Genomic DNA, 72,089 nt, shown 5'->3' with positions numbered 1-72,089 from the left:
AATTTTTGTTATATGATCTATTTCAAGGCGATTATTTATATTTTAGTTCAAAGTACATTACCAGTAATACCTGAACAGTTGAATAGTTGCGTATGTATAAAGGTTTTTGACACAATTTCTTGTAAAATGCTGAAGAGAAGCTGTAACATAATAATCGACCGTTTGTCATGGACTCGTCAGTTTATTCTTTTTCCGTTATGGTGATCTTTGATGATCTCGAATGATCATTATATTGCATTTGGTCATGGGTTTTGTGAATGCATACAACTTATAAAGGACATATATATACTTTGTACTGTGTGTTAATTATTTATTTCAGAGGATTAAAGGGATCTTTTCACAGTTTGGTAAATTGACAAAATTGAAAAAGTTGTTTCAGATTCGCAAATTTTCGTTTTAGTTATGATATTTGTGGGGAAACAGTATTACTGAACATTTGCCATAGTCCAATATAGCCATTATATGTATCTTTTGACGATTTGAAAACCTAAAAATTGTAAAGCGTTGCAACGCGAAACGATTGAATAATTTGGAGTTCTGTTGTTGTCGTTAAAATTTGCGAAACTACGAAGATTGCGTATATAAGGTATAAAATACTTAAACTGTGTTAACCTGGTGGAATAGCCGAGAGGGCTAATGCGTTTTTACTTCAGACTAACTCCACGACTCCGGGGGTCACTGGTTCGAGCCCTGGTACCGGCTACTTATTTTTCCTTTTTTTAATTTTATTCTTGATTTTTTAATGAAGCTTTTAAGATCCTATGTTTACATTTATCAATATAAAGCATTTAATGACAAACTTCAACATATGCCAAAATCTGTGAAAAGGCCCCTTTAACAAGAGGCGTATATATTAAGGAATGAACGGCTTGGTGCGTGAGTACACCATGTATTCTACAAAATGCAAACTGTCAATAACCTTCACCGTTTATTTACTATTTCTATAGAGCACAGTATAACTGCTAGCCAATAATAATACTTGGCCCTGTAGAATATAGCATGAACCCAGAAAACGTGCAGTAAACTTCGTCTCCTGCGCCAATGAGGTAGCTGGCTGATATTGCCATCACTGAAACGGTTTGTCCTCCCACCAATTCCAGAATCGCTGCATTGCCTGCAGATGAGGCGTGTGCTGTGTTATGCCCGTAAAGTCCATTTATAGTGCTGAAAAAGTTAGTTTTTTTTTATCAAAATAGCTAGTCAATTGTTGCTAACAACAAAGGTACGTATGTTATATCTTCATTGCCTGCAGAGAAGGCTGTATTGTGGCCTTAGGGACCATTGACAGTGCTGGAAACGAAAGTTTAGTTATTAAATTAAGGATGATTATTTAACACTAGCATTGGGATTGCTTGAACAGGGACATTTTAAAATATAAAAACATGTGTTTATTCCTAAACATGACGCTTGCAGCAAAAGTATGTATGTAAGAAAAACTTCTGATAGTATGCGCATTTTTCATTGTTGAATTGAGCTGAAAAGATTTGACAGGTCAAAAGAGTTAGTTTAAATGTGGTAACTGACCACTTATCTACAACTTATATTGGTACCAGTTGTTTATAACAAATATATATTATTATGTATATTTTACATGAATGTCCAGTCCACTAGGCCGAAATGATCCGTAAAACAAAAAAAGTGTATTTGTGTCGAATGACCGAATCTGCACTAGAACTAAATTTAGATTAACATCGTACATCGCATCGCATCATTTCTGTCGTCCGCTGTCAACAAGAAAGTAGGGTTGATATTCAAATGCATTTTTTTTTCTCTTTCCGGGATTTTGTTTTAGTATGTTGATGCTGCATTAACAAATATAAGTGTATATAAAGTGAAAACACCAACATAAACAACTGTTGCGATATACACCTACAAATATAGCATACATGTATACTGTAAGATGCGCATTATATCACTTTAAGGGACACCATATACTTAATAATTAACGGCATTTACTGTTAGTTATGTAGAAAGTACTTCATGGACAACATATACTAAACTAATAAACTGCAATTATTGTTGGTTATGTAAAAATAAATAAATAAATGGACACCATATAATTTAACAATGAGCGGCATTTACTCTAATTTATGTAGACAGAACAAAATGGACAACATTTCATTTACAATGGACGACATTTACAGTTAGTTATCAGTAATTTATAACTGTATTACCTTGATTGTTTCATCAATGTAAGTTGCACGTAAGTGTTTGCAGCGCCAAGACAATGGTAGTGAAATTCATACAAGCCTGTGACCGGAACAACAAACACTCCAGAAGTTGGATTATATGCTCTTTTCGAATCGACGAAAACTTTGTCAAATACGACAACTTTTCCGGCCGCCACAGACGCGTTCTTACTTAGTCCTACTGAGAAAATCACCACGGGTTCTGTGTCTGAAATTCAGAAAAAATACAATGATGTCAGTGACTAAATGCCTGTCGTATATATACCGTAAAGTCAATGCAGTCTGTTTTAACCTTTATACAACTAGATACACTTCATTTTAACTTGGATGTTCATATAGTGGAAAGCTGTAATATGCTAAAATCGTTCTGTTCGTTATACTTTATTGATCCTAATTGGTCACTGTCGACACGGGAACTACTAAAAAGTATCCCGGTTACTTTAGGTACACTACAAAATACCCGTGGTACGAAACATATATTTAAACGTATCCCGACTGCGTATTTTCTATAACCGGGGTACAGTGTAGTATACATACTTTAGTACCAAAAACGACAAGTTAAACCTCCCCTGGTTGTCTTAATTATACTGCAAAGTACCCGGGGTACGGAATATAGATTTAATAGTACCCCGGCGTATGGCCTTGTATTGAAATATACTTAAGATTACCAGAGATGCGTTTAGGTACTACTGTAGCCGACAACGACTAAGTTAGCCTTACGTTAACATTAAATAATTAACTGCGTATTACATTGGCAAAGGAAAACATTAAACAGGTTAACTTTTACCTGGGTTTGTTTAATCGAAATCCGATACTAGTTGTGCTCCAGAAAACGTTGTAAACACATGGTCAGCAGAACCGAACAGATGACTTTCATGACCGGGTCTAGAGTAGACACCAACGTTGTCACCACTGGACAAATGGAGGATAACCGAGTTACCGGCGCTTGCCCAGTCAAACTCGGTGAATCCGTAAATTGAGCAAACATATGCGCCGTTCTGTCTCAGATCTAACCAAAGTTCTTTGTGTTGTCTCGAAGTGCTGATAATATTTATAAAAAAGTTATTTAATTTATTATAGAGTTGCGTTTAGTGAAACGTTTTAAGTAAAACCATCTAAGTAGCCTAACCATGCTGTCTCAAAGTGCTGCGAATAGATATAAATATAAATAAGTGAAACTCCAGCTGCTGGTGCAATTTTGCATTTTTGTTATATGCACTATGTTGGCTCTTTATTTAAGGCATGTGATCAATTGCCAAAACAGTACAAAACAACACATTACGAAACATCATACGCATATAGAAGAATAAAGCTGGGGTCACTGCCTTAGAACGGTCAATGCAAAGCATTGGGGATTTAAACCTGTTTTAGAACTTTCAAACCCACACTTGGAACAGCAATATGCATGATACATATAAGTGTAAATAAAATTCAACCTCATAGAATTGCAACTCAAATTGAATAATAATACAATGGAATTAAAACGCATTCATTTTAATAACTATTGAAAATTTACTAGTAGGAAGGAGACCAGAGCAACTTAGTTACAACTTCTACACGAATGATGAAATTAAATTACGAACACGTGTCAACTACATCCTTGTTTTTACAAAAATATTTTGGAACATAGTATGAAATAGTTAATATATCAGATCATAGTGCAAATACAGGAAGAAGCAGCAATATCGGGTTTAAAAGATCCAAATTACATAGTTTGGTTGTTTATGTGACTGCTAAAAAATAAACCAAGCAAGAAATGTCCGTCAAAGAGAAAATGTTAATAAAGTTAAAGGATATAAACCCGATGACATATGTGTGTAGCCAAAACAGTGAAAGAGGATCGTATGACATTATTTAGAAGCGATGACACGATGACGTCACCAGAAACACATTTATGGTCCCAATTTAAAATGCCGAACTAACAAAAACACAAGTTTTTAGGAGACGTATTTTTGTTATACTTTACTTGCACAAAATCAAATAAATATAATTTTTAACATATTTAAAAATGTGTCATGATGGAGCATGTTCGTATAAAATTTGACGTGAAGTTAATAAATCTGCTGTAAAATGTATCTTCGTCTTTTAGAATTGCATTTATGTGATGTTACGGTAAATTGGACAGCTTATTGTACTATATTTAGTTTCAATAGAATACATTATTCCACTGTTTTCATTAGATATATCAAAGCAATACGTGATTTTCTGTTTAACACGGTGGCACAAATATTTTATTTATATTGTGGCCTTAACTTAGTAACTTGTGGGAACAACTTATAAAGTTGAGGGAACAACTTCATAAGTTGTGGCTTGAACTTAATAACTTATGGAAACAACTTTTAAAATAACTTGTGGAAACAAGTACGTTGTCTCCACAATTTATAAAGTTGAGACCTCACCTTAGTAACTTACGGTCACAACTGCATAACTTGTTCCCAAAACTTAAGTTGTGGCCTCAACATAGTAATTTGTTCATGTAACTTATTAAGATACTCCTTGAACTTAATAACTTTTGAGAACAACGTATTAAGTTAAGGCTAGAGCTTAGAAACTTGTGGCGATAACTTCATAACTTGTTCCGACAACTTATTAGTTGTTGCCTCAACTAAATAACTTGTAGGGCCAACTAACTTAGTTGAGGCCACTACTTTAAGTTTAACCAATCAGATTCATCTTTACCGTTTTATCACAATTAGAACCCCTTATACTACTAGGTGCTCGGGTTCGAGCGCCGGTCTGAGCACTATCCCAGTAAGAAATAGATCCCCGGTTCGAGCCATGTATGAGCACTTGCCATGTAAGCCATGGATTCCAGATTTGAGCCCCTATTTGAGCAATCGACAAGTTAGCGACTGGGTTCAGGGTTCGAACCCTGGTGTGAAAACTAGCCACATAAGCGACTGATTCCGGTTTCAAATCCAGGCCTGATCGCTCCATTTTTAAACGATGGGTCTTTGGATTTTAGCTCCAATCTAAGAACTTTTTCTGTAAGCGACTGGGACCACAGTCTGAGCATTTGCACCCTACGTAACGGGTCGCGGTTTGGAGGCCCTGCCTGAGCACTAACCCTGCATGCTACGGGCCCCGGACTAAAATCCGGTTTTAGTACTTACCATTTAAGCGAACGGTCCCTGATCCTAGTCCTCGTCTTAACGCCGGACCCGAAAAATGCGGGATTTATAGCTTACATGGCTAGTGCTCAGACCGGCGCTTGTACCCGAACACCCATCGCTTGCTAGGCGAGGTAATTCCGGGACTCGAAACCAGGAAATGTTGCTTACGGAGATTGTGCTCATTTCGGCAAACGTCGCTTAGAAAGTGTCTGCTCAGTGTGGTATGTTAGCGACGGCTGTTTGGTTCGAGTCCCTGTGTTAACCCATAGCTTTCGGTGCGAACGCTCAGACTAAGGTTCGCAACCGGGATCCTTCCCTTACCGGACAAGTGGTAAGACACAGGTTTGAACCCGGGATCCATAGCTGTCAGGGCTAGTACTCAGACTGTGTCTCGAACCCGGGTCCTGTCACTGTTGATACAAATTTTTACATAAAAACCCTGTCTTTCATCAATGAGATTGGACGAGAAAAGGGCTCACTGGTCAGGTACCTGTTTATTCCTGCCCGTATGGATACCAAAGCAGACTTCGAATTTTATTTAGCTCACTGTCAGTCAAAGTCTCAAATTCAACTGTTTTTCTTTGGTTCTCTAGCATCCATTCTAAAAAAAGAATAATGTATTGAAATTCATTCATTGTTCTCTGTTTGTTAGGTTATATGTAAAAAGCATCTGAACCATTTTATGCCAGGATGGATTTTAAACCATGAAACAAAATACTAATATTTGATTTGATCACCTGTTTGAATAAAGACTTATTTTAGTTAGATCTAATTGTAATCCATAAACATTAAGTTGTTCATTCAAAGTGAGTATGCACGAATATTGTCAAATATTAATGAATTAATATATATAAAATATGTAAAAATACATATATTTCAAAATAAATTAAAATAAAAGGTCAGAAGAACATGTGTCGAAAAATGCAAAATAAGCCAGTTATTTAATTCTGAAATCGAAAATGTCTAAACAGTCGAATTCGCCAGCATGTATATTATGCGTGTACGATGTGAATCTAAATTTAGTTTTACGGATCATTTTAATTTCCAGGAACGATACCTATTCATACGACACACTTACACTAACTCTGATCCTAATAAAAAGACGAATGCTTTGGTTATTGTAGGAAAACATGTACACAATAGCTTCATCACAATCGGCTCGGGGCGATAATTTGTCTTTGCTGCATTTTATGAAATTCGTCTTTAATGTATAATTTTTCTTGCCTATTTTGTCTTATTGTAACATATTTTTATGAATATATTACAATTTAACACATATAAAAATCATGCATACTCACTTTAAACCTCAATCCGCTTAGAATGGGATAAGATGAAAATTGTTCGATGAATAAATGATGAAAATAATGTTTGTTTAAGCCAAATAAATAATCATTTTTTAACAAGAAAAACACATTTTGAATGGTTATTACAGGTATAAAATAGTTCACACAGCCATTTCACAGTTCATATATCAATCATCTAGTACATTTTTTCAATTGTTTTATAACCAATTTTAGATTTTATTGGGACAAAATATGCATGCAATTGCCTGAATGGCCTTGTTTTCACATTATTGTTGCAAATTTGTTAAATAAATTTAGCTTCAATCCACTATCATAAAACATCTAACAAGTGCAGAAAAATTATGCCATTTTGTTTACTGTATGAATGCAACATAAAATACATGTACTTTTATTTTTATTTTTACAAATTGGATTATTATGGTGTGATTGATTGTTTGATGAAAAGAATACTGGTTCTAGCATTTATGTTAAGAGAAAAATAATTTTTCTCCTAATGAACATCATTATTGCTTGACAAGGCTCATTAATTGTTGCTATGTTAGCCTTGGAAGTTTAACTGTTTTATGTAATGTTTACAAAGTATTGTAATGTTATTATTAGCTCGGCTGTTTTCGAAGAAAACTCGAGGTATTGTCATAGCCACTGCCTAGCTCGTCATGCGCCGTCCGAAAACTTTAACATTTGCCATTACTTTTGCAATATTGAAGAGAGCAACTTGATATTTGGCATGCATGTGAATCCCATGGAGCTGCACGTTTTGAGTGATGAAAGGTCAAGGTCATCCTTCAAGGTCAAAGGTCAAAAAAACAAAACTGCACCCACAGCCGAGCGTTGGCACCCGCTATGCTATGCTCTTGTTTAATAATGTTGTTAAGATGTTATAATTTACTTAACAATGTTTTTTTGACCATAATCATAAAAATAAGAACACAGACTACATGTTGTGTATTTATTTCATTACCTTTCAGCATGTTCACTGCCCATTTGGTCTGTTTATTAGTTGTTTTCTCCGTGTTTTGTTTCTTAATTTTTGTTATGTCAATGCTTGAAACTTCCTTGAAACGTTTTGGCTGTGGCACTTCGCCAATATCATCAAATTCCTCGTCCAAAAAACTTGTGTCATCGTCAAGTCCAAATCCTGTTGTTTCACGAAAAAAATCGTCCAGTTCCTTGTATGTATCCTCTATTCCTATAACTTCGTGCAGCCCTATAAGATCGTGTACTTTTTTATGACATTAACTTCTAAGCAACATTCGAACGCACGTACCCGAAAACTGTTCACTTTTGTAACGCGAGAATTTCCACAGCCGATAAGACAACACTCATGAGAAAAAAAAATGATATAAATTGTCTGTTTTTCTGACCTCGTTCCAAAGAAATAGCCTAAACAATGTTCAAATTTGCACATTTCCTTCACCAGACGGCTATGTTTGTCAATGTTTTGATCGTAAAATGTTGTTAGAGTAGTTTCCCTTGGAGGCCCGTCTAGAATTTGTATTTTGGACTCTGTACTTGTACATACGATTAAAGTATGCTGTATATGCGGAAAAATTTTCCCCCAAATGTTGACACGAGACCATACGTTAAGATCGTGTCCGGCCTATTGCGATAAAGGTTCTCACTGCGTCAATTTGGGATTTTGTCACAAAACAACTGTCATTAGAAGGGGTGACAGCCTTTTATGCCCCCATTGTGAATAGAATTTTATTTAGCTTTTTTCCATTAGTAAATACAGTTTATCTAGACATCTGAAAACAGTTATCACCGTTCATCTTTCGTTTTTATGAAGACCAGTTTTGTTTAAACCATTATTTTCATTACAGTTTATTCACGAAATTCATCTAAAACAACAAATATTTAATACAAATAAACACATATTCACAAAAACATATATCGGCTATTATAAACACATCCCAGGGCCTCGCTGTGACGTCATCAAAATCGATGCACGATCTTATAGGGTAATTCTGTGTGACGCAGACTACCATAAACACGAATGTTTAAAGGTACGTAATTCCATTATTATTATCTGTCAACCAACATACTTCACTCGTTATTTGTTAAACAAAAGATACATCATAAAGTATATATCACGTTTATTTATTGTCTAATGATCTTTCATGAAAGATATGCCATTGAAGTTTAAGGTGCACGAACTTATAGGTTTAGAGGCTACTTGTGTATTTCTCAAAGATTTCAAAACTAAAAACGCATTTAACTTATCCACTTGTCACGGATCGAATCAAGAACTTTTTGACAAGTCCATCATGTCTTGTATCGATAACTCTCCAGTTATCATTCGATCCGCGATAAGAGCACACTGCCCCGATTCGAACTTCAGCCATTTTAGTATCGAAGCAGCAGACGAACACCGTGGGAAGTGGGTCAATTTTACGCATTTCTGTTTATAGCGTAGTATTTTGTCACGTGACTTTCATTCATAAAATACCGGATTATTAATTTATTACGCTGGTGGAAAATGTATCGGCATGTTTTGTTTAGCTACAGCGCGTGCTTTCAGTGTATAAGCTCCGCCCATAATTTGTTGCAGAATAACCCATGGACGATTTTCTTCTTTGTTTATATAAAATTTGGCACGTGCCGTGTTAGAATTATATTTATTGGTGTTTTTCTAAATGCCATTCAGAATATATAAATATGTACATATTTTATAGAAGTAGCATATTCTATGCCGTAAATCAAATTGTTAGTTTTAGAGGTTATGTACTTGTCATAAACAACGTATTCCACTATAAAGTGACAATACTGCATGACAAAAACGGTTGAAAATGTGCATTAACGATATAATATATAATTTTAAAATTAAATCATATCCACCAAAATCTTGTCCTGCCATGTATTAGCAAGAAACAATGAGTATACACGCATTGAGGTACGTGTATGTAATTCTTAACCACACGCTTAACACCCCCAAACTAATTAATCGTTCTTAAAAACGAACACTTCCTACTTTTCGAATAATAAAACACAATTGAACAGAAACACAATAATACTTTTCTTTGAACAGACAGTTCACGCTATATTGAAGACCTAGGACAACATCATCACATCACTCATGTGGAACCTTTGTGCAAATAGATCTCCAAAACATCAATATAAATATAAGTTACACTGCATGTGCAAATGAATACTATTGGAGTCACAGCATCGGAAAGGCGTGACGTTTGTTCTCTAAAATACATATCTGTTTGACAAATAAACTATCCCATCCACTTGACTTATGTAATAAATGATATCCTCTTAATATAATGTACTTCAACGAAGACATTCAAATTATCTTATACAATTCGTTCTGAAATATCAAAGTTATAATTATAGGATATATACAAACCATTCAATATTGAAAATTATATCAAAATACGCTCAATATTTGTTATGTTAGAGATGTAACACATTATTAAAAAAAAGCTTTGCTGTACACGTATAGCTAGAAATACATGTATGCTTTTAAATGTTTTCAAGCATCTTCTATTGCTTCAACACAATACAAAATGTATAACACTTTTTTGCAAATGCGACGTTACTACCAATCTAAAATATTTCAATTAAAATAAATGTGGATTTACATTCATAAATTATTTAATAAATATTGTTATGCAAAATAACGTTAAAATTGTAGGTGAATGAAATGAAATTAGGCTGATATTTCAATGATTTTGAAATTATATTTTGCTTAATGTTTGTTCTGTTATGTTGTTTTCATCGAATAATTGAAATCATACTTATTGTAAAATGATATTGAAACTTCCAACTTAGATTCAATTTGTTTACGTTTAACGGCATTCCTACAAAATGAACGATTTTCTAAAATTGGTTATTATATCAATAAATACCTTAAAAAGACTAGATTAAGGTACAATATCGATAAATTAACTTCAATTAAGTGACATATCTAGCACAAGTTGCATTATATAGTTCAATCAGTAAATTATCGTCACATAATCATAAAGTCTTTTCGTTCGAAAATTTTTGTTATATGATCTATTTCAAGGCGATTATTTATATTTTAGTTCAAAGTACATTACCAGTAATACCTGAACAGTTGAATAGTTGCGTATGTATAAAGGTTTTTGACACAATTTCTTGTAAAATGCTGAAGAGAAGCTGTAACATAATAATCGACCGTTTGTCATGGACTCGTCAGTTTATTCTTTTTCCGTTATGGTGATCTTTGATGATCTCGAATGATCATTATATTGCTTTTGGTCATGGGTTTTGTGAATGCATACAACTTATAAAGGACATATATATACTTTGTACTGTGTGTTAATTATTTATTTCAGAGGATTAAAGGGATCTTTTCACAGTTTGGTAAATTGACAAAATTGAAAAAGTTGTTTCAGATTCGCAAATTTTCGTTTTAGTTATGATATTTGTGGGGAAACAGTATTACTGAACATTTGCCATAGTCCAATATAGCCATTATATGTATCTTTTGACGATTTGAAAACCTAAAAACTGTAAAGCGTTGCAACGCGAAACGATTGAATAATTTGGAGAGTTCTGTTGTTGTCGTTAAAATTTGCGAAACTACGAAGATTGCGTATATAAGGTATAAAATACTTAAACTGTGTTAACCTGGTGGAATAGCCGAGAGGGCTAATGCGTTTTTACTTCAGACTAACTCCACGACTCCGGGGGTCACTGGTTCGAGCCCTGGTACCGGCTACTTATTTTTCCTTTTTTTAAATTTTATTCTTGATTTTTTAATGAAGCTTTTAAGATCCTATGTTTACATTTATCAATATAAAGCATTTAATGACAAACTTCAAAATATGCCAAAATCTGTGAAAAGGCCCCTTTAACAAGAGGCGTATATATTAAGGAATGAACGGCTTGATGCGTGAGTACACCATGTATTCTACAAAATGCAAACTGTCAATAACCTTCACCGTTTATTTACTATTTCTATAGAGCACAGTATAACTGCTAGCCAATAAAAATACTTGGCCCTGTAGAATATAGCATGAACCCAGAAAACGTGCAGTAAACTTCGTCTCCTGCGCCAATGAGGTAGCTGGCTGATATTGCCATCACTGAAACGGTTTGTCCTCCCACCAATTCCAGAATCGCTGCATTGCCTGCAGATGAGGCGTGTGCTGTGTTATGCCCGTAAAGTCCATTTATAGTGCTGAAAAAGTTAGTTTTTTTTATCAAAATAGCTAGTCAATTGTTGCTAACAACAAAGGTACGTATGTTATATCTTCAGTGCCTGCAGAGAAGGCTGTATTGTGGCCTTAGGGACCATTGACAGTGCTGGAAACGAAAGTTTAGTTATTAAATTAAGGATGATTATTTAACACTAGCATTGGGATTGCTTGAACAGGGACATGCAGCAAAAGTATGTATGTAAGAAAAACTTCTGATATTATGCGCATTTTTCATTGTTGAATTGAGCTGAAAAGATTTGACAGGTCAAAAGAGTTAGTTTAAATGTGGTAACTGACAACTTATCTACAACTTATATTGGTACCAGTTGTTTATAACAAATATATATTATTATGTATATTTTACATGAATGTCCAGTCCACTAGGCCGAAATGATCCGTAAAACAAAAAAAGTGTATTTGTGTCGAATGACCGAATCTGCACTAGAACTAAATTTAGATTAACATCGTACATCGCATCGCATCATTTCTGTCGTCCGCTGTCAACAAGAAAGTAGGGTTGATATTCAAATGCATTTTATTTCTCTTTTCGGGATTTTGTTTTAGTATGTTGATGCTGCATTAACAAATATAAGTGTATATAAAGTGAAAACACCAACATAAACAACTGTTGCGATATACACCTACAAATATAGTATACATGTATACTGTAAGATGCGCATTATATCACTTTAAGGGACACCATATACTTAATAATTAACGGCATTTACTGTTAGTTATGTAGAAAGTACTTCATGGACAACATATACTAAACTAATAAACTGCAATTATTGTTGGTTATGTAAAAATAAATAAATAAATGGACACCATATAATTTAACAATGAGCGGCATTTACTCTCATTTATGTAGACAGAACAAAATGGACAACATTTCATTTACAATGGACGACATTTACAGTTAGTTATCAGTAATTTATAACTGTATTACCTTGATTGTTTCATCAATGTAAGTTGCACGTAAGTGTTTGCAGCGCCAAGACAATGGTAGTGAAATTCATACAAGCCTGTGACCGGAACAACAAACACTCCAGAAGTTGGATTATATGCTCTTTTCGAATCGACGAAAACTTTGTCAAATACGACAACTTTTCCGGCCGCCACAGACGCGTTCTTACTTAGTCCTACTGAGAAAATCACCACGAGTTCTGTGTCTGAAATTCAGAAAAAATACAATGATGTCAGTGACTAAATGCCGGTCGTATATATACCGTAAAGTCAATGCAGTCTGTTTTAACCTTTATACAACTAGATACACTTCATTTTAACTTGGATGTTCATATAGTGGAAAGCTGTAATATGCTAAAATCGTTCTGTTTGTTATACTTTATTGAACCTAATTGGTCACTGTCGACACGGGAACTACTAAAAAGTATCCCGGTTACTTTAGGTACACTACAAAATACCCCTGGTACGAAACATATATTTAAACGTATCCCGACTGCGTATTTTCTATAACCGGGGTACAGTGTAGTTTACATACTTTAGTACCAAAAACGACAAGTTAAACCTCCCCTGGTTGTCTTAATTATACTGCAAAGTACCCGGGGTACGGAATATAGATTTAATAGTACCCCGGCGTATGGCCTTGTATTGAAATATACTTAAGATTACCAGAGATGCGTTTAGGTACTACTGTAGCCGACAACGACTAAGTTAGCCTTACGTTAACATTAAATAATTAACTGCGTATTACATTGGCAAAGGAAAACATTAAACAGGTTAACTTTTACCTGGGTTTGTTTAATCGAAATCCGATACTAGTTGTGCTCCAGAAAACGTTGTAAACACATGGTCAGCAGAACCGAACAGATGACTTTCATGACCGGGTCTAGAGTAGAAACCAACGTTGTCACCACTGGACAAATGGAGGATAACCGAGTTACCGGCGCTTGCCCAGTCAAACTCGGTGAATCCGTAAATTGAGCAAACATATGCGCCGTTCTGTCTCAGATCTAACCAAAGTTCTTCGTGTTGTCTCGAAGTGCTGATAATATTTATAAAAAGGTTATTTAATTTATTATAGAGTTGCGTTTAGTGAAACGTTTTAAGTAAAACCATCTAAGTAGCCTAACCATGCTGTCTCAAAGTGCTGCGAATAGATATAAATATAAATAAGTGAAACTCCAGCTGCTGGTGCAATTTTGCATTTTTGTTATATGCACTATGTTGGCTCTTTATTTAAGGCATGTGATCAATTGCCAAAACAGTACAAAACAACACATTACGAAACATCATACGCATATAGAAGAATAAAGCTGGGGTCACTGCCTTAGAACGGTCAATGCAAAGCATTGGGGATTTAAACCTGTTTTAGAACTTTCAAACCCACACTTGGAACAGCAATATGCATGATACATATAAGTGTAAATAAAATTCAACCTCATAGAATTGCAACTCAAATTGAATAATAATACAATGGAATTAAAACGCATTCATTTTAATAACTATTGAAAATTTACTAGTAGGAAGGAGACCAGAGCAACTTAGTTACAACTTCTACACGAATGATGAAATTAAATTACGAACACGTGTCAACTACATCCTTGTTTTTACAAAAATATTTTGGAACATAGCATGAAATAGTTAATATATCAGATCATAGTGCAAATACAGGAAGAAGCAGCAATATCGGGTTTAAAAGATCCAAATTACATAGTTTGGTTGTTTATGTGACTGCTAAAAAATAAACCAAGCAAGAAATGTCCGTCAAAGAGAAAATGTTAATAAAGTTAAACGATATAAACCCGATGACATATGTGTGTAGCCAAAACAGTGAAAGAGGATCGTATGACATTATTTAGAAGCGATGACACGATGACGTCACCAGAAACAAATTTATGGTCCCAATTTAAAATGCCGAACTAACAAAAACACAAGTTTTTAGGAGACGTATTTTTGTTATACTTTACTTGCACAAAATCAAATAAATATAATTTTTAACATATTTAAAAATGTGTCATGATGGAGCATGTTCGTATAAAATTTGACGTGAAGTTAATAAATCTGCTGTAAAATGTATCTTCGTCTTTTAGAATTGCATTTATGTTATGTTACGGTAAATTGGACAGCTTATTGTACTATATTTAGTTTCAATAGAATACATTATTCCACTGTTTTCATTAGATATATCAAAGCAATACGTGATTTTCTGTTTAACACGGTGGCACAAATATTTTATTTATATTGTGGCCTCAACTTAGTAACTTGTGGGAACAACTTATAAAGTTGAGGGAACAACTTCATAAGTTGTGGCTTGAACTTAATAACTTATGGAAACAACTTTTAAAATAACTTGTGGAAACAAGTACGTTGTCTCCACAATTTATAAAGTTGAGACCTCACCTTAGTAACTTTCGGTCACAACTGCATAACTTGTTCCCAAAACTTTAGTTGTGGCCTCAACATAGTAATTTGTTCATGTAACTTATTAAGATACTCCTTGAACTTAATAACTTTTGAGAACAACGTATTAAGTTAAGGCTAGAGCTTAGAAACTTGTGGCGATAACTTCATAACTTGTTCCGACAACTTATTAGTTGTTGCCTCAACTAAATAACTTGTAGGGCCAACTAACTTAGTTGAGGCCACTACTTTAAGTTTAAGCAATCAGATTCATCTTTACCGTTTTATCACAATTAGAACCCCTTATACTACTTGGTGCTCGGGTTCGAGCGCCGGTCTGAGCACTATCCCAGTAAGAAATAGATCCCCGGTTCGAGCCATGTATGAGCACTTGCCATGTAAGCCATGGATTCCAGATTTGAGCCCCTATTTGAGCAATCGACAAGTTAGCGACTGGGTTCAGGGTTCGAACCCTGGTGTGAAAACTAGCCACATAAGCGACTGATTCCGGTTTCAAATCCAGGCCTGATCGCTCCATTTTTAAACGATGGGTCTTTGGATTTTAGCTCCAATCTAAGAACTTTTTCTGTAAGCGACTGGGACCACAGTCTGAGCATTTGCACCCTACGTAACGGGTCGCGGTTTGGAGGTCCTGCCTGAGCACTAACCCTGCATGCTACGGGCCCCGGACTAAAATCCGGTTTTAGTACTTACCATTTAAGCGAACGGTCCCTGATCCTAGTCCTCGTCTTAACGCCGGACCCGAAAAATGCGGGATTTATAGCTTACATGGCTAGTGCTCAGACCGGCGCTTGTACCCGAACACCCATCGCTTGCTAGGCGAGGTTATTCCGGGACTCGAAACCAGGAAATGTTGCTTACGGAGATTGTGCTCATTTCGGCAAACGTCGCTTAGAAAGTGTCTGCTCAGTATGGTATGTTAGCGACGGCTGTTTGGTTCGAGTCCCTGTGTTAACCCATAGCTTTCGGTGCGAACGCTCAGACTAAGGTTCGCAACCGGGATCCTTCCCTTACCGGACAAGTGGTAAGACACAGGTTTGAACCCGGGATCCATAGCTGTCAGGGCTAGTACTCAGACTGTGTCTCGAACCCGGGTCCTGTCACTGTTGATACAAATTTTTATATCGGAATTCAAGCCGTTGCTATAGGGTTAATCTTCAAACCGAGGCTCGATCCAGAGACCCAACGCTTTCAGGGCTAGTGCTCGTACCGTGATTCGAACCCCGGGACCGTCGAAAACTCATAATTAGCTTTAAGGACAAGTGCCCATACCAGGATTCGAACCCGGGACCGTCGAAAACTTCGGCATGTAGCACTCTCCTCGTAAGCGATTGTTCCCGGGATCGAACCCCAGTCAGAGCAATCGTCCTTTACAAGAAGTGTCCCGGGTAAGAATCCAAACACCATGGACCACTCTCTTATGAAGCGAGCGCTTAGGGACTCGAAACAGGGATCCGACGCTTACGTTGTTAGTGCTCAGACCAGGGATGGAACCCTGAACCCAGTCTCTTACAAGGCAAGTGCTCAGACAGGGGCTCAATTCCGGGATCTATAGCTTACATGGATAGAGCTCAAACCGGCGCTCGAACCCGAACACACAATATTACGAGTATGAGGGTACTAACTGTGATACCACGGTAAAGATGAAACGATATATAATTACGGCATCTGCATAATACATTTAAAATCATAAATGTATACATTTAAAGATAATAACATTTCGTTGTATATATTTATAACCGCCTTATCAACACAAGAACTGACATATTTTTACCCAAAAGCTCCTCGTTTTCCGCTTTCCAGAATGTTCAAATAAAGGTTTTATGTTTTTGATTTAGACGGGAAATCTGTTTTATTTATCCGGAGCTCATCCTTTATGGGTCAAAAAGTTGTAAACAATACAATTTTGAGTTTTAATCTTTAAACGTGTTTAAGAGATGTAAACGATAAAAATGAAGAACACAAATAACCAAAGGACACTTACTCTGAGAAACTGTAGGCAAGAGTTATGGCTTGTTTGCACTGCATCTTCTATTGTTGAGAATTATGTACCTATTAAGTCTCCTATTTTTCGTTTAGTTTTTATGATTTGCCCGGACACCTACTATATAGGACAGTACCTCTTAAATATAAAGATAAGCGTCACTGCTCTTATACACTGCACTTCCCTTCAATGAGATATGTTATGCCGTTAAAGTATCGAATGGATACATCGTATGTTATTTCAGATATTATTGCACACATAAGGCTCCGTGACAAGATACAACATCACTTTGCAGTTTCAGTTATAATTGTTGCTGTTGGGTATTACATAGCAAGAGAAAGATCAAACTTTAGTTGTCATAATGTTACGCAGTGCATTTATTCCGATATTGATATTATGAAAATTATGACTTTTATTAATAGATTGAATAATACGTATAGTAGACTCTTGTCCACGGCAGTTATTCAAAATATATTTTACGAACCACTATTGGATAGTTATGTTTGTTAAGGAATATGTAGCGCAGTTCGTTAAATTAATAACGCCATGTGTATTTCAGACCGATTTCCCAAAAACATAATTCACATCACCGACATAGATTAAGCTGACTACACTACAATATTGCCCATGATATCGAATTTTGTGTTATGGAATTGAATACAAGTTAATCATATAATACAATTTCAAGGTTCGTAAAAATTCTAAATATTTCGAAAAAAGATATCATTAGAATATAGCTGAACTACAGCATATAAAACATAGCCCTCATGTATGCTAAAAATCCACACACCTATGTTGCTACTAGATATTATTCTTTGTGATCCTTATCAAATGTATGCTTTACATAATATTCTTTAATAATCATTACCGAATTATTATGTAAAAATGTACTTGTTGTGTTTGAAGTCGAAACCTATTCACTTAATCGATGTCAATTTTACAATCATTAACATACTTTTATGTAAAAACTGTCGTCAAATTTATCGCTTTTATGTCCGTATTTATAAATGTTTCGATGGCTTTAACTGATGGTTTTAACATTTTATCAAACGATTTATTTCCGTTATTTAATCCAGCAAGTCGAAATAAAAACAATCGAAATTTTGCTAACTTTTGTAATAAATCTTTACCCGTAACGCTACACATATATACTAACCTGAACAAATGAAACATGTAGTATCCACTTGACTGTGCGGTGAATACGCCAGAAGAAAGATTCAACGAGTCGCCATCATCGACTAGTTTGGTATGGTATTTCACAGTCGTGTTTTCCAAGACATTCTGGTTGTGACTGGATGTAGCTGAGAATGCTATTGCACCGTGTTCTTCGGAATCTGAGTGAAGTTTTAAACATAAATATGGTTTGGAAACATATTCAACGTTATGCTTGTTTTACAAGTACAATTAGTTAATGATTCCCGTTTCACACAACAATATGCATTTCTTCACAAAAATAATGAACATCCATGTTAGAACAAGATATTCAGTATATACATCGCTCAACCATATTTATACTTAAATAAATGCTCTAAAATTCTAATGATAAAACTACTGTTATGCATGAAAGTGTAATGAACGTACAAAGAAATTGAGATCCAAGTTCCACTCCAGTGAATGTATTTTCTTTCTAATAGGTGTACAGCGAAACCGTACATGTTCCCTTGGTTTTAACATAAACGGTGTCTCCCACATTTAATTGTACAATCACAGTGTTACCAGCATCTACATATTCGCTATTCATGTGTCCATAAAGTGAAGCTAGGAGTGTGTTGTTGAGATACATCTCCAAGAAGAAACGCTCTCCCGACTGGCTGTACGCAAATGCATGGAACTTATACGTGCCATCTCTCTTACACGTAAAAATCCCTTTGCTAATATTTGTAGCCGGGTTGTGCACGGTAATTGTCTGGAATAAACGACAACAATAAACAATGTCGTTCTGTAAGCTATGATATGATATAATTTCGACAAGGGATCATGTGTTTTAAAATACGGAACACACGTAATGTCATAACGAATTATTTAATCCCAATACAACATTTATCAGCACATTGCACTCATATTATCTGTTTTATTCCAAAATAGCTGGACTCAAAAGCCGTACAATTGAACATCAACAATGAATGGTTTCTACTTATTTTACCCTACACGCAGAACAGTTGAACTGTTAAACAGTTAGAAACGTACGTCAGCAAATGGTATCGTTGTCGCTGCCGAGTATGAAGCCGTGCCTTGATAGACCGTAAATGCTATGGGGTCGAATTTGCCGTGAACTAATATAAAATTATAAGAAAATTATTATAACACCAATTATGCTAATCAAATTAGCACGTTTAACATTTCTTCTTCTACTACTACTACAACACCTTCTACTACTACTACTACTACTACTACCACTACTACTATCACTACTACTACTACTACTTCTACTACTACTACTACTACTACTACTACTACTACTACTACAACTACTACTACTACTTCTAATACTAGTACTACTACTACTACTACTACTACTACTACTACTACTACTACTACTACTACTACTACTACTACTACTACTACTACTACTACTACTACTACTTCCACTACCACTACAACTACCACTACCACTACTTCTACTACTACTACTACTACTACTACTACTACTACTACTACTACTACTGCTACTACTACTACTACTACTACTACTACTACTACTACAACAACTACTGCTACTACTACTACTACTACTACTACTACTACTACTACTACTACTACTACTACTACTACTTCCACTAGTACTACTAGTACTACTACTACTACTACTACTACTACTACAACTACTACTACTACTACTACTACTACTACTACTACTTGTGCTACTTCTACTATTACTGCTACAATTATTAATATTATTATTTTTACTATTATTTTTACTATTAATATTATTATAATTATAATTATTAATTATTATTATTATCATTATTAAAACATGTATTATTACAATTTGAATGACACTTACACTAATGCGAATAGTACTAATTAATAATTATTTACATTTATCTAAATAATAATTCAAGTCATCGATTAACTGCATATAAATACACTTTTACTTGCCTGCTACTATTGTGGTTATCACAAGAATCGCTATAAGGCCTTCCATGATTGCCAACTATTCCTCAAGTGAGACTTCCTCGTTTTGCTGACGATTTAAACTAAAATGTCGAGCCTTATTATCAGATAACACTAAATATAGGACAAATACACTCTGCGAGTTTGAAGGCATATGCCAAAGCAATGAAAAAAACTAACGTAAAACTTTTTTTTATTGAACAATCAATAAGTTTCGACAACATAGATGCTAAACAATCCATTCACAAGGTTGATAAATTATTATTTACGCAAATTTATTTCGTCAAAATAATTAACACTGACAAGTGTCATGAAAAGTGTCATGCAATCAATTTTCAACTAGACTTTACAGAAATAAGTATATGTTTGGATTACACTTGTTTGTGGAACGTCATGATCCAGACGTCACACGATCGAACATTTCATTAAGACTATGATTTTGCACAATCAATTACAGAAATATGATTTAATTAGATTGAGTGTTGTCTTCTATTAATTTTTATCCGAAACTGCTATCATTTTTATAAAGTAACATGTATCTTTTTAACATGTATTTGCTTCATTGCATGTACTGTGACACTTTATGTTTTAATTAAAAACTATACATTTTACATTTATTTTGAATATTAAGTGAGGTACTATGCTTGATAAGCAATATAGAAAGAAAAGTGTTCTTGCTTTGAATAGGTGGACATATGCAGAGGAATATCACTGTTACATGAACTTTTTCCAACACTCGTGGGTCCGCCTCTCTTATGGTACGGCATCACATACGACACTCAACTTATGCACGTATTCATACTATTTGTACAAATGACTAACGAACATGCTAACGCAAAAAGTGTTAAACGCATGTTAAGATGATCGCACATTGAAACAATTGCGTGTTTAACTAAAACTTGATTGAAACGCTTTATGTACTGCTTCGTTGTTCGAGTTTCGTCCTGCTGCGGTAGTAGTTGTAATAAAAAATCATCTCTATCATACTACTGTGTAGATATGTATATGTTGAGGTCTTTTCCTTGCAGGATTCAATGCCGTTGAAACGCATATTATGGCATGGCATGACATTTTGTAAAGTTAATCGAGCTTGTACTTACCGCTGTGTGAGCTTGTATTGTTTCGCTCAATCATTTATGTTGCTCTACTTCTATATATATAATTCTACCGGTTTCTAATCAACGGACAATTTGAGATACATTTAATTTTCACTGTTTGAAGACCATATATTTACTTCACGCTAATGACATTTTCTTAGTATTTTTATAAACAACAAACTACTGTATACAACTCAACGAGGCCTCCCTTATCATTGTTCCATTTCGGACATGACCGCAGATACATTATTCAGTGGTCGCCACAAAAGGAAGAATATGGAGCACGCATGCTATTCCTTATTACCGGTTTCAACACTGTGTGCGGTGTAATTTACCGTTTAAAGGCGAATGCTACAGCTTTATTCCTGTATGAGTATGTTATTTGCGTGTTTCTGTATTGCTACTTGAGTCTTTGGGCGTTGGCCAAACGTTTGACAATTGTTCCCTTTACATTAATAAATGACCACGTTCTTGTTTGGCTTGAATGTATGAACTTGTATATACGTTAAGCTCAAAGTTCTTCGTCGTAAAGGCAAAAGTCATGTAATAAAAATATGCCCCACGTATGCCTATAAAATCGAGTTTAATCAACATAATATATCGTAACAAAGACAAATTATGTTACAATCGACATCAAATAGCGTGTCTCTTGTGGATAAATACTAACACAAACTTGATAAAACGCGTGATCAAACCGAAACAAAATGTTTTTAATTGACAATTATAGCAAAGGAAAGTTACAGAAAACGCTGCAATATTTTGTTCACCCGAAAGTCTGTTGTTATGATGTCAGTTGAAAGTTTGTAATGTTTAACATTGTTATTTGAATACGGAAAAATTCTGATGATAATGGTGTATGCTTATTGATACATGGTATAAACACATCGCCGGCAATATATTCTTTCATTTTGTTAGTTATAAAACTTACATATTTCAAAATATAAATCAATATATTTGCACATTTTCAAATTTGGAATATCTCGGAAAAGATTATTGCAAAACAGTAGACGTTTTCTTGAATAGTTGACGTGTTGAAACTTAATAACATTATTCTGCAAGCACACCATATCACGTTAATTATTTTAATTTTCGCATTAGGGATATACATATGATCTTTTTGTGCTTATTTATGCCAGACAATAGTTCATTTGGATCATTTTACCAATGTTAGTGCCGCCTGGATTGCAGGCGTTGACGTTACATTAAAAACAACTTAAGGAGTTGCAACTACCAGCAATCCGGAGGGTCAGTAGCTGGGAGTTTAATTATTGCAACTAGACCTCGTCCTATAATAAGGATTATTTCGTGCTGAATCAGCCTAATTGTCTTGTATATGTATTTGTATCTATCTGCGATTATACTTGCCATAATTGATTCAATAAATGAGAAAGTGTTAATAAGACGTATGTTTATTATAACATGGACAGTCTTTTTTGGTTAACATGTTTACCTGACTTTGAACGTGTATTATGCATATCTTAACGTACACACATCAACAGGAAACGGGAAATTCTGTGGGGTTTAACATCTCGGTCAGTTTTCATTGATGGCCATTGCGAATACGGAAAATATATCAAAATAGTCGACAAGATATTCTTCGACAACTATTTCATGCTTTTATATTTTGCAGTAGGACAGCTATGTTTCGCTGTGTGTTTTTGTTTTAGTAAATTCGCGCCTTAGGCTTCAATGTGTATTTTTATATTTTACAGATATAACTGCGTATAATACAGGGGTTAGAAGCAGGAATGAAACATCATTTGAAACTAGACACACTTCATGCACGTTTAAAACCTGAGGGAACGTAATTGATGCAGACAACAATGATGAATGAAAGCAACTATAGGGAACAGTCAGTTCTTTCGTTCATCATTGTCTTTAATAAGGCGAAGACCGTGTAGTATTTGCCTGTCATTTGTTTGGTGTTCATTACCTGCTTGTTAGTAACTGACAGTAACAGTTTCCCAATCAAGTAGTTCAATGCGAAGAAACACAAATCAACAGATTTCTTTCTCCTACTCACGTTGTCGGTGATTAATTTGACCTCGTGTGTATGCATGTTCAGCATCATATGCGTCAGTGTATTTATATTACACAGGGTTTACTTACGTTATGCCTTTACCAGGCCCCGTGTTCACAAAACGATTTTGCAATCGAAAATCGATTTTAACTGACATCGATTTTCTTTTTTGCCTATCAATTACATTGGAAAACCATTTTAATGACAAGCAAAATCGATTTTCGATTGCAAAAATTGTTTTGTGAACACGGGGCCAGAACGTGCTCTTTAGTGTGCATCTTCATTATTTGTATGTTTACCTGAGTGAATATCGTCGGGAGTGTCGGAATTCGCTCTTTCTAAACATAACGACACCGAAGGTAAGCAGTGTACCACAGGGGATTTTGCTGAATTGCTGATTCTGCTAACTTCTTTCAAAGGGTGTTCGAATTACCAAAAGCGCCATCGTAGTCATTATTTGCATTGCTCTTGTAATCATGTACTCACTTAATGTGCGCAAAGGTTAAATGGACTAATAGAAAGATAAGAAGCGGGTTTCATTTTAGGACGGTCAAAAGTAACAATGAACTGGGATCAGAACAAGCCTGCACTATACAAACGGTCAGGAGTTTCACAAGGTCTACAAATGCAACATCACTTACTGCAACTACTGATTCCGATTATGACCAAGTCGGATTATCTATTCGAAAGCAGTATCGCACACGCATTACCCCTTGCGTGTTCAATAGCGACGTCGAAGACGGATTTCGCGTAAGACATTACTGTTAAATTTGACATCAATAGTGAGCCCCATTGCATATCTTTGTTAAAGCGTTTTAACGACAATGATCAAGTTTTAATACTCGGCTTTGCTGGTGCTTCTTTATGACAGTTTAATTTTCTTTCCAAGTTTGAAACCCTTCATTTGTGGTTATTGCAATACCGACTTCCGAAATACCGTTTATAAATTTGTATGCAAGTGTACATGTTGGCGTGAAACAAGTTATTGTTTCTCTTAAAAAACATAATTTTTTGTATAAAACAACGCCATATCAATACACTAGATTTATATTATTTCCCGAAAACAAATGTTTTTATTCCATAAATTAAGATTACATTATGTATCACTTTTTATACGTAATAGTATTACCTTATAGCGTGTATGCATGTTTACAGTTGTTGCAAACTTTAACTTAATTTTAAAACGTTATGATTGGGAAATTCTTTAGCTTATTTTTTTATAATGTTGTTGTTGTTGTTGTTTACCAATATCTATACCGGTATATTTGCGACGCACAATTGTACATAAATATTGTTTTATATTAATAAAATTTTCGAACTAAGTTCTGCATATGCCTGTATTGTATGTATGAGTCTGGTTGACCACAATCAAAGTTTTGCGGTTTTGCTCGACTGCGTAAATAATATCGCGGAATAATTTAATTTGATCATATCAATAAACTCATCAATAAACATACTTTTCGTAGAATTTTAATAACGGCGGAAAACATCCCCGTAGAAATTTAACAGTCGGGCATTGAAAGCATTGAATACGTTAAGGAAAATAAAATGTGTCTTAAGTGGATCGTGCACAGTTTACTTTATGAGAGTCGTTTTTTTGGAAATTTGGTGCAAATTACAAACATGCAGTTTTAAAACATTAAAAATGCATTGTATCTATGTGTTGTGATGTCAGATTGATTATGAAAAACCACAACACCACTTGTAAAGAATGTCAAATACAAATATAAATTCTGAAATGTCACCGAGAAAATGTTTAACTGAAATCGTAAGACCCGAATTGTCATATAGAAGTAAGTGCATTAATGTGAATAATACACTATAATTATATACAATATAATTGCACTGTCTACAAGGGCTTCTCGATGGGCCTAAAGGCATTAACTTGTAGGTATGGTCTTATATGCCATTAGAAAACAAATATTTGAATTGAGTATGTATATATATGAGGCAAGTAACCACTTGCCATACTCGTTTACAAATGACGTCAATTCATAAAAGTTATGTTGGTACCTTTCGATCAATACACATCCGCTTAAAGAAAAGAGCATAACGACACGATGATTTCCCGCACGGAGTTCTTATGGGGAAGCTCTACGTTTTCTTGGCTAGGTACATCGATCATGTAAACACCTGAATGTAACCATTAAAAAATTGTTATTACTGGTGCTACACAAAAATATAGGAAATTAGGAATGTACACATGATCACTTAAAGAAAAGCACGAAATATAAACAAAAAATAGGTATCAATTTTCACCAGGCTTTGCGACCATATTTGGGTATTATAATATAAACGTTCTGCGAATGCGATCACATGAAACATTGCATACATTGCGTCTTATTTTACAATGTAATTGATAGCCATTAGGCACATTGTGGTTTTACTATTGATATTTTACATAAGTTAAAACACGTTAAATGGCATGCCACATTCCCTTGCTTTACAAAATGCATATTTGCAGATTCACTAAACACGCAATTAAAAGCATAAACACTCAAATATGATACATAAAACTAATAAAACTTTTATAATGAGCCTCAGTGTCAATTTATCAAACAAGATATAGAGAATAATAGGTTAGTGTTGATTATAGATCAGGTTTATCATGCGAGGCTTAGAAAACAAAAAGCACAAGCCTTGGCGAGTGCTTTTTCGTTTTCGTGCCGAGCATGATAAACCTGATCTATAATCAACACTAACCTATTATTCTATTTATCCCACTTTTTATTCAGTAAACTTTTTTTATTTAAACAAAATAAGTTTTCATGAGTGTTTGTCGTACTTTGATAATGACTGTAGTGTAACCAAGGTAAGTGTATTACTCCGCGTTCCAAAAATAACCGCTGATCAAATAATCATTTTTTTTAATCAGAATATCGTTCTGTAACAAAGTGTCGAGCGTTATTAATTACAATTTTAATCATATTGAATTGCAAATCTTTAAGTTTTATGATATCAATACGACATTAAGTTGTGATATACAAGGAACTACATTTGTTTACAACGTAGCCTAACACCACACACAATTCACTTTCGATATCAAACTATCGAGTCGATCACGAGGTGCACAATATTTGCTTCTTTGTTATAATATGTGGTTATTTCGTGACGAAATAACAAAGATTACTTGGATTTAAGCTAATTATATACATTAACATTTTGAATGTTGAAAGTGGCACCAAAGAATTGTGAGGCAAAGTTGTTCGAACTAGAGAAAGACATGTGCTGGTGAAGTGACTGGGTGGGGCGAACATCAAGATCAACTTGTTCGACGGTAGACAGTGGTTGTCTAGGCTGCATTTCGGCCATAGTTTCGGTGCATGAATGTGAACAAAAGGAATCTGTTGGATTGTAACATTTACTGGACTGAGCAAGAATGATCACTTTTGCTGCTGTTCAACAGATATGTTGGAATAATTGGTTATGGACTGGACATTTTTGTGCCCTGTTATGGCCATGGTTTCAGTTGGTGGAATGTTTGCATTTCGAAGTTTTTGGACCAGTAATTTGCGAACTGAGTGGTTCGTTATATTCTTCTGCTTGAGAAAGCCGGCGTCTTTTGCCATGGCCTTCAGCATCTGACCTAACTTGTTGACACCCAATTGTTGACGCAAGAATCACCGGGATGCAGTGTCATTTGTGCGTATTGCCAGGTAGAAAAGATGCTTTGAAGAAAAATCAGATGGACGCATATCCGAGTACAGCTTGTAAATGAACACAGGATTTCTTGGTCCAGACGATTGTTTTCTACGGTCAAAGGGGAGCAACTCGAACTGACTTCTTCAAAGGGGAGCAACAACAACAGAACCTATTTGCATAGTGTTAAATTTACCTAATACTAGGTTTTAATGACAATAAATGACAAAAAACTCGTTTTTGCTACTTTCCTTTGTTTTAAGGTCATTAAGATTGACAAACATTTGAGATTGTTTTTATTATTGATGCACTTGGCAAATACAGGTGACGAGGTGCGTGGGAAAAAGTAGTCCCGGTTCGGCAGTTGATGACGTCATTTCGTGCCATTGATTATAGCCTTGCCGTTGATTATAGATGAAATTTAATCAACGGGGCTTTAATTAACCGATTTCGCTGTAAAAGTGGGATAAAACAAATTATCCCCTTCAAATTCCTAAGTTGCTATGTGTTTCATATTAAATGAACAACATTTGTTGCAAGCCTTTGCATATTTCCACATTATCTCTACAATTTACATGCACAATAGCCATGCATCTTGTTTAAAAAATTCTCGATAATATGTATGAAACTAAGATGTAACCCATTTGTCGATATGTTTACCTGGTTAAAGTGATTTGTAATATACCAATATTCTTTGAAAAAGACATATGCTGATAGTAAATTATTTTTAGAAACAATAATATGTTAAATAAATTTGACCAATAACTCATAGTCATCATCTTTCTGATATGTACATTCAGGTACAAGTCGTTAATGGAACCAATATCGATAACTGGCTTATGACGACAAGTACATCGTATTTCGTTCGAGTATAATGCGTTTACAGTATATGCGCATTTATATAAGTAACAGACACACGGTTACCGTACGTTTGCTACACGAAACTTCATTAACATCTGCAAGAGGGAAATTCGTGAAACCATCTGATTGACTTTTATTTGAGCCAAGAGATAATTGCTTACGCAATACAGGGCAATACATACATCGTAAGAATTGACACGAAAGAGATAAGCAGCACATGCAAAGAATGGGTGGTTTTATACCGGCTCAAGGGCTAGCCACACTTCACACTAAGATAACCAATAAACACATAAAAGGGAAAGTGCACCAAAACGATACATTCTGATGTTCACATAAAAGCGTCAGTGTAAGCTTGTCAAACCAGAACAAACAAATAAAGCAGAATGGATTTAGGATTTTGGAAGAAGCCATTAATCTTCCGAAGTAAAAACACACTGGAAGCTTCAACTAATTCAAAGAAAATTCAATCTTCACATGTAGCTCAGAATTTAATCAGAAAACATATCCAATGTACTCTCGCGGACAGAAAATGAACATTTGCTTAAACTTGCAATGTGAATCAATCCGTTATGTACGTTTTTAGTTTGTGTGTGTCGTTAGTTGTTTAAACTTTTTTGAACTATAATAGTACCCATATTTCAAAGCGGACACAAGTATGAAATAAAACTTAAACTGAATCTTGTCTTTGATTGTGCAATCTCATTTTAAAACACGTTTTAGACTAAAGTGTTTAATATTAGCAATGTCAGGAGTAGTCGATTCACAATATGTTGGTTGAGTACAATATGCAAAAACAGCTGCTTATAATATGCCGTTATAGTGTGTATTTTAAGTGCGTGCTTGGCTGGAGCCATCTGTTATTTCCGTTTCGTTCAACATTTAAAAAAAATCAAGATAAATGACTAGGTCTAATTTCCTCCTGGCATCACTGTCTATTATGGATTGTTTGGCGTACTTGTGTTTGTCTTTGAACACAGTCACGTTCCTTAAAAAGGCATCAGTTGAATCAAAAGACCGTTGAAAGCTCATAAGCTCGACGGGAAATGCATCATAAGTCGTTTCAGTACTAAATGTACTTTTTTAACGCGGCTAAGCGGAAATTAACGATGCGACGGGCAAACTATTTAAGGTAGATTTTATTGTGTTGGTTGGTAAAATGATATCCCAGACTTCATTCTCACGGATACAGCTCATTTCTGTGTGATTTAATAATACGAATGTGACAGTTACAATAAATAATTTCGGGGAATAAAGCGTTTACAAAAGCATAAGGAAAAGTAATAGTTTTATCAAAGTGTCTTTATCTGGGGCTATACGGATTGTCTTAACAGCAAGAAACTGGCAAGATTGTTCTATAGCCATAAACGACGTAGGCTGACAAACGGCGTTTAAATTTCCCACCAATAGCAGTGAGATCGAACGATCTATTGCTGAAAATGATGCTCTTAGATTTACAAATATTCATGACAATACAAACACGCAACAAGTCTACCAACCCAAGGCTAGGCCAAAGGATCACATATTTAATGACTGATCTACTTACAGTTGTTTTCATAGTGACCCTTACTCCGTATTGCGTAGCTAAATGTGCACTCCCTATAAAGAAATACGATTTCTCTCTTGGAATGAATTTATTGAACCACACTAGTATTTAACATTTGCGCAAATCCGTTCATAAGTGGATGCTGTACTACTAAGTATCGAGCATACAGTAAAAGTATGTTTTGTCGGAATTGTTTAAAAATGTTGAAGCATTGACGTATTTACTATTTATTGTGGTCAGCATAATTTGACATCGAAATATTCTCTCCTTTATTAATTATTAATTTGTTGTGTGATGCTTTAATGTTAATTCCATTAACGGATTAAAGCACTCAAGAGTTAACCTTGTTTATATGGGCTAATGTTGCTGCGAACCATTATTAATCTCTTTGTAACGGTAAACACACAATATGTATATATTTGTCTTTAAGATGGTAATTTGAAATGCTATAAAAATGTATAACATATTACAACTTTGTGCATAAATATGTTAACAATAAAATGAAATAAGATTTAATTAATATAGATTTATATCATTTCTCTACCCGACTGTTTAGCATGTATAAGTACTTTCGAAAACGTTTTAGAGAGAATTTTCTTAATAATACGTGAACAAATACACATTATTGAGGAGAATAGACGTGTGTCGTTGCTGAAACCAAATGCTCGATATATTTGAATTATCGAGAAAGTGAAACATCAATAAATATTAAAAGTTACTTGGTAAAATATTTTTTTTAACACCAATTTTTATATCGCGTTTTATTGCTGTTTAAAACGAATCTGAGAATATTTAACTTTCATAATTAAATCAATTATATATAACAACATATCACAACATAATATCATTTTATCATTCCAGAATCTCAACAGTTGAACATGTGCTTAAACTGTGTTGTGTTTAAGAACATTCATACCAACTTTCCCTATGTGTAATGGTCGATTACAATCGATTAAATAAGAAACAACAACAGTGAACATAATATTTTATGTAATCAATGTAATATGCACGCAATAGATGCTTGTCACGTGATTTGAAAAGATGGTTCAAAACATAAATTCATAATAAATTTGAACACATTTTCAAATAATATGCACTTATATTTTAATGCGTCTTGTGGTTCGTCCACTTGACACTATCATAATGGACTAGGTTATCAGCTTTGCGTGACTGGATTCCTTATAGGGCGACCTTCGGAATCATGAAGCAGTTCGAAGTTACAGAATTCGGTACATCACCACCAGTGAATTTCAGACATATGGCACATTTACCAGAATGATCGCCCATATTATTTGGTTTGTAATAATATCACAAGGTAAGAACGTAGCATTTTAATTTATATTAATGACTAGAATATCTAGTATGTTAATCCGTTTTGGCAAACACAAATGTGTATGTAACGAAAATGTAATATAATTATAAAAAATATTGTGTTGCCGTTTTGTGTTTACGTTAGTGTTTTGATCATCGTGTATTGTCCGAGTATTTAGAAATTTAAAAAATGTCCGATGTAACTTCTCTTTTATTACATAACAGTGTACGGTAAATTCGACCCGATAGCCTTTACGGTCGGTCAGCCCCAGCAGTCAGCTGAATATTTCTCTGGAAATTCAACGATAACATATCCAATTGTACGTACGTTTAGTTTGAAAAATGAACTTTGCGTTCTGAAATATTACTGTATACCTCCTTCAGAGAGCAGCAAAATGACATATTGTAGGGTCAAATGCTCACAAAAAATAGCTTTCGGTAGTATGTAACACTAATTTTTGCAAGGTATTTGATTTTATCGAAAGGTGCATAATAGGATTTCCTCAAGGGATTGAAGTTTAAACAAAATAAAGTCAAGGTAATCTCAATTCTTTGAATGTTTTACGATAGTTACACATTTTAATGTTGTATATCCTTATGTAACAATAATAGGACATCATGATAATATACCAAACACGTGTTTACTTCTGTGTAATATAACATGGTTGGTGTTTGTATCAAACGTTTAGGTCAAAGTCGCCACGTGGTCAAACGGAAAAACACAAAAACTTGTATCTGTATTACAACTGTACTAATTATGGAAAGCTTTTTGCTTTACATAAATAGTGAATGTCATCGCATCGGAAAACAATTTGGTGATAAATATGTCGTAGGAAGGTATTTTTAAAAATTACCAGCCGAAAGAGGATAATACAAACATATCATAATCAAAATCATCACGTGTGTCACAAAGACTAGCTACAACTTTGTTATTAATAATCGTTATGTGTAAATCTAGAAAATTCACGTCCGTACTTGAATAGTTTGAATTATTTATTCAAAATTCTTTGGAATAAATCGTGCTATTTTTTATTGTGATAATATAAATTTAGTACCTCATCAATACATCTACCAGCTTTGTTAAAGCTTTGCATAAAATGTAATTGCTTTCATTTTAGAAAAACTAAGCATAAATGTTATTTCATAGCAGAATAAAAAAACATAGTGGTTCAGAGTTTTTATCTATACAAATCTCCATAATGTATTTGTATGTCAATTCATGCTATATTAAGAACTTTCTGTTCCAGGTAATAACAATTCACAACCCGACAGCAAATATAAGTAATGGTATTTTTACTTGTTCGAGAGATGGTATCTACAAATTCAAAGTATTTGGATGCAGCGCGACGTACGGACATTTCATTTTGGACTTGTACAAAAATTCTGCAGCTCTTGCGACCCACTACGGACACGTAAATGGGGCTAACGTCGCAGCTAGCAACACTGTCATTGTTCAACTCAAATTGGGAGACACCGTAAAAGTTAAATCAAAAACGTCAGTTCCTGTTTCGTTGTACAATAGTGGCCTTAAAGAAAACACATTTACTGGTGTGCAACTGGGATCTCAGCCACTGTGTAAGCCTGGTTCGAGCTGATATACTTTTCCTCACGCATAGCAAATACACCTATACTACTTGCTTAACTGTTAAACGTTTGTAGTGTTTAATTATTTATTATATGTCATGACAGATTCAGGCGATCACGCTGTCATCGCATTCTCAGCAACTTCAAATCACCATCAAAACGTAGTTGGTGACGCCATTGTCCAGTACCATACACAACTTGTTGATGATCGCGGTGTTTTGGACCTTTCAACAGGTGTATTCACGGCTCGTTCTAGTGGATACTACGTACTTCACTTCTCTAGGTTTGTTACTCGAATTGTTTAATCATTATGATGAACAGTAATGAAGTGCATCTTGCATTATTCCAATTTAAAATTTTATAAATACAAAAAGAAATAGAAACGCCGTTGACCATCTTGTCTTTCATCACCCTTATAACTTCCGATATTTTGCACAAACACAAATCGTCAGTGCTTGAAACTACTCTTTCAGCAAAGGGTTTTCATTAAACTTGCCCCATTTATTTATGCATCCTCTTATATTCTGCAAATTGATTCCAATTGTTATAAAACAACGAAACACGCGTCCTATCACATATTGTAAATTATTCATCGACAGTGTATAAATTATTGATCTTATCCGGTTAGGAAAGCTATTTTAGCAAACAAAAGTAACTGTGTAGAAGGGCGTTAGATTGAGTAAGGAAATATGGATCTTTAATAGAATCAACGAATTGTGTTTATGCTTGCTGATCTTTTCAGTCAATTAAGGAAGCATTGAACACTAAAAAGCTATCCGTATGACGAGGTATTAATAAAGTTGGGAAAATATCCATTCGCAACTGCGATAACAGTGGTTTATTTACTGTACTTTAACGATGAATTCTAATATACTTCTAACATGTGCGAAACATTAATCATAAATCATGCACATTCTTTCAGCACATCGATGCAAAACGAAGAGCTATGGCTGGATCTGTGGGCAAACAAAGACCACGTGGAAAGATATATCTGCTCTATTTACGCCTTTGTTGACTTCGAATGGGACAGTGCAGGAAACACGGTGATCGTACATTTGGCATCAGGCGAACAGGTCGCTGTATTTTAACGATCCGGTCACGTCAGCCGACTGTTTGGATCATCTGACTACCAATTTACTTCATTAAGTGGAACACAGATCATATCGGATGATGATTTGAGCAACCCAGGTAAGGGGAGAAATAATTTTCTTGTTTAATTCAACGCGTCTTATGTTTCAAATCGGTGAAGTAAACTTTAAGCATTTATAAAGTTGAACATGTATTGTTTTGAATTTAAGACGCAGAACCCGTGGTGATTTTCTCAGTTGGACTCAGCAAGAACGCAACCGTTTCATCAGGAGCAAGTATCTTATTCGACACAATATTTGTCGACTTGAAACGATCATACAACAAAAACACTGGTGTATTTGTTGTTCCGGTTACTGGAATTTATGAATTCCACTTTCACTGTCTGTCGAGGGCAGATAGCAATCTGAATCTTGCACTGTACAGAAGTAATAGGTAAATCAAACACTTACACTGTTATATACAGGTCATGTCTCAGATAATTAATAAATCGATTAATTACTAATAACAAAACTGAGTAAATTAATGTATAAATACAAATAACTTTAACATGTATTTAAGTTCTTCTTTAAAGCAAATGTTTGTTTATCATCTTTGGATTTCATTTTTTTTACTTTTGTAGATTTTTTGTATATATAGGTACTATTTCAGGAGAACTGTTGTTACATAGTTACATGCAATCAAGCTTTTGTATATTTTAGAGATCTCGTTGGGTTCTACAACATTCGCAACGCCGCTCATTCTTTCTCTGCTGGCAACGCGGCAGTTCTCGAGCTCACTGGTGGAGAAACCATTTCAATTAAGGCAGATGACTACAACTACCTGCTTGGAGCTCCTAACAAGGTGTATTGCACATTCTCCGGTTACATGCTGCATTCAACAGGCCCAATCATTATCGGATAGATTGAAACATGTTTACCTTCAAACTTGTTTCAATGAAAAATGATGGCAATATCAATTTATGTTTTTGTTTAAGAGCTTTATACGTCCTTTTTTACAAATTAATATATAGTACATGATTAAGCTTTTCTTATTTGATTATATGACGCCCAATATAGGCAAATTTTGCGTTAACCAAATTTTGTTCAAATTGTCAATGTTTATATATTGTTTTGGATTTATTTAGGGTCATATTTCAATTTTCGACAAGTTAAAATTATCACTAGCGAGATTATTGTGTGCGGCAATAAAACGTCAATCGTGGATAATTTGAGTTTGAATGACAATAAATACATGCATATTCACAAGCTCAAAATTATCTGAAATAACATATAATATTCAAAACCTTGACCGCTCTAGCGCTGATGTTCTTATATTTTTGCTGAAAGAGCTATTGACAATTTACTTTGAAGATAGGAGGACGAGTTGTTGTCTTGTTAAGGATTTTAAACTTCGATGAGTGTCCGTACGTTATATTTTTATTTGTCTAAGAGAATTAAAGTCACCATACACGAACTATACATATACATAAACGAGTTGTATACTGTACTTAGACAAACATCTTGTTTTTGCATTTAAAATATATGTAATGATGTTGTGTATACTTAGATGTACCCGCATGCTCTTTTTATCTCGTTTCTATTCAACCTACTCAAAGAGCATTATTAAAAATTTGAAAGATATATTTATTTATTATGTATTGAATTATAAAGTCAAATAATGGTACAATATGCCAACCGCAAAAGTCTTACCTTCAAGACAATGTCTTTACAAACATAATAAATTAACTGTTGCAAAACCCATTTTTTTTACAATATAGTTTGATCATGTATTTTAAAATAAAGTGAAACAATCATTATATATAGACCGACCGCAATAATAGATCACTTACGCACACTCCTTTTCACCATGTATAACAGACAACTACAAAATATGTTTTTTAAACAGGAGGTACCAGTTCTAGACACGATTATACAATGATTGATACAGCAGAATAACGCGTATTTTTAAAGAGTAAAGTTTTTGAATAATTGGCAATTACATTTCTTAACTGGTGCCTCAACTCCATTTAACAATTAATATACGAGGCTTCGAATTCATACAAACACCAGACCGCTTCTTTCAGACTCATCCTTCAGTTGACGTGAGAATAAGGATTGCAGGGAGCGTTTTTCATGAGAGTACGTTTGTATTTGGCTTTTTGTATGATTTTTGTATTGGCAAAAAACAGACGTCTGAATACTAGCGCATGTTGGGCGACCGACAATGGCGGTTGTGTCGCCGCAAAGGCTTTCATTTGGTTGTTCTACGGGAGCGGACTTTCGTCGTGTAGTTTTTATACTTGGGTTGATTATTCTGCGTATGACGCGACGTGCACTGATATAGCAAGCAATAGTAAGACCGTGCATAACGCCTGGCATCACACATAATATTGCTTAGTTTATTTGACGGAAACCTTACAATAATGTACATTAAATAGTTTCAAAAGCTTAAATAAAATTCAGAAGAATGATAAGCAGAACATAAACGAAACGGTCAATTCAATTGCAAAAGCGTTTCTACTGTACAACATATAACTCTTTCAAGTACACAATGCTTGCACAATGTTACTTAATTCCCTTTAGACTGTTTCGATTATTTCCATAAGACACGAAGGCACACTTTTGTTTTTACAACAAATACTAGTAAACATGTCGTTCTCAGCGTAAACATATTCGTTGAAAATTTCACATACGTAAAACATATGTAAATTTATGTACCATATAAATATCGTGAATTAATTGTATTAAACATTCCTTGGTCATATTCATTCATTTAGGACCGCGATGAGACAATGTTGACACTTAAATCGTTTATACTCTTTGTAAGTGAACTGAACTCTAAAATACTGGACGAGTATATGTTTCAATGGAAAGTAGGTACATTATTTCATTTTCGCCATAAGAGCGTAACAGTGTGTTTAAACGTTGTGATATTTTCAAAAACAACGATACATGTTGTAGTCTATAAAGTGTAATGAGTGCTTTCAATTAGACACAATATTATCTAAGGGAAGCCTTACTTTTCCGTTTATTCTTAATCTGAAAAAAACAACACACTATCCGTAATTCAACACTAAAACTACGTAGGGAACAATTAACGCCCTGTTGCAGAATGCAATATGTTAAGCTTAACATTGTTGGATTTAAAACATTTAAGAGTTTGCATTAACCAAACGAACCCAAACAAATATTTTTTTCAATAGACGGAATCATGCAAGTTTAAGTATACGGGCACAGTGGCGGGCGATAACCGATATTTGTATTACTTTTCTGACAAACCAATAGTCATACATATGAGACTGAAATTGTTCCTGCCCGCGTCATCTAGTTTTGCGATGCAAATTCCTTGACCTCTTGAGCAACAAATACTCTTCGACAAATGCTATTTCTCACGTATATGCATACCTTAAGACAAATACGACAGGAAAGTTGTCGCCAATTATTTTGTAGCGAATTTTACTTTTGGCTTTTGTATTATATGTTTTTTGCACAAGTTTGCTATTCTTTATGTTGGTTTGTTTGCCAGCCTTAAGGGAATAAATCATAATCAAAGACTGGTTTACAACAAATCGCGATAAGTTTTACAAACATAATTTTGGTAAATATAATTTGTCTAAATGTATTGCATGAATCCCGATTTCTTTCGAATTTATTTGCTTTAATCTGGCCGATATCTTATTGTTATTATCATCCTCATAAATCAGTAAATGCTTGTTTTTTTCTTGAACACATAAACGTCAGCATGTTTATTCTCGCAAAATCGCTATTCCTGCGGTATTTCAAATGCGCCCCTTTAAATTTGATCTGACTTAAAAGCAGTTTTACATGTGATCATGGGCACTATTCTGGTAAGATGTGGTTGTAATCAGTCAGACACACGTTTTTTTTTACACAATGTATCAGTATTCCGATTTCACTTTTTAGTATTGTGGAATAAGACCTAAAACCACTAAATGTATTACTAAATTTAATCCACCAGCTCAAAATCAAGAACCAAAAAAAGATATTTAGAGAAAAAAAATCATCATTGAGCAACATTTAAGATTTGTGTTGGTTTTCCATTTTAATATGATGTTGTGCAAAGCGCAGGGCATCACACATGCTATTCTATTAAGCAGAACTGACAGTTTTGATTTCAATGCATCACCAAATGAGGGATCCCTGAACTATCAAAACTTTCCAAGGAATAAAGATATAAGCCATGGCTATATAATACATTGGTTTTATTGGTTTACTTTGATGTAACATAATGGATTTTTTTTATATAACTTTTTAAGAGTCTATATCAATATTTATGTAAACATAAATCAGATATGGCATAGTAAAGAGCAGCTGTGCAAACTTGTCAACGGGTTGTTCAATTGAGAATTTGAAGGCAATTACAATGTTGAAGAAAAACGATTATCCCCAAGCAAATTAAATCTGTGTGTCTACCACTGCCTGCAAATAAATGTTAAACAAGTAATAAAATACTTACAGCGCGTATGTAAAAGCACGTTATACCTAGACAACTGTGTGGTAATCATTTTGAGTAAAGCAGTGTACAAAATAAACTATCTTGCTTAAATAATTAATAAAATAATATGATTTCCTTTTTATTGTGTTTTTAATAAATTGGCTGTTTCTTGTTGTTCCGTGATAAATGTATTATACGTTAGTACAAAAGCAGCATTGCTTATTTTGAACAGCAATTCAATTTAACTTGAACAAACTGCATACTTTTCTGTATTATACATGTTTTCATACATGTACTGACTAGCTTATAATACATAACTTATTGATTCCACAGTTTTTCAAAAGATCATATCAAGTTGATAATACAAGTACGCAAATAATTTTGCATTCTGATGACAGTGTTTTAGTATTACTAATTGTGTTACTATTCTCTTTCGTGCAACTAAATGATTCGAAGTGTTTTGTACCACCATACATTACCATATAAGTTTTCATATCTTGTGAATAGTATATTTACTAACATCATTTGCATGCTTCTGCTGGCGACGAAGCCTAGAAATACAATTGCTGACATACAAATAAACTCAATTGATTACTTATATATCTATGTTTGTGTTATACGAATGTATAAATAAAACAAAAATGGATGATATAACGTTATGTCTGTTTGCATTTAACTCTTAACTTATCATTTACAAACCAAGCGTATGCAGTTAAGACTATGATTTATGAATTTCTATAATATGGCTGTTTTTTAGTGGCGACATAATTTAAACCAGGCGACAAAATTGCCTTCAATTGCAAAAAAAGCAAAACAGTTATGTTGTCATTCAGTTCCACATTATTTAATAGTGATAATTCTGTATATCACAATTGATTTGACACATCACACTATTTTGAATAAGTTAAATCAGTTTATTCTAGAATCAACAGTTCTTCAGTTCCACGTTATTTAAAATTGATAATCCTGTATATAAAAATTGATTTGACACATTACAATATTTTGAATAAGTTGAATCAGTTTATTCTAGAATCAACAGTTTTTCAGTTCTACATTATTGACACATTACAATATTTTGAACAAATTAAATCAGTTTATTCTAGAATCAACAGTTCTTCAGTTCCACGTTATTTAAAATTGATAATCCTGTATATAAAAATTGATTTGACACATTACGATATTTTGAATAAGTTAAATCAGTTTATTCAAGAATCAACAGCTTTAGACCCCTTTAGTTGAACTGAGACATGGTGAAACAACCTGTTTCAGGGGAGGACCATTACTTGGTGACTTAAAGAACGCTTCCACTTAAGGTATCAAATATATAGCATTCCTTTTTTTAAACTATTTTAAAGTGTGCACACAATAATTTCAAAATTGTTATTATAATACATCAAATAAGCTTTTGCCCGTAAGTTAGGTAGCACTTATTATCATATCAACTGTTATACACAACTCACAAACAAGACATAGATCTTTTAAAGAATTGTTTTGATGACTTAATAGCCTTTAGTCGGTCATATTCGTAAAAGCAGAACGCGGTTTTCCCTCAAAATCCAGTCCAGATAATTCAAAAATGATCAATTTAAATATTTAAATACATTAAATTAAACTTTTCGATTTTACGGGTTTAAGTCCAACTCAAAGAAAACAATTCCAATTTAACGTGTTAAAGGAAGAAGACACCTAATACGATCGGGAATAGTCAGTCGATGTCGCCGTATGCGGAAAGCGTCTCAACTATAAACGGGTATCTACGGAAAAGTCCGGAGATTATACTACAAACACGAAATAAATGTGTGTGTTTTGATTTTAAGACTAAACACACAACATGGGTGTGTGTGTGTGTATGTTTATATAAGAATAACATGTGTTTATCTCGTTAAGATCTGATAGCTATTGAATTTAAATGTTATTTTTATTAATTCGTTTAAAAATTGTCTCGTTTATGACGTCCCGGCTGTTGCCATTCTGTTCCAAAATGAAAGAGCGTGCAAAGAGCAGGCGATTTACAAGAAAAGGAAACACAATGCGATACCTATATTTAACGTTGTTATGTTGTTGAATGAAGGCAGTTTATTGAAGAAGCATAACTATCGGTATGTTTTATTCATATGTTTGATACACAGACAATACTCTAATCCATGTTTGTCGTCATCTATCACGTAGTGCTAGTCTTTGTGCGGATGGCAGGAATGCTTTTAAAACTACTTTCGATATAGTATGGGTGTTCTAGTACTCGCTCAATGGCGCGGCGTGCTTAGGCGTACCAGGGATAGCTCTTTTTGGCGTTGGAGACATTATTGTTGCATTGCGAATATATTACTATGTGTTGCTCTGTACGGCGTACCGATAATTTATTTGGCCGGTTCCGGTTGCCAAAGCGATTGCGCATGTATAATATGTTTCACTAGAAAATCAATGGTACGGCATACCGAGAATTTATTTGGCCTGTTGTGGTGGCCTTAGCGAATACGCGTGTATTATATTTATTTCCGAACCAGCCAGGTGTTCGTTTAAATAGATATTGCATAAATAAATGTAAGAACGTTGCGGATCTCTTGCGAAATAGCATAGAATGCGGTGCATTATCTGGTGGCGATGATTGCATACACGAGAAGCTAAATCAATAGTTCAAATGGGGTTGGTTCTACATTTAGTACTTCCGGTCGCCTCCGCGACAAGCCGCAGTTTTAGTGCTAGTCTATAGCTGAGGTTTTATTTACTCTAATGCTAGTCTGGTGTAAATTATATAGAGGATATTTGTTGGATTCGGTGGAATATCGATTTTAATTCACGAGTGATCATAGAAAATATTATTTTTTTCTATGATCACGAGTTTTCACAGTTTATATACATTGTTAAAGAGTTTAACTAAAGAATTTCGCTGGGATAATGACGTCATTTCGTCAAAACAATGACGTCATTTCACAGTAAACAGTGAAAATTATTGATAATTTTCACTGATAATTTTCACTGTTTGAAACCGTGAAATTATCAGTTTTAATCCACTGATATTTCTCTATAAACCACCGGAAAGCATTAAATAAAATCCGCAATTTGGCCATTAAAAACATATAAAACATATGTAACTGACACAGTTGACTTTTTTTAGTAATTATTCAGCATTTCTTGTTCATGTTAATAAATACGCGTAGAACAAGTGGATGTCGCCAAAGGATCAGGGATTCATTTTATAAGAAGGTTATTGCTAAAAAACGTTCATGACATAGACAACGCTAAACGATGGTTACACTTTGTAATCCGAAAAACTCTAACCGGATGAATGAATCGAATCTTGCTTAACGAATGGGAGACTGAGCTGCTTTCTTAAATAAATATTGAATATCATGCAATACATCTTTTCACTTTCGAGGGCAATGAACACTAAGATTTCCATATATTGGAAGCCAACTGTTGCGTATGATCGTATAGTGTAACAAAACTACGAAAATAGTTGCTTTAGATTCGACCGTTTAATAGACGTTAATATGAACTTGTATAATATATAGAGTTCCAAGCACGTATATTGAAACCTTCCGCTGACATCAGTTTTCTCGAAGTTGTATAAAACTTAAGTAGATCTTGTTCATTAGAGGAACTGGATTACACGTTGTCAACGTACACATCTCTTTTCAAATAATTGGTCACCCATTCACTACTGTTTAGTTCAAGATGCTCACGAATTGTGGCAACATAAATTCGATTGAGACAGCCCATTACCAATTAATGTACAAGACAAATGGCGTTATGTTGCGCCGGACCTGAAGTCTTCAGTCAAAATTAATTTCCGACGTAGCTATTTCGATGGCAACCATTACGTCATTGCAGGAAAAAAACGTCACGTATTCTGTGATGCCAGCATGTCGTCATACGGCGCGGCAGCATACATTTCCAGTTGTTTCGAGACCACGCTGATGATGTCAAAAAATCGCGTCGCTCCGTTGAAAAAGTTAACCATACCGAGATTGGAGTTGATGGCGCCAGTGACAGGTGCCCGTCTTTGCAAACATATCATACAACAGACAGGCCTCTCCGATGTGTACCTGTGGTATGATAGCCAGGTCGTTTTGCACTGGCTAGTATCAAAGAAAACGCTACCAAAATGTGTTCAGAACAGACTGACAGAAATTCAGGGTTTTACTCAGAACCGGAAATGGAGGTATTGCACAAGTTATGAAAATCCCGCCGATTTTTTTTACACGAGGGTTATCAGCATCACAACTCCAATTGAGTGAACTGTGGTTTAAAGGACCGACGTTGCTTTCTTCACCCGATGCTTGGTCGGAGTGGCAACAGACGATTGACATGGTTACTGGGGCAACAGTAACGGCAACACATAATTCGCAAGAATTGTTTAACATTAAAAGATTCAGTTCGTTTCAGAAACTGATCGGAGTGACTGTCTATGTTCTGCGATTTATTCATTATTGTCACAATGGACGAAAACCAGCAGGCAAAGAGCTAACGATCCAAGAAATGGCAGAATCTGAAACAATATGCATTCGAACCTGTCAGATGACATCATATCCTGAAGAAATCCAGTGTTTAACAGATAACAAGAAGGTTTCGTCGCTTGTTAAACATTTTAACCTTTTTACAAAGAACAGTGTGATTCGCTGTGGTGGACGCATTCATATTTCATCCTTAGAAGCAAAGACGATACATCCGATTTGGCTGTCGGCAAAGCATGCATTCACGCACCTGGTAGTCAAGGACGCCCATGAGAGGTTACACCATTCCGGACCAAGCTCAACTATAACACTTCTGAGAGGAAAATACTGGATACCAGCTATACGTCCATGCGTTCGTTCGGTATTACGAAAGTGCGTGACCTGCAGAAAGGTTTCTGGTAGACCATACAAAGCACCACAATCTCCTCCGTTACCAAAGACAAGAGTGTCAGACGTAGCCCCGTTCACGTATACAGTTGTTGACTATTCCGGAGCTCTTAGTGTACGTGACAATAACGGAAACGACATGTAAACAGACATATGTCTGTTTACTTGCGCCAGTACGAGAGCCGTTGACTTGGAATTGGTACCAGATCTGTCGGCGGAGTCATTTCTGTTTGCATTTAGGCGCTACTGTAGTCGCAAATCAACACCAAAAATTATGATGTCTGATAATGGCACGACATTCACGGCTGCTGCTGGACATTTTATAATTTGTGTGAATCTGCGGTGGTGCGTGATGAATTCAACAACCGATTAATCGATTCGAAATTCATCTCTACAAGAGCCCCTTGGTTTGGGGGTTGGTGGGAAAGATTAATCGGTCTCACCAAAAATGTATTAAAGAAGGTACTTGGTAAAGCGTACGTGACATATGAAACACTACAGACTATTGTCACTGAAGCAGAAGCCGTTATCAACGACGGATCTCTTACTTATGTCACATCCGGCGAGCCAGGTCGACCGGAAACACTGACGCCTGCTCTTGTTCTATATGAAAGACGAATAACGTCACTTCCTGTCCAGCCAGCGATATTGCCAGCAGATTATCGCATCAATCGTTCGTCGCTTGTGAAGCAAGGTACTCGACAAGTGCAACTCATATCAAACTACCGCGAAAGATGGCAACCTGAACATCTGACGGCACTTAGAGAAAGAAGTCAAGTACGGGGGAATAACAACCAGACGATATCCGTAGGCGACGTCGTACAAATACAAGTTGACTGCCCAAGGGCGCAGTGGCGCTTGATTGTTGTGGAGAAACTCATGCCGGGAAATGACGGACTGGTTCGTTCGGCGAAAATTCAATCACAAAATGGACTCACGCATCGACCAATTGTGAAACTATCAAATTGAAGAATGTGAGCACAATATCTAGAGCATATTTATATAATGTGTTAATAGAGACTTTATGTGAATATTGCGAGTGGCAGAGACTTACGTTAATTTTATAATACTTGTCCAAAAAAAATATTTACACATTATTAACCAGGTTTTGCGAATGAAAAAACTGGTTATTAGATTGGTGAGTGTCGGCGGGAGGGCGGGCGGGCGGGCGGTCGGGCGGAGCAAGGTTGTCCTGGCAATAACTATGTCGTTCATTGTGAGATTTTAAATTCATTTGGCACATTTGTTCAACATCATTGGACGGTGTGTCATGCGAAAGAATTACGTCGATATCTGCAACGTCAAGGTCACACTTTGAGTTCAAAGGTCAACAATGGTCATACATGATCTTGTCCGGTCCATAACTATGTCATTCATTTTGAGATTTTAAAGTTGCTCTGTACATTTGTTCACAATCATTGGACGGTGTGTCATGCAAAAGAATGACGTCGATATCTCCAAGGTCAATGTCACACTTTGAGAAAATATATTGAATTTGACACAAGGGGGGTAACTAGGAACAATCAGTAACAATGCACATTTTGAATTGTCTCCCTTTATCAGGCTTTATTGTTCAAATTGAAAACCTGGTTTTGCGACAATTGTGTCCCTTGGTTCATGTTATATTTTACTGTTGTTAGAATTTATATCATTTCGAGGCCCGGAATATGTCGGGCATTCATAACGTTGACGTTTATCCTCTAACATGCACGCGACTTCATGTATACTATCGACGTCGCTTCTTATGTTTTATATGATACAAGTTCGTATTAACGTCTATTAAACAGTCGAACCTAACGCAACTTTTTTAACACTATACGATCATACGCAACACCAACATTGCCAATTACTTCCGAAGCTCAGAAAGTTAAATGCAACTGTTAATGTTCATTGCTGAAAACTATGCTTAACAACCAATATGAATAAAATCGCTCAATTTTTCAGTGACGAAAATTGATTGTTCTCGCATACAGTATAAAATGTGATAATGTATTGTGTTCATTTTAATTGGCATGTTATACTGTTGCTAAATTTGTGTACATCTAGTTGCGTTTTTCTGACTGTTTTATTAACAAAAGTTGTTAATACATTATCTACATGTATGTTAGCTGATAAATTATATATCTGATTGCTATTTAATATTGGAAATATATATGACTTATGTGTTAAATTTCGTTTGTATTCAGTATGAATGACGCTTTTGGACTTTAAATGACTTTTTGATACTTGTATAAAGTATGTATTATTATATTCACTTTAAGCAGATTACAGCCATAGTATATCATACATCAGACTGTATAACTGGTTCTTAAACTAAGCAACTAGAAAACCCCTAAATAGATTTGGTATGCACATTTATACTAAACTCCATTGCGTTGAAATGAACAGAGAGTAAGCATACATAAAGAGTAATATCTTGAGATAGATAATATACATTGCTTAAATTCATTGAGTATGTAGAAAATATATTGTGTTAAATAAACATATACCATATATGCATTTTTATTCAACTACAAATCACAAAAAACAATTAAAGTGTATTGTCACTGTATGATGTGTTGTCGTGTTGTGCCATTTTATCAAGATGAGTGCACTATTATTTGATATCGAAGGCACAATTCGCTTTCAATGATACTTGATCAAATTGACCAAAACTGAACATTATTGATTTTGGGTCAGGTCAATAAAAATACCCTAAAACGAGTCAATGGGTAGGTGTGTCGATACACAGATTACTGGCTAGAATTTGTTTTTAACATGATTTAATAAGTTGTGATATCCAATTTACAATGTGAAAATTGAAACACCTTTTGTTTCTCGAAAAGTACTCATAAGGCTCCCGCGACCTTTATTCAAACTCCCGAAATGGGGATGCAAGTCCGGTTTTATAGTGAGAAGAAACTATGGAGTTTACTGGAGTGTAAGTGTTAAATAAAGAATTGACGCAACATCATATGTACTAGTAAGTATACATTTCATTCACTAAGTTAAATATTTTTTTAATCACATAGTCATTCAGTACGAAATTCATGATCAGGTTTTTGTGTTGATTGTTTTTCAAACTAATCTTGTGTCTTTAAAGCTACCTCGTAAAACGTTGCTACCGATTATTTTATTTATTGTTCTAGCATTTTGAAAACTAAGTTATTGATACCAAAGTAATAATAAGAATGTTATAATACAGACAACTAACTTAAAAACGCAATCGTCATATGAATACAAGGTACATACCAAGGCCTTTATCTCGATGTATTGAATATATAATTCAAAAGAAGAAATGCCGAATTCAACAGCTTACTATGAAATCAGAGTTGTTTTCAGTAGCAAAGTATGCAAATTTAAAAACAGAAAACGGTTGACACGAGCTGTTACAGGAGGTGTGTAACACTGCTTGAGCTTCCTTTGTCGCCTTCATATTCTCAATCGACGAAATGCTTCTATTTTATTTAAACAAAAAATACAAGAAACAAGTACACTTGTCTAAGTGACTGATAACACTCGGAATAACTGTCGTGTATTGAATGGCTACAACAATACAAAATAAGATGTATCATTTGCAACCATACAATAATGTATAGGCATGACAAAAGAATTGTTATATAAATCATATGTTGTTGTTTTTTAATTTTCATAAGTTTGTGTACATGCAAATGGAATGATGAGGTCTATTTGATTTTGTTTTTATTCATTATCATCAAGACGTTTGCCATTGTGTTCTGGAGAACAACAAACACAACGAACTAAGTCGTGCTGTGATATCACTTACCAAATTGAGTGTAAGTCATTCCTTTATTGGAGAATTTTCATGTATTTGATTTTAATGAACTTTTTTATCCTCTTTATGCCATTTAAATGATCAATTCAAAATTAAACAATACCATCTGGTCCTCTTGACATATTGTCGTCTACGTACAATGGTTACCAACTTTTAATTCAGCCATCGTTCTATGCAACAACGTAACATTGCTCGAAATACAAATTTCTGCCGCGTTGCATCTTGGATCGTTCCAGTAGTTATTTCGTGAGGTAGCGTAGGTGAACATGCTAACAATATTAAGCAGAATGTTGTGTTCTCTCACAATAACTATGGTATTTAGCTTAAAAAAAACTTTACTTAGCCCCTTTTACTCGAGCTATGCTGATCAAGACAAACAAATTCGTGTTGAGCTCCGGTTTAGGCTTCCTTTTAGTAGTGTTCAATAAACGTAAAATTAAAATTATGAACTTATTGTGCATGTTTCGTTATACTTTTCAGGATAAGAAATGATTAAGATCCGTGAGTTAATTTTGTACGACATGTGATTGTATTCCTATTGTTTTGATATAGTAAGGGTTTTGTTATAAAAAGCAACAAGTGTTGACGATTATATTTGTCTTTTTTATACGGCAAAGTTCATTTCTACAATGCGTTAACAGTTCATTAAACTCAGATATGGCATTGTTATACTAAGATGGCAATAAGTTACTGAAGCATTTAAAAAGTAAATAATATAAAATTTAATGACGCACATTCGTACAAGTAAACACATTCTAGATGTCCGTTATTTAGGTATAAACAGACGACATTCAAGTTGTTTTTATCAACGACTGCATAGATAATTTCTGGCTTATAGGTTAGTGTACAGTTAGTGTTTTTCATGCTATTTCTTAGTTTTTTCTTTATTAAGGTAATATATAATTGTTGAATATACTCTGTTATGTAAGTGATTTACTTTCGGGTTTTCGGTTTTAAACTATTAAAAGAGAACAACTCTTGCCTAACATTAGCGGATAATTATATGTTTTGCCATTGAATTCATTTCACAATTATTTCAGTTTGCAATGCGTGAACGATACCATGGAGAAACAAAAAAATATATGTTTCGCATGTATCTGTTAAACAAATTATTTATGACATGCAATTATATTGAACTGTGTTAAATAGGTACTGTTGTGTGGTTAATAACAGCCAATATATGTTCATTAAACGACTATGCATACGAAGGAATGGAAGGAACTAACATGATGATCGGCCGGAAAATCGAACAAGAAATAATACACATACTATCACTATTTATTAAAGTGGTGAAATTTATCATTATTTCTACTTTATATGCAGATCATACCAATTAACACCACCAATCTTACCAACTATTTTTGTTCGTGGAAACAATCCATATACGTTTGGCTAAAAAGATATATTGTTCTGCCGCTGTATTTTCAAACTTAAATGTAATGTACCTACCTAGTTACCTACAAAGTTTGTCAGATTAAGTTGGCTACACAAATATATTCAATGTTAGTTCTGAATACAAGTTGAATTACTGTTATAGATGTAAGTGTATTGGATCGCCAAATCATTCCTCACTGACAGTAAACGTGTTAAAACACAATTTAAACATGGATCTTAGTAGAGAAGATTATATATACAATCGGATACACACAACAATAAGTTGCTATGCATACTTGTAGTTTGTTGATAGTAATTATCAATGTAATGCTAAATTTATATCATAATGACGTGGTTAAATGATTCAATAGTAGCCTGTTATCTTACATGTTGTATAATTTATTTAATGTATTTCTTTTTTTTGCATATGACCATATTTGTAAATAAATGTCGATGAATTAAATGAAAACATACGCAACTCTGTAATAAAATACGGCCCCTTGATTATTTACTTTAATGAAGGTTTCAAACAAGTCTTATACAAGACGACGTCTCTTTGGTCTCTCTTCCTGAATAAAAGTAGGTGAACACCATATACCATGAAGGCTATAATACTCCTTAAAAGCCAAAGACAGAAAGGTCACTTTGATCAACTCGAACATGTAATTGACAAGCGTGTACTTTTATATCAATTGATATGTACTTGCAATTATATTTTCATCCGAATTTCGAATTGTATAGAATAGTTTCTAGTATATTATTTGGGCTAATCATGGTACATGTTTTTAATTAGGAAGGCCTTATTTGTGCCAGAAGAGCGTAGAACAACAAGCGATATCAGAAACTTCAATCAATCATGCAGGTATATCATAAACATTTGTTTGTAAAATACTTGTTTTCATTGATAGCTTTAACCGAACATAATAAATACAAGCACGTTCTCAGAGATACAGGCCAACCGACTGAGAGACATACACAAATTGTTGACCACACAAAATGACTTACCGAAAAGGCAGACAAGCAAGCCTCATATACACATAGGCGCGCTCTTTGAAAACGGAGCTTAATGCATGTGCATACAATGTCGTCCCAAATTAGTCAGTGCAGTCCGCAACGGTCTGTGTACTCCGTACAGGCCTGTGCAGTCCGCACAGGCTAATCAGGGTCGACACTTTCCGCTATTATTAAGTTTTTTTTCGTTTCAAAGAATACTCGTCCAGAAGAGAAATCAGTTTAGGCGGAAAGTGTCATCCTTGATCAGCCTATGAGGACTTCACATGCTAATCTGGGACGACATTTGACTCACATGCACAGAGCAAGACTCATATATCGACAAACATGCATCGAGTTAAGAATACAGACTGACATCGTTCAAACTGCAGAAAAGTCTTTCTCCGGACAGGCAGAGCGGGCGAACAGTCAAACAGACAGACGAACATACAGAGAGACAGACAAACAAGACAAGAGGAGTGACTGACATGCTGTCTGACTCGCTAAGGGACAAACCGACTGGCAAGCATGATAATAGATGGATCGTGGTCCGAATCACATTCAGGCAAGCCGGGCATCCACATTTACATAATGACACATGTTCGGTTAAAAAACACATTCAAACACACACATCCTTCATCTGGAAAAAAGAGTGTTAACCAAACAGAGTAAATCAAGATTTTAAATAAGACCTATTGATTTTGTATAATATATATTTTATATGCATCGGCGCTTTTATGGATTTATCAGTTATCGTGTACATGTTTACCGACTTACTATACTTACAGAATTTAAAATATGTAATGCCAAGTACTATGAATACATCTGGGTTTGGTATATTTCATCTGCAGCATGTATGATTAAAAACGATCAAATACGATGTACTAGTAAAGAGTTATCAACAAAGTATATAAGTAATTTATATCAATTTAACCAAATAACATATGCACTGTGTATCGACCATATTACATAACTACCGGGTATGTAGAATATATCGTACCAATGATCAAAACTAATCGATTATAATATAATATACATGCATGCATATCTAGATTCCAGAGTACATCACCGCATTGTCTATACGGATATCTGAAGTACTTTATGACACTGGAGCTGGGAAGGGTACTGAATTGGAACGGAGAAAAACTTACTCTAGAAAATCATTTGTATTTCTTGTTGGTTTCGTCACTGGTTAATTTAATAACACACTATATTTCTAATTGTGTTGATACTGTTTATTGTTTACTTGTATCATACTTGTTACAACAAGATTATTCAAAGTTCTCAATACTGTATCCATTTGTTTCTGACTCTATACTTTGGTACATAAGATGATACTCTGTACTGCTAATTCTCGCTGGCGTACTTTAAAGCACTTAGCGCAGTCAAACGAAAAGCTGTTTACACTTACGGTCCACCTAAAATGGTTTCAACAAGTATTACTCCATCAACCACAATAAAAATCAAAGAGCAGTAGGTACGGATGTTCAAACTATGCATTTTGGGCAGTATTGTTGTTTGTACCGACATAAACGATTTCAACCTAACCGTTCTGTGCCGTGAGTAAAAAAGCCCACATACAATATCGGTTATAGGCATAGATACATTAAATGACGTGTATTTGTCTATATAATGATGATAATGAAAATTATTTACAAATTGAGCGAGCATTACCTTATTGTTTTGATAAGTTCGTCGATGATAATGATATTGCTTATGATGACACTGTTGATAGTGATGATAATGATGATTACACCGTTGATTTAAATGTCCTTATGAAACAAACAGCAACAAAGTGTATGTTTGCATCATTGTGACTCAAAAGTCTTAATCATACAACATAATCTGAAACTGTTAGCATATTCCGCTTGGTGTACTCCATTTGAATGTTCTTCATCAATCATAATAAACACTTTGTGTATTATGATTTAGGCATAATTGGATACGTATTCAGAAGAAGTTACTTGGCTTAGTTACTTAGACTGTTAACAGATCTTCCTTTCGGATGAGCATGCACATGATAGTTAGATTTATTTATAAATATCGTTTTGAGAATTCCAAGTCTCCTTAAAGATGTGGTAACCCATCAAGCTGAAAACTGTCGGACCATTTAAGAGTACAGCAATCTAAGCTAGGCTGACCAATAGGTTCATCTGGGTGGAAGACAACCTTATATTCCGAACCCGCATGCCCGGGGAGCTTGTATAGTGTCCAACTGGACGTGGTCCCCGGATCCCGCCCCACCTTGTCTACATTGGGCAACACCACAACAGTTTCTGGAAATAAAATTCGTGTTGAGTGTGATGTAGATGACTTGGCTATGTTTTAAAAGTATTTGTATTTATGAAGAGCCAAATGGATAATAGTTCAATGAAAGTAAAATGTTTGCCGAATTTAATAGTTATACTCTTATCCCTTTTAATATATACCTCAAGCTTCATGCTCATATTCTTTAAACGTGTCTAGTTACATTTTTTGCGGACGGACAAACGGACTGATTGATTGACAAATTACATGCTTGACAGACATAAAAAGACACATATAAAACTATTTGTGTATACCATGTTTCATGATCGTATCGTATGTAGTAGTTGAGTGCAATCAATATTTTTTTAATAGCGCTCGCATGACCTTATACCTCTGGTATAAACTTACAGGTTTCAAATATGGCGTTCAATACGTTTATAAAGTTTCGTCCCATTATCGCAGGATCAATTTATGTTATATGCTACTGATTTAGTTATTTCTGGAGTTTGTTTGCAGACTTTTTGACTGAAGGACGGACATACGGACTGTGATAATGACAGAAAGACATTGAGGTGCCAAGTCTCATTGAGTTATAAGAATCTTAAATTTTAATACAGGTTTAGTTACAGCAATATTTGACCTCTGTAGAGAGCAAAGTGGCTATGCATTATCTTCGAATGTATCTTTAAGAGTATGCGGACATTCATCCAAGTACCTCAAACACTTTTTAAGAAATGGGACGAACAAATGTTGCGCATGGACTAACCGACAGACATACGGACGGACGGGCATAAAGGACGAGAACGATTCTACAGTCTCTTTCGATTGAAACGGTAGGGGACAAATAACGATTAACGACTATAATTGTTAACGCTCTTAAAAGATTTGCTTATTACAAACAATACACAACACATTACTAAAAACTCATAGTCAAACCTTATAATCGACTGTATCACGCCATCTACAAAATACTCTTCTCACATTGGCTATTTGACGTCACATGCTGACCCCATATATTATATATGGTGTCAGTAGAAAGTACTTGACGGCACATGCTGACCCCATATATTCTATATGGTGTCAGTAGAGAGTAGTTGACGTAACATGCTGACCCCATGTATTCTATATGGTGTCAGTAGAAAGTCGTTGGCGTGATATAATCATTACAGGGTTAGTTACTGACCCGATACGGGATATACGGTTCTGTGGAAAACCATATCGGGGCGAGACCCGATATGGTTTTTCACAGAACCGTATATCCCTTATCGGGTCAGTAACAAACCCTGTAACTATTAATATTATTCAACGTCATATTAGTATTCCGTAGTTTAACACATATATTTTGTCAACGCAATTAATGATTGTCGAGAATATTCATGTCAATCAGGGATGTACCAACATTGTTTCCGAATATTCATCAAGTGACTTATTGCTCTTAATTATTTCCTCAATATATATACTATGTTATGAATCGAAAACACACATTTTTCTGCAATAACTTGATATTGATATAAAACTTTTCATTGTATTGTTTTCTTTTGTACACATGTTAGTCCGTTGTAGCACTGAGAATGGTAAAACTCGACTTTGCGCAGTAATTATAAATCCCTTGCAGTCCTTCTCATCATCAACGTCCTCCTCCTCATCATCATCCCCTTTTCCTCCTCCTCCTCCTCCTCCTCTTTTTCTCTCCGCCTCCTCCTCCTGCTCATCAACCACCACGTGATCATCATCATCATCATCATCATCATCATCATCATCATCATCATCATCATCATCATCATCATCATCATCATCATCATCATCATCATCATCAACGCAACCATCTCTATCGTCCTCATATTTCTCCCCTCCTTCTCCACTCCTCCTCCCCTCCTCCTCCTCCCTCCTCCTCTTCCTCAACCATCACGTTATCATCATCATCATCATCATCATCATCATCATCATCATCATCATCATCACCATCATCATCAACAACGCAACCATTACTATTGTCCTCCTATTTCTCCTCCTCCTTAAGCAGCAGCATCCTCATCCTCATCTCCATACTAATCCTAATTATCATCATACTCAACATCAGCTTCCTCATCCTCATCATCCTCATCCGTATCATCCTCTTGTTTATTATCATCATCATCATCATCATCATCATCATCATCATCATCATCATCATCATCATCATCATCATCATCATCATCATCATCATCATCATCATAATCATCATCATCATCATCATCATCATCATCATCATCTTCATCATCATCATCATCATCATCATCATCATCATCATCATCATCATCATCATCATCATCATCATCATCATCATCATCATTATCATCATCATCAGCAGCAGCAGCAGCAGCATTATCATCATGATCATCATCATCAGACGCGTTTATCAACATCATCATCATCATCATTAACAAACGCGATTATCAACATATAACGTGATTAAGAAACAGTAAAAACGTCGGACAGTTCGATTGACATTAACGATTTTATATTATTATGATTTGAATAATACTTGTAACAGTTTTGTATGCGGCTATATGCAGAAACTTCTTTTGGTATTGATTACATATGGATAGCTTATGTATTTATATATGACTATAAATAGAAAGGTAAACTACAGATACTGTGAATAGTGTTCAGTTGAATCATCTAAAACAAGCTCTTAAGAAGACAATGGTTTTCGTAGAAACAAAACGGCCACTCGAGTGCATTCTCTCTTTGAATGTATTGTTAAGCTGTGTGTGTGTGTGTGTGCTTAAGACAAGTGTTTCAAGTGTACAATTCTTTAATAAATATACCAAGGGTCTAAACGTTTTGGTTTGTTTACAAGAACAATTACAACCCTGAAGAGGCGATTAAGTGCGCAATACTTGCTCTTTACAAAAGAACTTTACAAAACTTCCTTTTGCGGTCTGCAGAGGTTGATTGTTTATATACTGCTGTGAAAAGCTAGTTTTAAATGAAGATACAAAAACCACGAAAAAAAGCTTTATAGTTGTAATGGGTTTTAAAGTTCCTTATTCATCGAGCTTTTCTTATTCTTAGTGATACACTCAGCTACAGATAAATTATGTTATTATATAGATAAAGATCATCCCGTGCCCCAATGAACGTGTTCCTTGATACAACAAGAGCACCGCATAACGGGTGCCAACGCTCGGCTGCGGGTGCAGTTTTGAATGAATGAAATTTTGTCAGAATTGTTTTTTTACAGGTCACAGTGACCTTGACCTAGTGACCCAAAAATGGGTGTGGTCAATGGAACTCATCAAGGTGCAGCTACATATGAAGTTTCAATGTTGTAGGTGGAAGCACTTTTATTTTAGAAGCAATGTTCAAAATCTTAACAAAATGTTAAGGTTTTAGCGGACGACGACGGACACGGACACGACGAGCTGGCTATGATAATACCTCGGGTTTTCTCCGAAAACAGCCGAGCTAAAATGGAGAGTATTTATCTTCGCCATTCCTATAAAGTGTGCAAGTGTTTTATGCACACTCACACCATTACAAATAATGCATTCCAGAACTAAATCCGCATCACTTTCGCAATATGATTCAGAAACCATGTGCAATTGTGCGAGACATTTCACAACATTCCGATTTCTCCACCTTGTACGAAGAAGAAGGCAGCTGATGTCTTGTTAAAAAATTAATGTAGCAACATTTGCCGTCCACAGAAACGACACGATACCTGTTTGCACCTGTCAGACACGAAGTAATTTATTTCACTTCTATTTACTCAGAATTTTCACAAGATGTCAGTTTTTTATGTGATACCGTGATATTGATTGTTTGCTTATGTGTGTGTGTGTAACGTTGATTTGAAAGCTCGGGATTTGCCCAAGATTAAAAACACGATTTGAACGGTCACGAAAGACAATCCCGTTTCGTCTTCACAATCAAATAACAAAAATCGAACATTTGTCACAAAAGCCACTTGAATTTACGAGACAGTCTCGCCACCTGTTTGAATACGAAAACATTGAATTTGTTGACACATCATATGACTGACAGGATTCTATAATATTTGAAACCTATATCAGCGAAGTCCGACAAACGCTGAATCAGGATCCATTCTTATACAAACAAGAAGACCGTAAAGTGGATGCATATCGCTCACTAAGTATATTCTAGCATTTCTGAAAGTGTCACTTTTCAATTTTAGCATTTGTGTACTGATACAATGGTAAACGAGGACTCCTAAATCTTACGTGACTTAACCAACCTGGCGTCTGACCAGCCCTCCATCGGCTAGGTGGTAAAATGCGTGTGTTGACTTTCATATAATAATTGGAAGTCAATGTATTGTGGTATGTGAATACTTCCTTTTGTTACAGGCACGTGATCGGTTTTGTAATGTCAACATGTATACGCGTTATGCTCGATTGTTAATGTTAATAAGTAATGACTGTATGTTCATTGTTTTTTATTCAAAAGAAACTTAGATTAAGAACGTATAGCACGAATATATTTTAAAATAGGTTGCAAGAAATCGAAATTGAGATAGTTTTATTTTAAACTATTTAAATACAAATTAATAAAACCTATCTTTTTTTATTAGATCGTTTAATTATATGGAATTTCTTCGTTTGGTTCAATGTTTAAATTGTTAAAAGACAGAGAGCACAGGCTATTATGAAGTAAATGAATACATCGACATCCGCAATGAATAACACAGACATTATGGTAAGCGCGCCTGACGTTTGATTCAATTTGAAGAAGTTTGATTCTAGGGGCCACATCCTTGTAATCCACAAAACAACTCCTCTTCGTGTTAAACCGGAATATAAATAATTTCTTCGAGCAAATCATCATCTTTTACACGGAAATGATATTTAGCGTAATTAAACAGAAATCCACAACATTAATTAAAACAGTAATCCACAAAAAACACTCTTCTTCGCGTTAAATCGGAATAAAAATAATTTCTCCGAACAAATCATCATCTTTTACACGGAAATTATATTCAGCGTAATTAAAACAGATTGTGTGATATATATATATCACATATAAATAGCATCAACAGGCAAGATATATGCTAGAACAATAGATATGATGATAGCGTATAAATATCGTGTTAACCATAAATAATAAAAAAGGAATTATATTTTTCAAAAACTACATTGTCAAAAATGACGTATGTGTGATATTGATGTGGAAAATCCTTCGTAATACATGTTTAAAGCTCTAAATTGCCCAATTGACATCACTCATTGTTTTGTTGATATTTATTTTAGGTAAGGGACATACAACATGACAAGTGAAACAAAGGGCTAATATTTGTAAACTGTATTATCATCTGTTTATTACGAAATACCGTTAGAACTTCAGATGTGTCCTTTGTAATTCCTTAGATTTTGTATACCCCAAAACTTCTGATGAATACCCTAAAATAGACCCAACCAATGCATCGAATAGCTGACAAAGAATGTTCTGCTTTAAATCAAAATGTTGACATTTACAAAACAATAAATTCAATGCATTATGAGCTTTGACGATTAAGTGTTTTTGATTTAAGTTAAAACTACCTGTATATACAACACCTAAATAGTTAAAATCATTTACAGTTTCTATAGCATGGCCATTGTATGTCAACCTTTCATTTGGCAATAATCCGCCTCTTCTTCGAAAGACCATTATGTTTGTCTTTTCAGAATTAACTTTCAGTCCCCATATATAACAATAAGTATATGAATGGTCTAAATAGTTCTGGATTTCTTTCCGTGGTTTACCCACAATAGCCATGTCGTCAGCAAAAAGTAATAATATTAAAACAATTTCTTCAAATTGCAAACCTAAACCAATATTATTTTGCAAAAACAACTCAAGATCCTCTACAAAGATAAAAAATAACAAAGGAGACATAACTTATCCTTGACGTAAGCCAACGTAAGCCAACAGCATAGCTAAAGTAATCTGAAAGTGAAGATAATGATTTTACACATGACTTATTTTTGGAACATATATCGCACAATTCTTAATATGTTGCCTTGAATTTAAACATTTAAACATTTTCAACCATAAACCATATCTATAAATAGTATCTGAGAATTTCATTATATCGACAAAAATAACATGCAAACGTTTGTTTTCAAATAAATAATGATTTATTAAAGAATATAAAGTAACTATTGCGTCAGTATTGGATAGCCCTTTAAAATCCGATTTGGGGTCCGAAATAATGTTATGTTCAATACATATATTTTAAACATGTTTATGTATAATAGTCGTAAATAATTTTGACAAACAGCTAACTAACGTTATCCGTCTATAATTATTAACATCGGATTTGGAAACTTTTTTATTAAGGGGGAAAATAATACCTTCCGTCAATTGATCCAGAAAAAAACGGAATTTAGAATATTGTTTAACAAATCATATAAATGAGACGATATAATGTTAATAGATTCTATAGCATATTCATTTTAAAGGTTGGCACTTCCATAAGCTTTAAATCGTTTAAGTGATTTTACAGCAGTTGCTATTTCGTGCAACGTTATCGGTTCATCTAAGTTAGGATATACATTATCTGGAAGATTAAAATCATTACAACAATTAACACTTTCCGCTTCTACATTCGATGCATCAAAATTATCCGAGCTAATCCTCGAAAAATAATCTGCAAATTTCGCTAACGGTATATTATTAGATCTATTGATTTTTGACGTAAAATGTTTCCAAATTCCCTCGGTTTACTTTTTCTTAATTATGTAAGTTTATCCGTTCTTCGTTTGTAATCTCATTCTATTCTTTATGACTTTATTTTAATACACTTTTTTTTTCACATTAAACTATTCTGTTAGTATTCGTTTTATCAGAATTGAAGCATCAAAGTGCATCTAAATATAAATTACGGGCATCTCTGCATTCTCTGTGAAACCATTCTTTATCTCTACTAAGTTTACTTTCAAATGAAACCTCATCTTTAAAAATGCACTCTTTCGAAAACAAAGGGTCAGCTATATCACGAAAAGTGTTCATAAATAAAAGCAACATGTTGTTAACCGAATCCCTGCTTAAAAAACCTGCGGTATTAGCAATGTTCTTAAACAAAGGCAATTGTGAAATAATTTGTGAGCGAAACTGCTCTCTAAACGTAGAATTCCATTTTTACCCAGTCTCTGAATAGTGCACACCACCACGGGGAATGTTAGTACAGCTAAGCGAAAAATGCAATGGAGGGTGGTCACTCCACTCGTTGAATGGACATATTGTAAATGATTTAATCTGGGAAAAATTACATTATTTTGTTCACAAGTAATCAATAACTGAGCAACCATTATTGGACAAAAATGTATATTGGTCAGTTTTTCCTATACGACCGTTAATAATTCAGTAACATGTACCTTTACAAAGATCAAACAATTTTATCCCGTGGTTATTGTGTGATCTGTCATTGGAAGCCCGCACAGGTGTGCTATCAGAAACATAATCAGCACAATCACAACAATCATTTAAGTTGTCAAATATAATATAATCACTTTTCTGAACGGCTCTTCTGTTTAAATCGCCGCAAATAAAAACACTACCTAGTATGCCATACAGAAACAAATCATTTTCTAAAATATCAAATACGCATAAATATAAACATTCGGCATCGAAAACTCGATTCTTATTTCACTCGGAATTTATACAAAAAATACCAAAAATGAACCTGTTCGTTTAATAAAATTTCAATAAATACTTTTTAAAGTATTATAAACGAACATGTTCTAACGTACACGTCATCATTATGCCCCTGTAAGAATATAAGGATTATTCTAACAAATAAACCTGTAACTACATTAATCATGGGTTTTTGGGGATTGTTCTTGTATATGTGGGCAGATAAGCAGGGTTACTTTATTTAATCACATCATAATCACATGTGTGCTGTTTTAAAGCATTAACTTACACGTTTTAGTAATAAAGGCGTGGATATAATAAATAGAAGTTTATTGGAAACATTAAAATTTTAATGCAAGTTTATCATGTTAATAACAGTAATTGCAACATACGATATCAAATTATCGTTAGTAGAGTCGTACACTGATAAATGACGCTGGGATATTTCCAGTTGTTGTATTTATGTGTGTGTCGTGCTCTGTGCCATCATTGTGTAATTAGTCATAAGTGGATTGTCTTTTCCGTATTTCAACATACAGAAAAATAAAACCACATTTACGTTTCTTTGAACGGCACAGTTACGATAAACTGAAGTTGTACCTTATGCTGGGATCTCATAAAACAAATTCAACAAAAAGGAATTTAGCATATTTTTATATTTAATTCATTTCGCCTTCCTTCTGACATGTTTTTGTTTTGTTTTTCTTGCTATTGTAAAAGTTTTGAGAAAATAAATTGCATTTAATGCAATTGTGTTGTTCATTTCGGTTCTTTTTACTTTGAACTGCAAATCTATGTATAAAGTACTTTTTTTCGACCGGTTTAAAACCTCTCAATTCCTTGCTCTGAAAGATCTGAGAAGGTAACCCAACCGTTAATAATGGTTTACATTAAGTGTCGGGTTTTATTTATTACCCTGTTTGATAGAGACCAAAAGTTAATTGAAAATATTTTCGCTTGGTAACAATAGTATGATGCTCTTATATTAAAAAAGCAATATTCCATTTATCTTATAGTTCATAAGATGTAAATATTTAATATTCGAAGAAGGAGCATATTTTCACATTTTCTGAACTGTATATCGATATGGTGCAATGGCCGTTGTTAAAATTAGACTATTATAGTTACGCATTAATTCTGGCATCACGAAAGTTATACACTATCAGAATATTTGAAAATACTTCTGTATTTTTTTATTTGGTTATTGTTTGTTCATCGCACTACACAGGCGTAAATATGATAAACAATAAAGGCGCAAACATCTGGACCAAGCTGGACCTAGTCGTGAAGCAGCCCATTTATCTCACAGACATCATGTGTAAGCGCCTATTTTTATAAAGCTGATGTGCGCTTTAGTGATTTGATTGTTCATTAGAAGAATGCAAAAATTAATTTCGGATCACAGCTTGCAAACACATGTGAAACTTTCAAGCGCTGTTTAACCACGATCAGAAAAGTAAGCGTCGCGGCAACACTGATTTGAAAGGTATGGATGCCGCTGAGCTTAAATCGCATCGGTGAAAGCCTTGTATTAGTCCAATGCGGTTTCACCTGAGTGATATATGAGTTTAACTTCCGTCAGTCATGTTTTCTTTTCAAAACCGGCAGTTTCATTACTAGTCCAGTGGGGTGGGCGGTCCGAAGTATATGACGCTATCGATGTATAGCACGCCATATGGAAGATTAACCTGTTTTCTGTTTCGCCCCGCCTCAATTAAAAGTTTCTATCGGCGATCTTGAATTTGTTTTGAAAGCTGGTTGCTCACGCTGAGACACGGTTTGTTTGTCGTTATATATTTTAAACTTTTCTACTGTTGGTATTTTCTTGCCATGTTGATAAGTCTCTATCCTATGAGTTCCTTAGATTTTTCATCTGTGCTTTCAACTGTCAAATTATTTCTTAAACATTTATAGCTTTTTCAGAACAATTATCGGTTTTTCGGTCGTCAAAGCTTGCTTTTGTCAAAATCAAATAATAATATATTGTCACGCATCGATAGCTTGTTAGATATTTATGTAACGTCTGTTTCGATTTGGTCAATTTTTTATGTTTTTTATTAAATATGTTTTTTTTGGTAGATTCATTACTATTAAACTTACTGAGCAGTGTTTGTTTATCCATTTGCGCTAGCATGGAGGAGAATAAAGTTCTCTCCTAAATAAAGGAATTGTAAAACAAATTTATATCTTGGTGATTCAGTTAGAGTTTCGATATGTTAATTAATTTTAAATTTCAAATGCCTAACAGGAACTTGTTCATAGATTTTCGTATGTTTGACTTATGTACTAAACTTGATTTAGATAGTTTGAAATGATAATATAAGCAAGACAAAACAGGTTAAAAAACAATCTTCTCCCCCGGGATTATAATCCGGAACTAGTAGCAATAGAAGCAAGCTACTACTACACGTAGCGTATTGTAAACAATGTGAAATTGAAAAACGTATTTTTCCAAATTTTCGATTGAAAGGGTTTCACACCCCTTAATACTTTTCCCAATGTCAATTGATGAATATCCAAAAATGAACTAATGTTTGCAAGATTTTTTCGTAGTCATAAGTGTGTATGTTGTGTGTTAATATACTGCATATGTTCAATTTTGAATAAATTATGTTCTTATGCAATTTGTCATTTTGCCAAAGTGTTTACCAACCCCTTTAAATTGAAACCTCTTCAATGTGAGTAGTTGAAGTGGGACTATGATTACTACTTACAACCAAAGTCAGTATTTATGATAACCCGTAGCAATTTATATAATATCGCAAGTGGAATGCAGTACGATGTGTAGTCGGCCGGCAATATTCATTTATACACAAAGTACTAATATAATTTAAATTAAAGCGGTATATATAGCATATCGTGAAGTTAGAAATGCGATAATGGATAAAACAAATAACATATTAAACACTAGCATTGAACATTCGTTTAAGGTTTTGTTCAAGAACAAACATTATTTGTAATGAATCACAAACGAATCAATGAACACGAACTAGTTTAATAGAATGTTCCTTAATCATATTGGCAATGAAATACGAACGGCATATATTAAACCTCACATACATGTGTCCTTCTTTGACTGTATTAACGAGTTAGGCCCTTGAAGATAAAGACAATCGGCGTGACCCCCTAGATCGAGCAGAATGGGCACATGATCATATTACGTCTAATGCATCTACTACTGCATTTGATCATAATCAGAGCACGGAAGGTATGTTCGACTTTTTAAGAAATATGAAGCAAGAATTGACTCAACACAATATTACAGTTTCGACTGAAATTGGAAAAATTAACTCGAAATTAGACTCCGTTGTGTTAACTGTGAACGAATTGAAATCTGATTATGAAAAACTAAAACAAGATAATGTTTCTCTTCATCATGAACTATCTAAAATAAAAAGCAAATTAGATCAGTATGAAAATCAGTCTCGTAGAAACAATTTGAGATTTAATGGCATCAGTGGCAAACTTAACGAGCAATAGTGTGTAACTGAAGAAAAACATCGAATTTTTTTAAAAAAAACTTTGAACTTTTGCGAAGAAGCTGACCAAATCGACATTGACCGTGCTCACCGGATTAAATCGAAAAACAGCAATACATGTACAATTATACTTCGTTTTGTACGCTTCAAGGACTGTCAATCGATTATGACTAAAGCCTCGAATATACTAAAATCGTACACAATACTCTGTGCAACAAGAATACACAGACCGTGTAAAACGACATAGAAGAATACTCGGTGAACGCATGATGCATGAACGCAACAATGGGCATCACGAAACTATTCGATATGACAAGTTGTATGTAAATGACACTATCTATTTTTACGATGACAACACAGACCAAATTGTTTAAAGTGGGAAGCGCTCGAGACCACGCGCATTACCGCCACGAGGGGGTGAGAGAAACCGCACTGAAGATGGGCAGCGACTGGTCGGATCTCAACGCGGTAACGGTGACGATGACGATGACAGGTTACATGGCTACGCTCAGCCAATCGATGGAGCTACACAAAATCACGGAGACCGACAGGCAGTCCGATGACTCTCTGTCCGAATAGGGACTAGGTCAAGGTCTTAATACGAACATTGTTTACAAACATTCAAACGTTAAGGTTATTTCATGGAACATATGTGGATTAAACAAATGTTGTGAAAATGCCGAGGTCATTAATATTTTAAGTTCATTTGATATAATACATATTTGTGAAACCTGGGCTAAATATGTTGAGGATTTTAATGGCTTTATGAAATCTTATATTAATTATGATTTTGTGAAAAAGATGAAAGATACTGCTATCAGAAATAGTGGGGAAATTAGTGTCTTTATAAGCAGTAAATTACATAAGCAAGTTCCTATTCGACGAATTTATGAACAATTTGAAAACTGTGTTGTTTTGTACTGTGCATAATCTACCTTGTATGATTGTGAGGATATTATAATGTACTTTACGTATGTATCTCCTGAAGGATCATGCTATTATAATGATCAAGATAAGAAGAATGGTATATCTCAAATGTATGATAATTTAGAAACTATAACTAACGATTATCCACAAACATTGTTGTACATTGCAGGTGATTTGATTTCCAGATGTAAAGATTTTTTGGATTATATTCCATTTGATGATATTTTTTACATTTTTGGAAATACAGATTATGATGGTAGCACATTTGATATCCCACGCAATAATAAAGATATTATACGTGGTAATTATTATAGTAAAAATCTGGTTAATTTATGTTGTATATTTGACATACACCTTCTCAATGGCCGTTTCCCTGGTGATAGATGTGGTGAGTTTACATGTTTCTCAAATGATGGCGCGAGTGTCGTAGATTATATGTTTGCTTCATCATTACTTTTTCAATACATTAAAGACTTCAAAGTTTTAGACAGGGATGATTTGGATAATTTTCCGGTCTCTTGTGTGTTTCCATATAGGTCAAATAATCTTGTAACTAATATGAATGAGTATCCAATTAACACATTTAAGAATTTTCGATGGCGTTATTCGTTATGTGACGAGCTCGTACTGACGTTTAGGGGCTTATTGCAAAGTCAGTATAACACTTTGCTTGATACCAAAGATTCGAATGTTAATTATGCGGTAGATCTGATGACAACTATATATCAGGAATCCGGTAAATGTATGCTGGTTAACTTTCGGTATTTTTCATCACAACCACCTTGGTGGGATGACGAGTGCAACTACTTAAAGCCGGTAAAATACATCGCTCTTCGTAAATTTCGTAGCTCCAATTTAGAGTCAGATCTAAGATTGTTTAAAGATAAACGGAATAATTTTAAGAATCATTGTAGGTCAAAGATACATGAACATCAAAGGTTGAATCGCCAAGAATTAGTTAGTTGAAGTAATAATCCTACAATGTTTTGGAAAATGTTAAAAAAACAAAAATCGGCCAAATCAATAGATTCTAGTATCTCAAAAAAAGGATGGTTACAATATTTCAGTGGCCTTTTATTCGATGAGAACTCTATTGTTGTTGATCACACAGTTGGAAATGACCATGCGTATTCTGATGATACGGCGAATTCACTTAATGATCCTTTCTCTTTGCAAGAAACTGAATGGTCAATATCCAAATTAATAAATGGTAAAAGTTGTGGTCTGGATGGAATTGTACACTAACAGATATTTCTCCAATAATGTTGTTGTTGTTTAATAAAATACTAGACACTGGTAACTTTCCCGAGTCATGGGGTCAAAGTATCATTACACCAATTCATAAGTCAGGTCCAAGTAATAACCCTGGTAACCATTGTGGTATATATATTACCAATACTCTATATAAAATATGTTCTGGAGTGATTAATAAGAGATTGTATGACTGGGCAGAGGGAAATAATAAGATTGATGAATCTCAGGCAGGTTTCCGTAGAGGATATTCGGCAGGTGATAATGTAATTTGTTTGCAAGCGATGGTTAAAAAATATCTTTCAAAACGGGGTGGTCGATTCTTTTTTTTGTACGATGACTTCCTTAAAGCCTTTGATAAAGTTAACCATGTCAAACTATTTTCATCATTAAAAAAGAAAGGAGTATTTGGAAAGTTCCTAATAGTTCTTAAATCTATGTATTCTTGCTTGACTTCTTTTGTAAAAGTCTCAAATTAATGATGTTACAGATTCGTTTCCCTGCAATATTGGAACCATGCAAGGCGATACATCAAGTTCGACTATTTTTGCCCTAAGGCTTAAATGTGAATGTGGTATTTTCATAACTAATGATATCCCAGACATTTTGTGTCTAATGTTTGCTGAGACCGGCAATAAGTTACAACAACAAATTAACATTGTTGATCAGTTTTGTGCTGATACGGGTATGAAAATAAATCTGGATAAGACTGAAATTATTGTATTTCGCAATGGTGGTCCCCTCCGAAGATATGAAACTTGGTTCTTCCGTGGACAACAACTTAATGTTACTCCTGAATACAAGTACATGGGGTTACTGTTGACTCAAAAGTTAAGCTGGAGCTCAGCCCATGATAAACTAGCTTCCCTAGCACAAAAGGCACTATTTGCAATAAGAAATTATAAGAAACCATTTGGCTTTTTTCCTGCAAAGGATTTATTTAAAATATATGATACTATGGTAAAGCCAATATTATGTTACGGTTCCCAACAATTGATTGACTGTTTTACTCAAAACTGGCATGAAACCGTAAATAACTCCAGTCGATGTCACAATTATATTCATTGTAAAACCCTACTTAATATTGAGCGATATTTGATAATAGAAATGCCAGTCAGACACAAAATAGCCTATGCTAAGTTTAGATTTTTAAACCATAAACTACAAGTTGAAACTGGCAGACATCTGAAAATGACTTTCCAGAATCGCGTGTGTAATGTTTATTCACACATAAGTAATAATATGACATATGTGGATTGTGAATATCATTCATTGTTCCATTGTGCTAAGTATACAAGTATTACAAATCAGTTTCTGTTTAACTGGTATGACTCTGGTACTGAACTGAATAATTTCTATGACTTAATGTCAACGAATTGTTTTGAAACTATTATAAAATTAGCAATGTATGTTTTCTATCTCATAAATTCTATAAAAGACTAGATACATGTATTAACATTTACATCTGTACAATATAACTATGACACAACTCTACTATTTCTGTATATTACATGATTTGTATTTTGGGCCGGAGGCCTCTGTTTCTTTAATAAACTGTTGACTTGACTTGACAATCAAGAGTATACGGACCACTTTCTGATATGGACCGAGCGTGCTGAATTTGGACCGTATGTGCTAAATTGGCAGAATAAAGTCAGCGCCTGTTATTTGTTAAGTAAAGTAGCGCTTTATTGTATAACGCTGTGTACACGGTCAATTTGTCAAAAGCAAAGTTATATCTGTCAACTTGCTTGTTTTGCACTGATTGCTACACGATATTAAAATATTCGTTTCATTTTAAGACATAGATGACCCTACGGTGGACTCAATGGCTAATTAGTGATCAGTCAGGCAGCCACAAACCCTATATGAATCTCAACATCGGGCGATTTACACGTTGGTCTAGCTGGATGGTCATAACTATTTCTTAGGGTCCTCAGTGGGGTTTTCTTTTTCTTAAATACTTATATTGTAAATTTAATAGTTAAGGCGTTGATGATTACTGTTAATAATAATTATGATATTAGAAAAGCATGTAACAATCAATGTCAAATATTTTGATGTTCGGTTGTTTTGTTTTATACATGATATTCAGTTCTCTTAATTTTGTAAAATATATTGCAATTTACGAACAAACAAAGTAATGAGACTTAAAAAGTATCATCCAGTTTTTTCTTCTGCATGTAAAGATGAAATTAAAGATTGTACCGCCATCTTAAAAGATCCATTAGTGAAACATACTCTTGAGATTCGTCATTTAACATCTATAATTCGACACCGCCAAAATATGTTTTGCAAAATATTTAGAGGTACATGTGGCTGTGGTAGTCATTTGGCAAAGAAATTAGGAATGAAAACGAAAACGGCTATGCAACAATATTAGTTTTCTTTCAGTATGTGTCAAAAAGTTTAATATAAAATTGCATTAATATTCATCACGTTTTATCTTTCTTTTGTTCCACATGACGCTTCCTTCCAGCAATAAAACTGATGTGAGCAAACCGATTGATCGTATCCTTTAAAACAAAGGTATTCCCTGAAAACTAATTAGATGCAGTTGAACATGAGCAAACATTTCATAGCATTGAAAGTGCAAACATGTTTATTGTATCCTCAAACTGTGTATACACATCAACTGTTCATATCAATAAATATATGTCAGTATGAATAAATATTTACAAAATTCTTTGGTGAAATAAAGGACACATCATGTCTAAAAATTAGCAACAAACTCAACTAGTGTGTATTGGTCAGGACGGCAGGAGCTATGACAACCTAGCGCAATAACCCCACCAGAACCAGATACAAACAATCTTGAATAATAAATAAAAAAATTAAATATGATGCGACTATTTGCCAATGAAAAGAAACAGCAAAGTATCAAAGTTTACGGCTTTTTAAAAGTGAAAGTCTAATATTGGTGTAATATCTTGTCTGCAGATGAAGTAGTCGAACTGTAGACTAAGTACACGAAGTGTACTGGTGTGATTCATCATCAGGCAAATAGTCAATGATTAACGGTATGTCCGGTAGCTACGTCAGCACCAATTGGGTCGCTTTGTCTGAAAATATACTAAGGAAAAAAAAAAAAAACTTTCATCAACAATATAAGAACTTACTTAGTGCGGAAATAGTTAAAATTAACAATGAATCTAAACTCTGGTTGTGTTATCCCCTGGTTATCATGCCACTTTTTACACCATGTAACGAGTCAGGACGGCAGAAGCTATGACAACCCGGCGCAATAACCTTTCCAGAACCAGATACAAACAATCGTGAACTATTTGCCAATGAAAAGAACAAACAACAAAGTATCAAAGTTAATGGCCATTTTAAACTCCAATATTATGTTAAAGCTTGTCTGTAAATCAAGTAATCGAACTGTAGATGAACGGTAAATGTAGTGGTGGAGTAGTAGTGAGAGTCTAGACCAGACCTAATGTCTAGCCGTCAATTACCCGAGCCGGAAGTGAGCCCCGGAGTGTTCTGCGAAGTAGCAAACTCCGAGCCGTATCATGCCCGGAAGTAGACTGCAGATAACCTGAGCTGTATCAAGCCCGGAGGAAGTGTTCTGTCAAACGTCGAGCAGACTGTGCCCGGAAGTAAAATATTGACAAACGCCGAGAAGACTATGTTCGAACATAGAGGGTTGACAAATACTGAGCAGACTATGCCCGAAAGTAGAAGGTTGACAAACACCGAGCAGACTATGCCCGAAAGTAGAACGTATTGGCGACGTATCACGTGACCGGTCTTATAACGGTGCAAACGGTTCCCGTTATCGCCGCCTAAAAGCGAGATGTCGTAGGTCATATCAACGAGTATGCCGCCCTATAGACTTGGGATGTTCATGTAGCACATGCGTAACGCTATCGATGCGTTGACGACCTGACGTCTACTATGCCATACGATTCACCACGTTGAAACGGCTAAAATATATAACATAAGTAAATACATTGTCATTAACGACTGACTTGCATCCATACAATATAAAAATATATGGTACAATGTCCCATAAGACATCATACAATTGTTTACTTCCATACGTTCACAACGTTTATGCACTTTGTGCCACAGTTGCACATATAATACTCAGTTCACCAACTAACATCTGCATTTTAAATGTAACACTCCATCGTTATGTGTAATATTCAATGAAATCAAACTCTTATTGTTTGATAATAAACTGATACATAAAGTGTCTATACAATGATACAGACATTTAAAAAGTCATTATTACACATGCCTAGTATACCTGGATTATGTACACAAGCAAACAATGGCACATGTTTATTTAAGTGTCCGCCTTCACAATATTTTAATAATGAAACACGACTTCGACGTTCACTTGTAAAAATGCAAATTTACATTAAGTTATGACAAACAAGACTTTACTTTATTCCTACAAGAATTAATTGCAATATTCTAATAAAACAACAATTTATTTCATGCCTAGCAAAAAGGGTATAACAAATGAAATGGAAGATCAAATAGCTTACCCAAATGCCATATGTTGCGGATACTTACTTTCCAGCTAGTGCTCTAGTCTGTAACAGTCCGTGTACTGTGAAACCATTTATTTTCGTCAGCACGAAATTTCGTCCTTTTAAAAAAATGACTATTTCGTCAGCACTTAAATTCGTCCATTTCTGGTTTTGAAAAAAAAGCGTCCGATTTGTTTGTAATACATGTAATACGCGGTTGCGAAAAAATCGTGCTGGGAAAAGAGGGGTGACACTTGTTAGTCACTTGCAGGAGGTGGGCCTTGTTTGGCATATGCCAATTAACAAGTCTGTTATTTCAGGTGATAGTAACTGTCCCTTATTATTTTATGTCATTGACACGTTCTTTGTTATGATAAGCGGATAAGTGGGACTGAATAACCGTTAACGAGGGTTTAAACAACGAAGCCAATTGCCAATTAGTCTTTTTCCATTACAATCACGGACAACCAAGCACAAATCAATATGTTCTTTATTAATTTGTAATAAAAGCGCAGAATATATTTCAGTCAGGTGTTGATCACACATCGTCATATTTTAATTGCGTTTAATAGTATTGTCTTAAATCCGGTTTTGCCGCGTGTTGGCTGTATAATCTGCAACACCCCTGAAAAACACAATACACACAGTGGGTAATAAAGTTGTTAACAATTAGCACTATTATACCTAAACAAAGTCGATGCATTCGATACAGCCTTATTGCATTCGCGTTTTACAGGAAATGTCAGTTGTCAGTAAACTGTATAATATACACCCCTTTGTGTCAAAACCGGATTTAACTTGAGTGTGAATAGTCGACTGTTTCATGTTCTTTATATCAATACCATCGGGGTATCTGTACTATAAGTATACCAGTCTACAAACAAGGTGCGCGCTTCCGCATATGGGTATTCGGACGTTCAAAAAATTGACCTACGGTTTAGCGTTCATGCCGTCGAACGCATTTAGCAATATAACTCGTTTTTTTTTCACTATTTCTTTACTTGCAAAAAATACTAGAGGCTTATAACTTACCTTGCAATCTTTTTTCTCGCATTTTGCGCGTGTGCGAGTGTTAATTTCTAGCCCTGTGTATATTCGTGGATTAAGCTGGATTTAAATGCCTCATGCCTACGGTAATTCAGTCTTATTTTTTCAAATATGGGACATGATTGTTCGTTAGGATCTTGAATTCGTCCATCAGTCGAAGGACGAAAAAGACGAAAATTAATGTCTGACGAATAATAATGGTTTCACAGTATGTCGAATCGTCTGAAGATTTATACTTGTAATCGCCCTGCAGCGTTTACAGCCAAAGCGAGAAACATGCTTTTCATGAACTCGATCTGAATAGCTTTTCAAACTAAACAATAAAATAGACATGAATCGATCATGTACAAATCACCTGAGTAAGCGTGAATTACTGAGGCCCGTTAGTCTTACTTTACAGAATCAAAACGCTGAAGGCACTGAAGTTGTTCGCTTTAAATAATCTTAGACGCAACTCAGTTTTCAAAATTATATTATAACTTTTTATATTGCAAGTTTGAAATGAACACAATCCATTCAAATTTATAAAGAGTGTGTCTTAAAGAACAGGTCGAGATGTGTGTGCACTGTTTATCCTCATATTTATGTTATAAAGATAACTTAGACAAAATAACAACAATATGTCTGTGTTATCGCAATCGGTTGCTGCACTGGCAACCATCTTTAGAATTGTGGTTACCTTGCTAAAGAATAACAAGCCTAGAATCATGTTCATGTTGTGTTATGTATATATAATCCTTTAAATTATTGAGAAACAATTTTGTCGACATGACAAACTTGTAATGCATAAAGTCTTGTTGTACGCCAGATTTGAATCATTTCCTAGGCCTTATTGATCCACAGTCGCAAATGTGTATTCTATATTTAATTGGATTGAGTTGTTCAAGCTTTGAAAAAAGCTAGTTGCCCTGCTTTTAGCCCAACTGTAACCAACTTTTGATATTGAGTTACCTGGGTTTAAATCTACTGGTCCCAGGCTAACAGGCAACCACTTAACTTGTAAGTTATTCATGATGTAAGATCTGACAGTGTATTGAACTCATTTAATGTGCAAGTCTAAAAACATTAAAAGGACCTTTTCAAGTTTTGGTAAATTGACCAAATTAAATGATTTAATACTTTAGAGAGTTCTGTTGTTGACGTTATATGTTTTCATACTACGAGGGCTCATGTATATGCATTAATTGTTATCCCAGTACAAGAGACTCTCTTTAAACGAAAAACACCATAAAATCAGAAAGTGTCGTCCTTGATTAGCGTGTGCGCATTGCACAGGCTAATCAGTGTGTACAGGCTAATCTGAGCTACCACTTATTTGATATGCGTTAAGCCCCGTTTTCGCTGAAAGCAGCCAATATGCACAGATTTCAATGACAAACTGGCCAATGTCGTCGCACAAGCTGTTAAACACTATTGATTACATACACACACTCACTGTCTGCAGTTTACCAGTGGTGAAATATAGACAGGCAGATGTGGTGGTTATCGTTCTTAGCGTTGTTACGAGCAGACTGACTCGCAACGCCTACTCCTAACATTAGTTGTTTCCAAGCGAACAACTAAAATCTAAACAATTTACACAAATATTAAAATCGTAGTTTATTTAAACTTAACGTATATACTCGTGTTTGAGCTTACTTAAAATGTATTTTCTACCACACTGAATAATGTGTCTTACAAAAAACTTGCTTAAAACCTGTATTATAAACAAACAAGCTTACATAACTAGACAAATGTACAGCTCCTTACAAATGAGGCACCATAATTTACATTAAATAACCAACACATGGGTTTTATCGCTAAATAGTGGAAACATAGAACACGATCAATTATATTTATTTTTATCAAATTGCCGTTTATAACTTTAAAGAGTAGTTTTTACACGCAACAAAACAACGTGTTTTACGTTCATATAACTTCAAACAACCCCAAATGTTTTATATGTATAATAACATATAAATAAAATATAAAGCAAAGAATATTAAATACAAACAATATCGAACGCATCCGCGGTCATCACAAGCAGATTCATACTTCATACTGTTTAACTTTGAATGAAAAAAATGCAACAGCAGTCAATAGAATTCAAACAAAATAGTTCAAAATAGTTCTGTAACAATGCCAACAATGCAACTTAAATAAAGATGCTACAAAACCAATGCAAAACCATTATGAATTGATTCGTTATTTATTGTTTGACAAATAGTTATAAATGAACGC

The 72,089-nt window shown here is 34.6% G+C and overlaps 1 protein-coding gene and 1 long non-coding RNA gene across 2 annotated transcripts; both read right to left on the bottom strand.

The window, feature by feature from the left end:
• Positions 1 to 915: 915 nt before the first annotated feature.
• Positions 916 to 3,238, bottom strand: LOC127842207 (collagen alpha-1(X) chain-like; the record flags this gene model as incomplete). Its single annotated transcript, XM_052371560.1, has 3 exons — positions 916 to 1,164; positions 2,175 to 2,397; positions 2,989 to 3,238. Coding segments are annotated over 3 exons (675 nt in total), but the record flags the coding sequence as incomplete, so codon positions are not given.
• Positions 3,239 to 11,509: 8,271 nt separating this feature from the next.
• Positions 11,510 to 19,417, bottom strand: LOC127842796 (uncharacterized). The gene is made up of 6 exons (XR_008031879.1): positions 19,330 to 19,417; positions 18,724 to 19,048; positions 18,299 to 18,476; positions 13,526 to 13,779; positions 12,724 to 12,946; positions 11,510 to 11,758 (listed from the first exon to the last, which is right to left on the bottom strand). It is a non-coding gene; the product is annotated as an uncharacterized LOC127842796 (long non-coding RNA).
• Between the last annotated feature and the right edge of the window lie 52,672 nt (positions 19,418 to 72,089).

This window comes from Dreissena polymorpha, chromosome 8, assembly GCF_020536995.1.
Source record: "Dreissena polymorpha isolate Duluth1 chromosome 8, UMN_Dpol_1.0, whole genome shotgun sequence".
In the NCBI taxonomy this organism is placed as follows: Eukaryota; Metazoa; Mollusca; class Bivalvia; order Myida; family Dreissenidae; genus Dreissena; species Dreissena polymorpha.
The sequence above is the reverse complement of the archived record's forward strand: the minus strand, read 5'-3'. Positions and strand labels throughout refer to the sequence as shown.